The 59,178-nt window shown below is 40.9% G+C and overlaps 1 protein-coding gene across 1 annotated transcript; it reads left to right on the top strand.

Annotated features, from left to right (window-relative positions):
• The first annotated feature begins 6,806 nt into the window (after positions 1-6,806).
• GOLGA3 (golgin A3) lies at positions 6,807-56,936 on the top strand. Its single transcript, XM_044658715.1, has 23 exons — positions 6,807-6,824; positions 16,183-16,464; positions 18,315-18,427; positions 19,832-20,514; positions 23,065-23,176; positions 24,220-24,526; positions 28,281-28,483; positions 31,413-31,550; positions 34,011-34,172; positions 34,624-34,992; positions 41,376-41,453; positions 41,739-42,002; positions 42,374-42,468; positions 43,842-44,058; positions 44,853-44,996; positions 45,382-45,579; positions 46,657-46,773; positions 47,017-47,156; positions 48,248-48,380; positions 48,615-48,737; positions 50,516-50,680; positions 51,685-51,845; positions 56,403-56,936. The coding sequence occupies exons 2-23, from the start codon at positions 16,227-16,229 to the stop codon at positions 56,608-56,610; spliced, it is 4,368 nt and encodes a 1,455-aa protein (XP_044514650.1). The 5' UTR covers positions 6,807-6,824; positions 16,183-16,226; the 3' UTR covers positions 56,611-56,936.
• The last annotated feature ends 2,242 nt before the right edge of the window (positions 56,937-59,178 follow it).

Below are 59,178 nucleotides of genomic sequence, written 5' to 3'. Positions count from 1 at the left end.
AGGGTTATGTTACCCCAAAATGAGACTTTCTGTTGGAGAAAGTGGGTTTTACAAAATAGCAGATTCACAATGCACATTCAAATAGAGTACCAATTATTTCCAGTAGCACATTTTAAAACAATAAACAGTGATGTTCAAAATCATATACTTGTTACAACTTTTAACTCTTGGCAAATGCTGTTATTGCTTCCATAGCAAAATGTGATATTTAAAAAAGAAACCTTCTGGTATAATCATCCTCAGATAAGAATATACAGGAGCTCCTTTGCTTCCTGTTTTAAAAAATCCTGGGTAGGAATGCTTCTACCCATTTAAGGCAACAATTCTTAAGGATTTAAAGTAAAAGTTAAAAAGATCTCTTGTAAAATTACAAGGTAATATTTAAAGCATGGAAACTTTCAAGGTTCTTTGCAATTACCAAGACAGAATAAATTTTAAAGACATGTGCTCTATAAGATGTCCATAGGTAGTACATATAACCGCATTGTTTTTGATACAGTAAGCTTTAAGTAATTTAGGAAATATAATAACATCATAAGCAGAAACTTCATTAGCGTAAAATGATTCAGTGCAACAGGAAAATCAACGAAATAAGCAAGATTAATTAACAAAAGTAATTAGCAAAATACAGTAAGATACAGTCTTTTTAAAACAGAAATAAAGCTCATTCAGTTCCGAGGTTTTAAAAGTTCACCTCTGGTTTCAATTTAAGGTTCTTTTGATTGAGTTCTGCTGAGTTTAAGGGTTTTTTTCTCTAAAAGTTCAAAGTTCTTCCCCTGAGTTCAGTTTTTAATCACAAGCAAGTCTGAATAGGCCGTTCGGCCCCATTAAGGGTAAATGCTAGGTCCACGTGGTGTCGGGTCATTGTAGAAAATCCCACCTGTAGAGCTTGTGTGGGTGGCTAAATTAGGTCTGTAGAGAAACACGTGGAAGGCTAGAAATAGGGAGAAAGGGGAATATACCCAAATCCTTTGCAGCAGAGCTGAAGCAGTCTCTGGAGGTCGAGATCTCAGCAAAGGCAGCAGGACTGGGTTCCTTCCCGGAAATCTCAGGTTCTGGAGCTCGGGGTTGAAGTGGAAGTGGTCAGGATCAGCAGCATCAGCAGCATCAGCGGCAGGAATGGAGATCAAGTCAGGAGATCCGGCAGTAGGAATGGAGGTCAAGTCATGGAGTCAGGAGAGCAGCGGCAGAGACACACTGGCTGGGCTCCGGCATTCTATCAGAGCCAGCAAGGGCCACCAGGCCCGGGGCATTGAGCAAAATAATTAGCAGCCCAGCCGCAATTAAAACCATTGTCTCTCTTCCCCGTAAAACAGCCTCTAGGCTGGGGAAAATCGGGAGAGGACTGGGCAAGGAAAAAAAATCGCTTCTGAGACTCGGGGTCCCAGAGCCACATGGCTTCTTCTTAGGCTATCTAGAAAATTGAGAATTCTATTTCCAAACTTCGTAAGGTCGCCAAAATTATAAAAATGAAAAATGATAAAGGCTTGTATAAATATATATATTAGTATTTTAATTAAAGCCATGTTGATAGATAAAATCATTAGACCACGCGCTTGTAAGCATTCAAAACTGCCACCTCCAGAAGCGCCTACTCGCCAAAGAGCGAGCCTACTGGCAAAAGAGACCACTTCCTCCTAACCCAGGAGATTTAAACCCTTCCCTGCGTCAAGACGTAAGCCTTCCCAAGCCTAAAAACCGGAAACGGAAACCCGTTGGACCACAGGAAATGTAGTTTGATACATTTCCCAAATTTCACTTTTACAGCAAATGAAGGTCTGTAGACTCCAAAACCATTGTTCTTTCTCAAGCCCAAATTACTCTTCCCATTTCTACTGGCGATGGATGTGTCTTCAACTGCATCATTTTCTTTGGAATTGATTTCACCAAAAAGTTATTGAATGCCTACTATTGGTTACTGTCCAGTGGTGCCTAGATTAGACTGAAGGCTCAATCATAGGATTTGGCACTGGATATCATCTAGTTCACCCCCTTTATTTGGGTCCCTGAGGCCCAAAAAGGGGGAGTAATAAATTTTTTTGTACTTTTAAGATTTCAAAGTACTTACAATAACCCTATAAGGTAGAAAGTAACAGCTTGAATATCTCCATTTTACAGATGAGGTAACTGAGGTTCTGTGAGAATTAAGTAATTTGCTTCTGATCAAAGCTTGACCTGTTTTTTTGAACTCAGTGTTTCTTTCTAGCACCAGGTCTTCTGATTAATTCCCTCTCAATTTCCAGATCTTTCTCCTTTCCCTCCCCCCCATCCCACTCATTTCAGTAGACCTTGATTAAACACCTATTTGTGCCTGATGCTGAGGATATGAAGACAAAATGAAAAAAAAAAATGGTTCCTTTCCTGAAAGAACTTCAACATGTCCACAATTAAACCATTAACTTCTCTAAACTTTTCTTTTCTCCAAATTTCCCCATTTTTGCCAAGGGCAATAGCATTATTCCAGCTTTTGTAACTGCCTTTTCCCTCATCTCCCCAAACAGTTCTTTGATAAGTCTTGTTGACTTAACTCTCTGTTTGAGGCCTTTATCAGCTCTTGCCTGATGAAAACCTCCAAACTGACTTCCCTACATCATTCTGTCCCCTGCAATACATCCTTCATAGAGCTACCAAAATATTACTAAAGCATATATCTCCTGCCCAAGAGTTCCTCCAAGGTAAAATACAACTTCTTCAGCCTGGCATTTAGAACCTTTTTTACAATCTGCCTCAGACATTTCCTATTACCCCTCATCACTCACTCTCAGTTCCAGCTCATCTAGCCTATTGGTCCCCAAATAAGTCCAGCTCCCACCTATGTGTATGCTTTGAACACTTATCACCCTAACTTCCTTCCAGGTTCAACTCATGTTTTGTTTTTTTTCCTATGGGAACCTTCCTGATTCTCTCTGTTGTTTCTCAGTTATCTCAGCTTATCTACTATTGACCTCTGTATATGTGGTATTCCCTAAACTCCTTCAGGGACTTGCTATTTTTTCTTTCTGGTTCCCCTTTCTCAATGGGACCTGTATCCCAAATTTATCCTTCATGTCCAGGATATGTGGTAGCCCTGCTCTCCAATCTTCCCCTGGGCCCTAACACTTGATAGCACAACTCTTTGCCAAGATAAACACAGGAATTATATGAACACAATTAAAAAACACTTTTCACACAAAGTTAGATCTAAACAATTGTTTGTGGGTAGGCTGAGCTAATATAATAAAAATGACAAGTCTACCTAAATTAATTTTCTTACTTGGTGCCTAAGCCATTAAACTACCCAAAAAACCATTTTATAGAACTAGAAAAAAATAATGAAATTCATCTGGAAGAACAAAAGATCAAGAATATCAAGGAAATGGAAAAAAAATGTGAAGGATGGTGGCCTAGCAGTACCAGATCTCAAACTACTATAAAGCAATAATTGAAACAATCTGTTACTGGTTAAGAAATAGAATGATGGATCAATGGAATAAATATGGGGTAAATGGCCTTAGCAATCCAGTGTTTGATAAACCCAAAGATCCCAGCTTTTAAGATAAGAACTCACTATTTGACAAAAACTTCTGGGAAAACTGGAAAGCAGTATGGCAAAAACTAGGTATAGACCAATATCTCCTACCTAATACCAAGATTAGGTCAAAATGGGTATATGATTTAGACATAAAGGGTAATACTCTAAGTAAATTAGAGGAACATAGAGTAGTATCTAGGGAGAAAGGAAGAATTTATGACCAAACGAGAAAACATTACAAGATGTAAAACAAATAACTTTGACTATATTAAAAAAGATTTTGTACAAACCAATGTAACCAAGATTAGAAAGGAAACAACAAACGGGAAAAATTCTTATAACAAATTTCTTTGATAAGGGTCTCATTTCTCAAATATATAGAGAACTAGGTCAAATTTATAAGAATACAAACTACTCCTTCCCCCAATTGACAAATGGCCAAAGGATATGAATAAGCAGTTTTCAGATGAAGAAATCAAAGTTAGCAGTACTCATGTGAAAAAATGTTCTAAAAAGAGAAATGCAAATTAAAACTCCAACCTATCACCTCACACCTATTAGTTTGGCCAATATGACAAATAAATATTGGAGAGGATGTAGCAAAATTGGGACACTAATGCATTGCTAGTGGAGTTGTGAATTGATCCAACCATTCTGGAAGGCAATTTGGAACTATGCCCAAAAGGCTATAAAATAATGCATATCCTTTGATCCAATAATACCACTCCTAAGTTTCTATCCCAAAGAGATTTCTTTTTAAAAGGGAAAAGGACCTAATTGTACAAAACTATAGCTCTTTTTGTGGGAGCAAAGAATTGGAAAATGAAGGGAGGTCTATCAATTTGGGCATGGCTGACTGGTGTATGATGGTGATGGAATTCCATTGTACTGTAAGAAATGATGAGCAGGATGACTTCAGAAAGAGCTGAAAAGACCCTGCAGGAATTGCTGCAAAGTGAAATAAGCAGAGCCAGAAGACCATTGTACACAGCAATAGCAATATTGTGGAATGATCAACTATGATAGCAACAACCCAATGATCCAGGACAATTCTGAAGAACTTTTGACAAAGAATGCTATCCACTTTCAGTGAAACAACTCTTGGAATCAGAATGCAGAGCAAAGCATTAGATTTTTCACTTTAGTTTATTTCAGTTTTTATTTTGGCTTTTTTGGTTTTGTATGATTATTCTCTCACAAAAGTGAACAATTTAGAGATATGTTTTGCATTATAGTACACGTATAACCCAAATCAAACTGCTTGCCAGCTCTGGAGAGAGGAAAGGAAGAAAGGGAGCCAATTTGGATCTTATAACTTCAGAAAACCTGTAGGGAAATTTGTTTTTATATGTAATTAGCAAAATAAATAATATTGAAAAAAACATTTTGCAGTTGAGAAATGAGGCCAAGAAATGAAATCTCATGGATATCAATCATTAAAAGGAGACAAACAAGCCTGACTACCAAGTCCAGCCAAACTCAAGCAATGAGAGTGTCTGCTATTTACAAAGCAATCTAATAGTCGCTGATGTTTATAGACAAACAACCTTGTCCTCAGGTAACTTAAATTCTAGTGGAGGAAAACCTGTCATATGGTTGGGCATCAAGTCAGTAAGACCCAAGTTCAAATTTGACCTTAAACACTCTAGATGTGTGATCCTGGGCAAGTTACCCCTTTCCCATTTCCTCATCTGTAAAATGAGGATAAAAATAGCACCTCCTTCCCAAGGTGGTTGTAAGATAAAAATATCTGTAAAGTGCTTAGTACTGTGTCTGACCCATAGTAGCATTTTGTAAATATTAGCTATTATTATCCTCTCAAGTTTTAAGATGAGGAAACAGGGCCAAGATGACACGGGAGTAAAGGGCAGGTCTTGACAATCCCAGCTTACTTCTCTTTCTACTATATCATTATGTCTTCCTATAAGTGATTCAATACAAGGGATCTGCTCACTATGCTGGAACTTTTCCTTGATTTTTCCTTTATCACATTTTTTTTCTTTTTTTTTTTCCTTTATCACATTTTGAACACCACTTGGTATTCTTTGTTCTTGTCATGCATACCTGTCATCTTTTTTGCTCCTGTGTTTCCCTGGTGACTTTACCCTGCCCAACCTCTTTCCTATTGTATACTATGTTTTATTTTAATCAACCCATGGATCAAATGCAAAAAATTTTCATGTGTCCCGGTGAGTGGAGAGTGAGAGAAAGCACTGATACATGGGGTAGGAAGTTTCACGAACTAGGTCTGGAGTTAGGGATTCCAAAAAGTACGAGAGGTGTATTCCAGAACCTGGGAACCCAAGTTCAGAAGCAGGCAGTAGCTCAGTTTAGCTGACAGCTGACTAGATCCAGCTGGAGCCTGTCTGTGAAGGGTTTTCAATGGTCCCTCCCTTATCAATCTAACCAACTATTATTTATTAAGATCCCACTGTGTGCAATGAACCGAGGATACAAAGACCTCCCCCCCCCCCGCAAAAAAAAAAAAAAAAAAAAAAAAAGCTCTGTCCTCAACAAGTGTAGAGTGCAAGTCCCTAGGAGCATGATATAGGCAGGGAAGAACCCATGATGTGCATTCAGTATAAGTAGATAAAGAATAAATGTGCAATTAGTTGAGAGGGGAGGGGGCTCGAGAGAGGATTCCTGTAGTTTTGGGGCTAGAGTCCAGAAGCGAGACTGGAGGAGGTGGGGGCGGGGTTCCCTCTGCTCTACCTCCATGTTTCACTTCCCTTCCTCCAAGAGGCTTTGGCTGTGAGTTGGCAGCGGAAGCCTGATCAGAGCAACTGGAGCCAGGCATAGAGCCTCCGACAGGCCGAGGGTGCGCCAGAGAGAGAGAAGACAGGATTCCTAGGCTGAGTCAACACTAGAAAACCTCCCAGCTGGAACCAGCTCGAAAACCTGCACTTGAGACTTCCTGCTTCCGCCGGAAGCTAGAGGGGCCAGCTTCTTCCTGTTTGGATTCTGGGGAGGGCGGATCCCCGGCTCTTGGTTTACCTCCAGAAGAGAGCGGAAGTTGTGCTCTTCTTTAGAGTGCCCCCTGGGAAACACGCCCCGCCATTCCCACTGTGCGGCGTGTTCCCGACCTTTGGAGAGCCTTCGACTCCGAGATTTTTCACCCCGTTGGGGAGGCGGAGAACAGACAGGCTTCCGGGACTAGCCCGCAGCCGTTCCCGGAGGAAACACCTATCCTGGAACTCCGTAGCGGAGGAGTGTTTCCGGGAGGGACACAGAAACCTGTCACACCGGGTTGCCCCTCCCGGGGCAGAGCCACGTCTCGGCCGGAGGAGCCGCAGGAACCGCCGCAGTGTCAGGGGTGAGGAGAGCGCCGGGGCCCAGGGGTCCGACCCGCCGTTCGCCGCCCCGGGGAGGGAGGAGAGCCCCAGGTCCCCCGGGCTCTGCTGGCCCTGGCCTCCGGGGCCTGCTGCCGCCGCCGCTGCAGTCTCTGGCTCTAGGGCAATTTTGGGACCAGGGGCCTTGGGCCACAGAAAGGGAAACTGAGGCTCGAGGGTCGCCCCACGACGGCAAAGTTGAAAACTTGGACCCCGGGCCCTCAGCCCCGCTATCTGGCCCGGGAACTTAGTTTCTCTGCCCTGGGCTTGGGAATACTATCCACAGTCAGCCCTTATGTAGTACTTTTACAGACACGCTCTCATTGGATCCCTGGGAGGGAGAGGCTATGTTGGTCCCCATTTTTCAGATGAGGAGAATGAGGTGAACTAAAGTCAAGTGGCCTGCCCAAGGTCACACAGCTACCAAGTGTCAGAGACTGGCTTTTCATTTGGGTCTTCCTGACCATAGGCCTAGTTCTCGATCCCCTGCACCACCGGATACAGGGAAGAGAATCGATTTGGCAGGGATTACCCAGTTAGATATTGCCTGAGGCTGGATTGGAACTCGGGTCTTGTAGGTGCCAGGTCTTGAACATTTGCTCTGGCTGCTGAGACTGGGGAGTCTCTTGGCCAGAGTCCTCCCTCCACAGCCAGTGTTGTCATTAAATTCCTTCCTTTCCACCACGTGTGTGTTTACATTGTTGAGAGACTGACTAATGGTGCAATTCCAGGATTTCCTGATTGTGAGTAGTCATGGAGACTGGAAGCTGTCTTACAGCCTTTGGTCCAGAAGTTCATTACCAGCACATTTGGGTCTTTCTCACCCAGTTCTGGACCCGAGTACAAGTCATGTCTGCTCCCAGGCCTTTGCGCCAGCCCTTGAAGGGTGGGGCAGTAATTATTTTTTAAAATACTGCAATTTGTGGCCCTGGACACTGTGAAACTCAAGATTTCTTAAGACTTTGCCACCTCCGTGTTTGGAGATGTCTCCAGTAACATTTTCTTTTTCATCTTCTGTCTTAGAAAGATAGAAGAGCAATGAGGGCTAAGCAATAGGGGTTAAGTGACTTGCTGGGGATCACACAGCTAGGAAGTGTGATGTCACATTTGAACCTAGGATCTCCCATCTCTGGGCCTGGCTCCCAATCCACCAAGCCATGCTGTCATTTTCCAGAAAGAGTGAGTTGGGCATTTGAGTCATTGGATTCAGAAAGTGAGAAAACTTCTTCCTCCTTGTCTCAGAAAGAAACCCCACCCAGTCCAATCCAAGGAGCATTTATGGTATCCAATGTGGGCCTGGCACTGTGCTAGAGGCTGAGGACATAAGGCCAAAGAGGAAACAGCCCTGAACCTCAGGGAGATGTCATGTCCTTCTGGGAGTGACAATTTCTAGCTATATGTTGATCTGGGAGAGAGTTTGTTAAATAGCTGTTTTGGTCATTACTTGATATTAAAATTTTCAAATACCATTAGAGTTCTGATTTTTATTCATTGCCTTTTTTTAAACCTCTTCCTTTTGTCTTAGAATACCAGTTTCAAGGCAGAAGAATGGTAAGGGCTAGAATGAGGGTGAGGGTCACTCAGTTTGGAAATGTCTATGTTTTGAACTCAGGACCTGGCTTTCTATCCACGTAATCACCTAGTTTTAAGAAGAGAAATTACTTTTTGATGGCCACAATCTAGACTTAATTATTATTCTAGTCATGTTTTTCAGTCTCACTGCAAAGGATTATTTAAAGATCCACACTTAATTAAAGGAACTACTCAACCAAACATTGGACTTTTTTAAAGTTCATCTTGTTTTACATTTTTTGCTCATTCCTTTTTTGTGCAGATTTTCAATAAGAAATTGGACAAATAATGAGTTAAAATTTAAGTGAACATTAAATGGAATTCTTAAGGCATGGTCTGACTTTGTATTATGATTCCTCCAGACAAAGAGATGAGGAAAAAAATTTCCATTTACGCTTAGTGCTTCTTCATTTGAGAATGTTCTGACCCTACCCCACACCTAATAGCACCAGTTATTTTTTTTCTTTTCTTTTTTAAACCCTTGCTTTCTTTCTTGGAGTCAGTATTGACTCCAAGGCAGAAGAGTGGTAAGGGCTAGGCAATGGGGGTTAAATGACTTGCCCAGGGTCACACAGCTGGGAAGTATCTGAGGCCAGATTTGAACCTAGGACCTCCCATCTTCAGATCTGGCTCTCAATCCACGGAGCTACCCAGCTGCCCCAGCACCAGTTATTTCTAATGCAGGTAGCAACTCTAAATTTATTTTTGAGTTGGGGGATTAAGAGTACAGAGTCAGTCAGCTGTCACCACCCCAACCCTATCACCCATGGGCTAATTAAGTTTGTAGGAAAAGCTTGCATTCAATATTAATCCTGGTCATCCCATATTTCAATGTTTGCCACTTTTAAAAGATCAACAGGATAAGATAGAGTGTCTATTACCTTAACTGGAAAAAAAATAATTCAAAATGCTTGACCTATGTGGGAATAATAAGAAAACTGTGAAATCACTTTGTACTCTTAAAAACCTCTAAATTCACTTAACTCAGTAAATATTAAGCACCTACTATGTGTTTGTTGTACTGTGGTAGGCTCTAGGAGAGATAAAAACTTTAGTAAGACAAATCCTTGTAATTGCAGAGCTAGTAAGGAACTGTGACACAAAGGGAAAAATAAGCAGTAATATGTCTTGAGAGGCCCAAGGAATGAGATGTCTATAGTAAATGCTATATTGAGTGGGGAGTATTTCCAGAGAAGACTGGCTAGAAGAAGTGGCATTTTAATTTAACAGGTAAAGGGTTGGCATTAGGGGAAAGAAATGGGAATGGCCAATCTAGGCATAGAGAGACCAGTAATTCTAAAAGGGCAGAAGCCTGAAAATACAGGCCAGATAATGAGGCCAGTGAATAAGTCCAATTTGACTAGAACAGAGAGTCCACTGAGGGAGATAATCTGAGATAAAACTGGTAAAGTGGGCAGGCAGAGAGAGTAATGTGAACTTCCCTCAAGCGATAGGAGCCATTTGGTGTATAAGGAAGATAATTATGCCTGGCAGTAGTAGGAAGGATGATTTGGATCTGGGAAGACCTCTTGGGAAGCTATTACAATAGTTCTAGGTCAATGATGATGGAAATTTTTACTATGCCAGTTGTAGTGGGATAGAGAAGAGGGTATAAGATAAGGCAACTAGACAGCTCCATGGATAGAGTGCTATCCTGGAGTCAAGAAGACCCATGTTCAAATGTGGCCTCAGATATTTATTAGCTTTATGACCCTGGGCAAGTCACTTAACCTGGTTTGCCTCAGTTGTAAAATAAAATAGAGAAGGAAATGGCAAACTACTCTAGTATCTTTGCCAAGAAAATCCCCAAGTGGGGGTCACAAAGAGCTGGATGTGACTGAATCAACTAAACAACGAGAATTTAATGGAGAGGTGAAGGAGAGAAAAAGGTCAAATAGAACACCAAGATTTTGTTTGTTTTAAATTTTATTTTTTATTGTCATGCAAAACATACTTCCAAATTGGTCATTGTTGTAAGAGCAAACTCATACATAACCAAAACCCCAAAATACAACCAAAGATACACCTAGGTGAAAGATGACTCCAAAAGTTCTCTGGAGGTAGAGAGCATTCACTGTCATAAGTCTTTCAAGATTGTCCCAAATCATTGCATTGCTAAGAGCAGCCAAGTTTTCACAGATAATCATCATCCAATATTGCTGCTATTGTGTACAGTATTCTCCCAGTTCTGCTTATTTTGCTCTGCATCAGTTCCAGCAGATTTCTAGCTTTTTCTGAAATCATCTTGCCTATCATTTCTTACAGCACAATAGTATTCCATCATCATCACATACCTCAATTCATTCCCCAATTGATGAATATCCTTTCAATTTCCAGTTCTTTGCCACTACAAAAAGAGTTGCTATTAATATTTTTGTACAAGTAGGTCCTTTCTCCTTTTTGATTATTTCTTTGGGATACAGACCCAGTAGAAACACCAAGGTTTTTAAATTATTATTATTATTTTAAACCCTTACCTTCCACCTTAAAATCAATAGTATGTATTGGTTCCAAGGCAGAAGAGTGATATAGGCTAGGTAATGAAAATTAAGAGACTTGCCCAGGGTCACATAGCTAGGAAGAGTCTGAGGTCAGATTTGAATTTCCTAGGAAGGGTCTGGGGTCAGATTTGAATTCTAAGTCTGGCTCTCAATCTACTAAACCATCCAGCTGCCCAAAACACCAAGGTTTTGATCGCAAAAAATTTAATGAATTATGATGCCATTGGCTGAAATTTAAATCAGGAATAATAAGTGTTTTGAGGAACAATAATAACCTTCTTTTAAAATGTAAGCTATTATCATTATTTTTTTTTAACTTCTAGGTTTAAAGGGCTTACCTTTACCATCAAGGGCCAGGCAGCCAAGGTTAAGGTGACTGAGACGAGTTTTGAAACCAGATCCTCACAACTCCAGGCCTGATACTCTACCCACAGTGCTACCTAGCTGCCCCTATTGTCATTATTAATATAAAAGATGTTGTGACTGTTTTTTATGGGCAAGTTAATAATTCTTATTCTCCTATGATCTTCATGAAATGGAGATGAAACTTATTTAATAGATTTATTTCCAGTCTTAAGGTTTCATGGTATTATAAATAATAGGATGATGTTAAATATGATCTTTCTAATCTTCAGGCCTTTGAATGGAAGAAGGAAATCATTTTTAAAAGTTTAGTAATATTCTAACTATCCCTCTTCAAAAATAAAAAGGCCAAGCAACTTCCCGTTTAAGGTTGGCTCATCCCTTAGATTTTAAAAAATAAGAGACTAAAATTTCCAAGAAAGCCACTTCTGCCCACCTTTTTTCAGGTAATGTGCATTGTTTTCTACAGAAAAATAAATCAAAGAAAACTGAGTGTTAATTTTGAAAGTGTTCTTACCAGCTTCTGGGCTGCTTGCTGGCTCCTCCCTTGCCCAAGTACTGTTTTTTCTATCTGAAAGGTGCCCCAAAGCATTGAATCCTTCCCATTCCCACTATAGCCCTCTTTTTTCTTCTGACCTCCCCTTCTCTGATAGCCTTCCCAGTGGCTTTTACCCCTCAAGTTATTCCACTCCACTGGCCCTTTAAGGCAACTAAAGCTTCCCAGTGACCTTGTCACTCTGCTTCCCAAAAATCTATGGCTTTCTCTCATCTCCCCAGTGTTAAACTTCTGAGTAGGATTCAGGGTCCTCTGCAAACAAGGCCCTGCCCAGCCATATCCCTTCATTTTCCCCTTAACACATTCTGTGTTCTCATTAAACTAGATTTCTCTCTGTTTCTGCATTGTCTCTGTGACCTTGCATTGTGATCATGGACAAGTCACAACTTCACTTTCCACATCTATAAAATGGGAATACTATAATAATATCTGTTCTAACTAGCTCAGAGCTCACTGGATGGGATAATAGACCTCACCCACTTTATGGAAAAGTATTTTATAAAATTTCAACCCTTTACTATTAACTCAGATCATATTATTTGCTCTCTCTGTTCATCCCCCATCATGCTTTAAGCTCCTTGAGGGCAGGAACCGGGTCTATTTTCATTTGTATCCCCATTATCTAGTATTGTCTTTCATATACAGTAAATACTTATCTGTGTTCTTGTATCTTAACAGTGTCTTGCTAACATAGCTGGAAAGTACTAAATGTTTTCCTGAGAGTGAGGCAGCCTGATAATGGCCTGTTTGATTGCAGGCTACCTTTATCACTTCCTGGGATTCCCATCTTCTGACTGATACCAGCCAGCAAATGGAAACCTTAATCTGAATGGATCTTGACTGCTGCTGATGGAGGGGGGAAAGCAGGATTTACAAGCAGCTCATTCATAAGCTCCTGTTGGCACTGCTACCATGGATTCTTCCTCTGCTGAGCAAGGTGGCCTGCTTGAGTGCAGATCTAGTAATGGCATCCCCAGCCATTCTGGGACACTTGTGATTCACACAGGCAAACAGAATCTGACTGATAGTGGTGACATTCCTAGTAAGTTCTTGATGAAGTGCTCTCTATGTCAGCTATTATCATTACTAAACTGTTTGGATAATCATCACTTAAATAGAGTTGCTTCTGGTGACAATAATATATTCTTATTGGTTTATATTTCTAGATATGATGAAATGTTATTGCATATTAGAATGTTTTATTATTTTATGAAAGAGAAAATTGAAACTCAGCAGATGAGTAAAAATTTAGAGAATTATTTGATTAAGTGATGAAATTGAGCAGTCACATTACTCTCGAATATTTATTTTAAAACTTGTCATTCAAGACAAGAGGTTTATGGGGAGGTAATCTGAGTCCCTGTCTTACTGAAAAATTTCAGTGTTCTCAGGAATCCTATCAGCCATTTTTCTTGTTTGAGTCTAAATTTAAATAGCATATATTAAACAAAATATAAATGATCCAGAATTGGTAGTTCTTGGCTTCGGTTGCCAGTTTGCATTGTTAATTTAACTGTTCATTTTTCTTTAGACTGCCCTCACTCTGTGGACCTGTATCCAGAACAAGTAGAAATGCTGTGACCACATCATGGCCAAAAAGTTGAGATTAATATCAGACTAAAATTAGTTCAGTGGAAGTACTTTATGTTTCTTAATTTGCCCTTATGATTTTGATAACTTGGTTTTACCAAATTATTAATAACTGGGGACTATAGAAGAAAGATTAATCTCTGTTTTCAAATGACAACATTTAAATGACCTCTTATTTATGGAATTTATTACAAAGAGGTATAACATTAATCTAGTTCTACCTAAAGTTTGTCTTTTGAGAATTAAAGTATACTAATGTTCCAAATTCAATAAAACAGTAAACTGAGCTTCCCACCCCAGCCACTTAGTCAGCTCTATGACCTCCTCTGTAAAGTGGGACAATATTTATACTACCTTCTTCTCTAGGTTGTTGTGAAGAAAGGGGCTTTGCAAACCTTAAAGCTCAGTGTGAGTTGTAATTACATCTTACTAAAACAGAAATGCCTTTTCTAATTCTTTTAAGAAGGTATTTAAGAACTTAAAACCGTTTGATTAATTGTTGCTTAAACATAAAGTAGTTCTTGGTGACAATATATTGGTCTATATTAAGGCTTTTCTCTAGAGATAATGAAATCCTGTTGTTTATTGCATTGTTCTACTAGATCACAAACTAGAAATTTGAAACTCAGATGGGTAGAGATTCTGAGTTGTTTGGCTCCATGAGAGTTGAAATTCTCAAATCCTCTTCCCACAAAGCATGAGATTTAACTTCATTTTAGAATTCTGAGACAAACACATCCCTGGAGCCTGCCTCTCTAGAGAGCAGCATAATTAAACATGCAAAAGGAATAATGAACACTGTAAATTTCTTAACTTGATTACTTATATTTACTTGACTTCTTAAAAGATGGCTTCAATCTCTTTAATTTCAGAAAGACTTTAAGTGAGCTGAGCGGAAACAACCAGCACATACCCACAAAAATTGCCTCTGCAGGGGCCAGGTTTTCCCAGTTCTCTAAAATGAAGTGAAATTCACTTAAAGGCAAACTCATGAGGATTGGCCCTTGTCCTCTTCTTTCTGATCTTTATACCCCAGATTCACCTGTGTGTACTGGTACAGGTGTCCTTGTCAGTGTCTGATTTTTGAACATCTTTGCTCTTTGACTTGGCTAAGACCTCCTCAGAAATGATTAAATTTTTAATAATTTCTCTTGCACTTTGCACATTTTTCTGTATCTCAAGCAACACAGATTTTATTTCAAAGTCAAAATAAAACATTCAAGAAATGATGCTTTAAATATTCTTTTTGCCTATCAAGTTAGTTGCTAGGCATAAAAATTGGAGACTGTGAGACTGTTATTTTAACTTCTTGTTTAGTTTTGACTTGACTCTATTTGGAGTTTTCTTGGCAAAAATACTAGAGTGGTTTGCCATTTTCTTCTCAAGCTCATTTTATAGATGAGGAAACTGAGGCCAACAGGATTAAGTGACTTGCCAAGGTTTACATAGCTAGTATGTGTCTGAGGCTAGATTTTAACTGGGGTCCTTTTGACTGGTGCCCTGGTGCTCTATCTACTGTGCCACCTGACTGATCCTAAAAGGAATTGAATTAGTGGATTATCAACATAGAAAACCCCTAGTTCTGCATGTGTGTGTATGTATGTATACATACATACACATGTGCTTATCTCACACCTTGGACAAATTCCTTGGGCTCTCAAGGCTTCTGTTTCTTTATCTGTAAACTGACCAGTCCAACCAGCCAAGGTGTCTTCCAGCTCCCAGTTTATGATCCTAAGGCTGTTAGGAGCTAAGCCTCTGGTTCTCACTCAGTACTCAGTCCATGTAGATTGATTGATAATTGTAAAGCAAGTAGGTTGGATGACAGCTTTCCTTGGTCCTTATCAGTGATGGGCAAACTATTCAGACCATAATTTGCTCATCACTGCCTTAAACAATTCCCTAATCACTAAGCCCCCCGTATCCAGATGTAGTGATTAGGGAATTGCTTAAGGCGGTGATGGGCAAACTATGGCCTGGATCTGGCCCAAGAGGAATAGTTTGCCCATTACTGACTTATCCCAATATTTCATGAATCATAGAATTTCTTTGCCTCGGTTTCCTTGTTGCTGAAATGGGGATAAAACTTGTACTTGAAACGTGAATTTAATGGATTGGTTTATTTTGCTTGATTGCACTTATGTGGCAAGGAAAGGTATATGTGGAGGGAGAGATCGTTGAGGAGTGACAGTGACCTAAAACAAAGCATTTCTACCTATCTGAAGGAAGTTGTTTGGCGTGACATATAATGATGACATATAACAAGACCCTAAAGCAGCATCTGTTTAAAGGCTGGTAGTTTGTGGCATTATGGATAGCTTTTTAGTGCTTTCAGGAATTTATTATTTTGTTGATTTGGATCCACCCTCCGGTGACACATATCTCAGTCCTGCTGTAGCTCAGGGGCTGACTCACAACTAGAGGGCTGGCCTCCAGGGAGTGAGCCCTTCAGTCTTATCATCAGAAGCTGATCTGAAGGGACCAGACATACAGGCTGTCACTGTGCCCACTTTAAAAAGTTTCCATTTGCTTTTATAAGCAGAGAGGATTTAGAAGGATTTCCAACTGACCTTATTTACTTAAATGAATAGAGCTCTGCTTTTTAAAAGCAAATTAGCAAGACAAGAGAACCTCCCCATGTCCATCCAGCTTTGAATCAGCTCCTGTTAACTTCAAGTTGAATAATGTGGTTTAGAATTTGGAGAGTGAGTCCCACTAGAATCACAAAATATCTCAGAGCTACTTTCTTTTTTTCCCCAGGTGCCAGTATTAATGTTAACCAAGTGTCAAATGAAGAAGGAAACATGGAGGCACCCAGCAAAGAGAACGTCTGTCAGAATGGACCCACAACCCATTTCCCTGATCCTCCATTGTCACTTGATCCCACCACCAGACCATTTGGTCCTGATCCATCTCCAGGTGTGGCTGGTTTCCATGACAACCTAAGGAAGTCTCAGGGATCTAGTGCTGAGGGCGTAGTTCTTAGAAAAGAAGCTTTGCAGTCTCTCAAACTCAGTCTTCCTATGCAAGAAACTCATTTGTGTAAGCATCTGTTTACTGTAGTGCCCCTTCTCTCCTCTGCTGCCGCATAAAGCTTTCACTCTTATAAAAGACTTCACATAACACCTGAGAAAGCATTTTCATTTTCATTAAGGTACCTGGGGTGGGGCAGTCTTTTTTAATCCTATTTTAGTTGGGATCACATTTCTAAAATACTTGCTTATTGCTGACTGTATGGATTTTTTGTATTTGCCACATTAGCCTGATTCTGTAGAAGAAAATGAATCTGTTTTGGAATTCAAGCATCAAACAGTATACATGATATGGACACTACTTCCTTAACTCCCCAGCTGAAGGAACATGTTTTTATTCTATGGTCTGTACTTCACCACAAAATTATTAGGAGATGATCCTTTGGGCATCTCCTTGCCCCTATGTAAAGGAAGCTAGATTAGCTCCATTAGAAGTATATCACTTACCTATTATAGTACCTATATAGCCTGACAAAGCTTAAAGGTGAATTCTGGGAAGATTCTTGGTTCAGGTATTGACTAGTATTACTTCAAGATTTCAAGGATCTATGCTTTGATTGATATGAATACTTCCCCTCCACCAGCAAAAATCAAAACTCTTCCAACCTTTAGGAAAAGGTCTGTATGTTGCCAGGGCTGGTGATAAGCCTCTAAGTCAGTCCTTGGATGACAGCCATAAAACTTGTCTGTCCTTGGGCCCATGCTTCTACTATCTTTAAGAAAATAAAAATTATAAAGTATCTGAAAATGGTACTTTGTATTTCTTGAAAATGTTCTTTCCATTATGACTTCTTAGGGCTTGTCCTTGTCTTTTCCTCCCGTGGGGCCCCTTCTCATATGTTGAACAAAAATGAGTACCATTGATTTTACACAAGGAGAAAAGTTATAGGTTTGATTGATATAATGAAGTGTCCTTTTCACTTCCACAGTCTCTGGCCCATTTGCTCACAACAACAGGTGTTTGAAGACCATCGTGTCTGCAGACTAATGCTGGTAGAGAAATGTTTTCCCTCTCACTTGGGCCATGCTAGAATTTTTCCTGTCAGTATCATTCCCAAGATTATTCCCAGGCTATTAAGACAACAGAATTAGCGCTTCCAGACCTTTCCTTACATCTCTTTTGCCGTTGTTACCTACATCTAACTTTAAGTTGGTTATTTTGAAGTCCAACTACTTAAATATTTTGTACCTTTGGCTGGGGTGCCTTTATTCAGTTTATGCAACAAAGATTTTGAGAATGCTAACTGGATACCATATAAACCCTCTTGATATAGCTCATCATTACAGGAGTGTCATGGGCCAAATATTATTCCCCAAAATGTATAAAGAAAAATATAAAAGCAAGAGAGCCATTCTTTCCCTGTTTTCACAGTAGCAGTATAATTATGTGATTCCACCGTGCATTCTTCTCATGTTGCTTGCTGGAAACTTGTAAGTAGCCATCCTGAAGCAAAGATCACAAATTGGTCGTAATTTCCTCATTGCTGGTTACACACCAAAGACTCTCTTAATGGGTCAGAGAATATCCAGAAACAGGCCACTGGCAAAAACTGTGGGCTTTGAGTTTTATTTATTTATTTTCAGTGAATGATGTTCTAGTAACCTCATCATCATTGCTGTGTTGCTAATTGAATACAGTAATTACTGTGCTCCCTGGAGTGGTCCCAAGCTTTCAACTGTCACATGCTTCTTGCTGTATTTTGCATAATTGATATAATTTTGTGGTCAATGTTATCCTGCATTTCTTCACTCATTTTCTGGTAATTGAAAGTGGAGGAATAAAGCTACTCTCTCTGGCTCTTATGTTCTCTGACTTTTAAGTGCTGTGTTTTGGTTTAAAGAAATTTTTATGTATTCCAGGTTCAACCGAATCTTCACTTCCCTTGGAAAAAGAGGAGCAGATCCGCCTTCAGGCTCGAAGACGACTGGAAGAGCAGCTCAAACAGTACAGAGTGAAAAGACATCAGGAGAGAGTAAGACTGTTGCTGTGAATAAGCTCCCAACAGGTTGTGCTCATGAAAAAATGTGATTGTAAAGGGCAAGAGCAAAAAGCAGCTCAGAACTTTAAAAGACTGAAGGAGTACACTGCTTTCTAGAATTAGAGAATATCTGAATGAGAAGGGACCTCAGGAGTCACCTCATGGAGTGCATAGCTGACACAATTCCCTTCAGCCAAGTCACCAAATGCATTAATGCATCCTCGATCATAGGCCTTCAGGCTGCATGGCAAGCTGCTAAACCCCCAGATTTTGTTACATAAATGGTTTCTTGCCACCCCTTTCCTGGTTTATGCCTGTACATTAATTTTTTTTGGCCCTAGAGGACTTTTATCTCTTTCATCCAATTACTTTTCTGTCCTTTTAGCCTGTTATGGTCTGTTTAGATCCCAATTCTTTCATCTGTTGTGGTTGCTCTCCAGTTTCATGTCATCCAAAGATTTGTTAAGTGTGTTATCTGTTGATAAAATAGATAACGAGTTACTGATAAAACTTGCAATAATACAGGGCCAGGAATAGATTCCAGAGACAGTCTTCCACATTGACTCTGTAATGACTCTTCACTGGGTTCTGGTCATTTAGCTAGATCTGAATTCATCACTGTGACCTTCCATTTGACCCAAAAGGATGTGCCTAGTACTGGCTGGAGATCCTAAGGTCTTTAGTATTGCCTGGACTGCTAGTCACCTGCTAACTCTCAGTGGTTAGCAGACACTCAAACACTCCTTTTAATGATGCTGTCTATCATCCTGCTAGGAATCACACAGGTTCAAAGACCTGGCCTGGGTTTGTGGGACCCACCCTCTGAACTTTTTGGAAGACCTAGATAGCATTTCCTTTTCTCTAGTTCTGGGATTCCCTTCCCAAGAGAATTGACAGCAGCTTACGTTGGCCAGGTTTTGTTTTTGCTTTTGTTTTTCCAATGTCCTGGGAAGTTCATTTTGTGAACTGATGACCAGAACTCATGGTGGGCTGATCAGATGACCATGTACCATGTCTTCTCTTGTAAAAACTGAGCAGCACTACTTTTTCTTTGTCTTATTATTCTCACTGCCCATTCCAGGAAACTGTCCTAGCCTGCCTTTGGCCTCCTGATCATCATTTTTGTTGTCACTTTTCTGCAGGCACCAATCTTGACTTATTTCTGAGCTTTAGTTCTCTGTCTCCACCACCCTCATCCAGCTGCCAGAGGGCCGACTACAGGTCATAGATTGTTGTCAGCTACAGTAACTCCTGAAGGAAGTCTGATGAGGTTTAGGACAGTGATATACACATGTAAAATCAGAATTCTTTATAGTAGTACTTCATTGAAGAGGAAGGGGAAAGGGAAAAAATCAAAAGCTGTTTCTTTTAAACACATTGCTTATTTGTCTTTTTCAGTCCAATCAGCCTGCATCCAAAAGCCGACCTACTAGCACCCTGGACCCTGAGCTCATGTTAAACCCAGAAATCTTACCAAGGGCCAGCACAGTAGCCATGACAAAAGAATATTCCTTCCTTCGGACCAGTGTCCCTCGGGGACCTAAAGTAGGCAGTTTAGGACTTCTGTCACATCCAAAGGAGAAAAAAAGTTCCAAGTCAAGCAAGATCCGGTCTCTGGCAGATTATAGAACTGAAGATTCAGACTCTGGAATTTCTAGTGGAAACTTCTTGGCACCTGACTCTGCCAGGGGCTCTCTGCATCAGAATAGAAGCAGTCTGACATCAGTAGTTTCTGAAGTCAGCCTTACTCCTGAAACAGATGACCGCCTAGAGAATTCTTCTGTGGCCGGGGACAGCATCTCTGAACTAGACGGAAGTGAGGGAGGCATGAAGCTGGATGGCAATGAGAGTGACAGCTCATCTTACAGCAGTGTCTCTGGCAGAGGAATTTATGGAGTTTTGAGCGCAACTGGCAAGCAGGCAGCCTCCTACCTGGTTAATGGCCAAGAGATCAGTTCCGATGCAATGGGACAGTTTCCTTCTATTAGAGATGTCCTCCAGGCTGCTGCAGCTGAGCACCATGACCCAGAGCCAGATGTCAATGGGGATGTGCAGAGTCGGAGAGACAGTATTTCTAGTAGGTAAGGCCTCATCCGGGTCCTACCCACACCATGGAGGAGCTTTACCCTTCCTGGAGGCTCTGCCCATTCTGCAAGCTTGAACCAGGACTGAGATAGGAGCCAGGGGTATAAAGACAAAAGCGAAGGGTTCTTTGCCATCCATGGGGAACCGACATTGAATTTTTTTTCAGTTCTTCACTGGTTCACTTTTCAAAGAAGTTGCAAATAAGCATTTTCCTAGAAAGATCATGGGATTTAAATCTGAAAAGGAGCCTTAGAGATTTTCTAATCCCTGGATTTTACAAAGGGTGAAACTAGGTTTAGAGAAGAGTGCAATTTGTGCAGGGTCAACCTGAGTTCTTTGACTCCACAGTAAGTACTCCTTAGACACTGCACTGATTTTTATCTTCAGTGTTTTCTGAAGCAGTAGATTTCACCTTGATTTTACTTAACACCTCAGCCTGATGTGCTCCTGCCTCACCTTTTGGTTCAGTACCTTATACTAGCTTCTAATTGCCCTTGGGGCCAAGTCCAAATTCCCTGACTGTATGTTCAAGGCCTTACAGCCTGGCTTTGGGAGCTCTGTTTTACATGATCCCTAGTAGTGTCTTTTCTGTCTTCAGAGTGATAACTTGCCATTTCCCAAATAAACCTTTATAGGAATTCTTAAATTGTTTAAACCTATCTTCTCTCCTCTGTTATTTATACTTTCATCTCCTGGAGGATATTTCCTGAAGGCTTCTCATTTCTGTATTTCCTGCAACACCAATAAAACTCACATTCCTATAGTGAGCCTTGTAGAGCCTAGGAGAAAGAGTTTTAAGATTTATGAAATGCTTTTTTCCACAAGAACCATGGAGTTAGGGATCATTATATTATTTCTACTATACAAATGAAAAGCTTAAGATTCTAAAAAATCTGGAGACTTACTTAGGGTCAGAACTGAGATTTGAAACTGTCATCACATCTGGCACACTCTGCATGTATCATGTGCTTTGAGGAGGTTTCTTGGATTAGGATGGTAGATTGTAGGCTGTCCACACCCTGGAATGGCCAAAGTGAGCTTGTCCAACTCCTTCATGTACAAGATGAGGAAACTAAGACCAGAGAGTACAGTGACAAGTCGCCCAAGGTCACAGTGTAGTCAGTCATAGAGCTGGGCCTCAGACCAGATCTAAGTTTAACTTTCTTACCCCTAACTGTCAGATTGATAGGGTAGACTCTGGGGAGTCTTCTCTCAGAATCCCATCTTTAAGCATTGTTGCATTTATGTAGCTTAAGCAATAGTTCAGTTACTTGGCAACATTGGGATTATTCTTATAGATGTTTTGTTCTATCCATTAGGATATGAAAGGCTTACTGGAGAATCTATAAATAGAGGAAAAATAAAACCTCTTGCATAGACCTAGAGCTTCCGTTTCTGTCCTTTAACTTGTTTCTCTTCTTTTCTAGACTCTTCCCCACATAATAAATGGCTTGATTTCGGTTATTTCCAGAAGTCATTGTTATATCTCCTCTCATATTTTGTTTATAATAGATCTTGGTGCAGAGAGAGATAAATTATAATGTTTTATAACATGTAAATTAAATCCATCTTCAAATACAACTCCCTTACTTTCTCTTTCTTGATATCAGTTCTAAGACAGAAGAGTGGCAAGAGCTAGGCAGTGGGGATTAAGTGACTTGTCCAGGGTCACACAGCTGGGAAGTATCTGAGGCCAGATTTGAACCCCAAGTCCTCTTGACTCCAGGCTTGGCACTCTATCCACTGTGCTGCCTAGCTGCCCTCACAGTTATTTCTTTAAATATACATTTATCTTTTTGTGCTGTCCCATTTCTGTAATTAACCTCCCCATTGAAGGATCAAAGGCTGCTTTCCAGTGATGCTCTAGAGTAGGAGGCAGGCAGCATCCACCCAGTGTCTAATGTGTAACTTCAAGATGTTTGATTAGATGCCAACCCCCAACCTGCCTCCAAAATAACTCCTGGCCATTCTAGCAGCCAGTACCCCAATAAGGAAAACTCTCCTTGCCAATCACTTAGACAACTACAGTGGCTTTTGATCTCTCCTACCACAAACCACTATTTCCCCCTCTGCCATATTTTTCTTCTTATGAACAGGTCTGGGCATCCCCTGTCTCTGCCCTAAAACCTTTCGTGGCTGCCTCTTGTCTCCTAAATGAGGTCCACATTCTAATACCTGCCACCTACAAGCTCTTACTGCTGCTTTAAAGTCCAGCCACTCAAATACACTTGCTTTAGGAAGTCCTCCTGCTATGAATGACCTACTAGACTGCAAAGTCCTTGAGAATTAATTTCTCTTTGTATTTCCTCCAACAATACCCCCTAGGTTTCCCTGGGCCTTTTTTTTTGTGCCTAAGTAAATTATATAGATTTCATTATTCCCAAATTGAGCTCCATGAGGCCAACGACCAGTGTGTTATCCAAACTGTGTATATAGCACAAAGCTGGCACACAGTAGGTACTTATTAAATATATGTTGAGCTTGTTATTTAATAAGATCAATATTTATTTAACTGCCTTCCTCTGAAAGCACATCTTATCTTTCAGCATATCCATGGAGAGCTCTATTGCTGGAACTCATGATGAAATGCTGCAGGTTCTTAAAGAGAAAATGAGACTTGAAGGGCAGCTGGAGGCCTTGTCTTTAGAGGCCAGTCAGGTAACATCCAGGTTTAATTTTCCTAATGTTTCAGTTTACAGTTCTGTCAAAGCTTATTGGAAGTGACTTATCAATGACTTAAATTTCTCACAAAATTAGGTTACCACCCTTTTCTTATGCCAGTTTATATAGAGAGGTGAGATGAATTAAAGGGATCTGAAGGTTTGTCCCATCTTGGCCACTAACTTGATGGTAGCCTGGAACTATGTTTATACCATCTGCTGGCCTCTCAGGTGTTCAAGTAGTCATTCAGTTCTTCCAGCATTAAGTACTTACCAGTGGAAACTGAGGATACAGAGACCAAAAAATAAACTCTGCTCTCAAGGAGGTCTTTTGTGTGGATGTAATAAGTATAGAGTAATTCCAGGGAGGGGAGACTTTGAAGGAAATTGATACAAACTGAATATCACAGAGTAGGAGGAGAAGCAATGGTAGTGGTGTCGTATTTCTGTTTTTATGGGGAAATTTTGAATGAAATGCCATTTTGGTCCAGGCGGGGGATTGTTCATTAAATGGAATGGTAGTTTGATGTGGCACATTTGTGCTATTTCACATGTGTCTGTATGAGTCAAGGCAAACTACCTTTAGGAAAGCATGGGCTGCCCCTCACTTCAAGGCAGGAAGACAACTTTCTTCTCAAAGGCTTTGTAAGGAGGGTCTCTTGTCTGGCCAGGGATTGAATGAAATGGTCTTTGAGGCCTTACTTCCTTCCATCTCTGAGACTCTGGACCATCATCATATTCTTTACCCCATTCTACAGATTAAGAAACCCAAAGCCCAGTGAAGAGCAGAAAGGGCTCTATAGAAGTCTCCTAATTCCTAATTCAAAGTCCAGGCAGTTTCTCCACCACCTACCCTTGTCTCTTAGAAGTGTCATCCATAATTCCCAGGCACTTTGGGCATCATGTTGTTTGATTCTATGATTCACCTTCCTCATACTTCTTTCCTTGAGGTGACTATTAATTTAGATGTCCTGCTCATTAAAAGTGAATGCTTTTTTTTTTCTGAAAAGATAATATTTTATTGTTTGGAAAATGTTTCAGGCCCTTAAAGAGAAGACAGAACTGCAAGCCCAGCTGGCAGCCTTGGATACCAAGCTTCAGGCTCAGGTAGAGCAGAGTCGAAGCAGCCAACAGAAGCAGGACTCACTAAGTTCTGAAGTGGACACCTTGAAGCAGTCTTGCTGGGATCTGGAACGAGCAATGACTGACCTGCAGAACACTCTCGAGGCGAAAAATGCCAGCCTGGCTTCCTCCAACAATGACTTACAAGTGGCAGAGGAACAGTACCAGAGACTCATGGGAAAAGTAGAGGACATGCAAAAAAGCATCCTCAGCAAAGATAACACAGGTAGCATACAGCATCTAAGGCTTTTTTGTTCATTTAATCATTGAGCATTTATGGAGCACTGACTATGATTAGGCACTGGGGCAGCCAAGCAGTATCTGTCCTCAGGCAGCTCATATCCTGCTCAGGGGAAAGCACATATATCCATGAGGAAATGCAAAGTATCTACCAAGAAGATCTAGGAAAACATGGGGGTGGGAGGAGGCACCAGCATCTGGAAGTTGGGGGGGTTCAGGAAAGGCCTGGCATAGGAAAGACCACCAGAACTATGCATGGAAGGAAGGGTATACCAGATTGATAGGAGCATTTTAGGGATAGGGTCCCCCAGATTGTGAGTGGAGGAATGGAGACAGGAAGACAGATGAAGGATGTGAGGAACAGCAAGCAGCCAGGCTGGCCACAATGTGGAGGGGATATGAAGCTAAAAGCCTAGACTGGGACAATATTGTGAAAGGTTTCTATGTGCCAAACAAAAAGTAAACACTTTTATTAAGCACCTCCCATGTGCCAGGCACTATGCTAACACTGAATACAAAAGCAGTTCTTACTGTCAAGGAGCTCACAGTCTAATCAAGCAGATAACTTGCAGACAACAGTGGATAGTCAAGATACATATCAGATAAACTGGACATAATCAGCAGAACAATCACTGGCATGAGGAAAGGCTGACTATAGAAAGGGAAATTTTAGTCGAGGAAGAAAACCAGAAGAGTGAGAAGTTTGTATTTTATTCTGTTATAAAAACTGGAGTTTTTTGAGCAAGGGTCAGAAATGGTTAGACCCGTGCCTTAGAAATATCACTTTGTCAGCTCTGTGTAGGATGGATTGATGACAAGGAAGTCAGTTAGGACGCTATTAAAATAGTTGAAACTAGAATGACAAGAAGCTGATCTAGATTGGTGGCCATATCAGTAGTACCAGAGGCATCATTTTTAATGCCCGGATAAATGTGAACCATTGGAATAATGACTACTTTGATAACATTTAATACTTGAATTCTTCATATTAGTCATTCTCAAAAAAAGGGGTCTGGGTGAGATACTTGGTTTAAGTTTGACAAAAGCCCCCATTTTCATGGGAGAGAAAAAGAGGGAAAATGTTATCTGACTGGAAGAGTCAGCAAAGTCTTCATGGAAGAGAAACCATTTGAGTTGGGCCTCAAAATTTTATTAGTAAGGGAGTGCATTCCATGCATAGGAAATTGCAGTAGCAGAGGCAGAAATAAGAGAGTGTCTGTTATGTTCAGGGGCAAAATTGTCCAATTTGGAACATGAGATAGAGAGGAATAATACCAGCTAAGACTAGAGCATTGGTGGGACCACATTGGGAAGAACTTTGAATGCTACAGGAAACCATGGAAGAATTTTGAGTGGAGCCAGGATCCACTGGCAGATATCATTCTGGAGCTACACTGGGGTCTTTCAAGAACATGGAGTACCAAGGCAGAGCTCAGGAAGATAGAAGAGGGTAGAGTCCATCAGCTGTGAACCAGTGAGTTGTAAAAGGGGGTAAAAATTATGGTTGGACTGAATATTGAATAGGGTGGTTGCCAGGAATTTAATCGATTCCAAACGATTTTTAGCAATTTATTTATAAACTAGAGGGAAAGAATGAAAGTAGAGAAATGAAAAGAGAGGATAGGGTAAAATATCTAATCTAACACTCTTAAGTCAGTGATGGACAAACTTTTTAAAGAGGAGGTCAAAGGAAAGGAAATGCTCATCTCTCAGTCTATTTCTAAGGCAACTCTTTTGAAGTTTCATTGTATGGTATCTTACTCATTGTATTCGTCAGATTAGGAATAATGTCATGTGGCTGATAGAACATTTCAGGGGACTGCATCTGGCCTGTGGGCTGTAGTTTGCCCATCACTGTTCTAAGTATTTTTGGTCTGGCCCCTGGCTTTACCTAGGCAGGGCTAATTAGTCCTCAGCTGGAGGGCCTCAGCCTTGAGCTGAGGGCCCGGTGATGAATAAAGCAAGGACTTCAGCCATGAAGCTTCTCCCAAGAGAGGAGGCCTCTCCTGAGGATAGTTCCTTCAGAAAATCCAGGAAGGAGTCAGTCTTTTTCACTCACCCACATGGTATATCAAAAAGAAAGTAGTCTGAGGTCCTCAACCAGAGCTCCTCCAGGATCCTGTCTAAGGCGAAAGAGAGAGCCTCCAATTCGAGCTCGGAACTCCAAAGAAGTGTTCGCAGGAAGTTGTAACTCCTTTTTAAAGGAGCTTCTTTTGTGTCACTTCCTGTGCATTCCTTCCATTTTACATGTCCCAGTTACAGGCTAAAGCTTTGCTTAGGACTGCCCGGGGGGGGGGAGTCAATCAATTCTGATTTGTCATATGGGTTACAGACTTCCCCCACTCAAGTGTAAGTGGGGTGTTTACACTTTTGGTGATTAAATCTAAAAATGGACAGGGTAGAGTTAATCCTATCTTCACAGAGTTGATTTCAGTTCCTGGCAGAGTTCCTAAATCTAAATGACTAAAAAACATTTAGAAGAGCCTGACTTCATCATCAGGTCATTCTAGAGTAATCTCACTTCCCTTCTTGTCATGATTGTTAGATTCAGGAAATGCTGTGGGCATACTGCCCTGCTTTTGACAAAGTATCACAGAAGGAGGACAGGCTCATAATCAGGCATAAGGAAGGAGGGACCTTTTGCTCTTCATCAGTGGCCTATGGACTGGAACCTCAGAGAGCCAATACATTTCCCCTTATTCTTTGGCATAGCACAAGGCCCTTCTCAATTAAACCCTGGTAAGAGTCATCTGGACATTTCTGGCTTAAGTGGGTGAATGGCATGTTGGCATGTGACCCATTAAGCTGTCCTTTTGATCATAGAATTTTCTTCTCTCACTAGCCTATTTTTCCTTTGTTGATGGCTCATTTGCTCCAATGATTTTGCTCTGGAGTCTTGGTTTTCTGGGAGCCAGTATTCTGCAGGTCATCAGATTGAGAGAAAAATGTAAATACAAGAGCCTATATATTGAAAGTTTTATTTTGAATGCATTCATGAGGTAAATTTCATTTGGAAGATCTTTCTGCACCTACCTGGGCTGCTCATTTTCCCATTCACTGAATAAAGGGAAGCACTGAAATTTATTTGTTTTAAAGTTGTCAGAGTGCCTTATATGCAGAATCTCCTCTGATCCTTACAATAACCTTCATAAGTTAGGGACTGTTATTATCCCCATTTTACAGAAGAGGAAGTTGAGATTCAGGTTAAGTGGCTTGTCTAAGGTCACCACACAACTAGTTGAGTCTGAGACAGAATTAGTACCTGGGTCTCCCTGTCTCTCAGGCCAGCAGCTGTGTTACCTGCTGTACCAGGCCTCCTCTAATGCTTTATGCTTATGGTAGACTTCCCAGTGTAGACCAGTGCTTAGCCAGTTACTAATGCTTTAAGGACTCTCAGGATCTAAGGAAGGAGTTCAGGCAAAGCCCCAGTATGGCATGTGGACCTAATATGGAAGCCCAGCCCCAAGAGCACACACAAGGCCAGTTCTCTAGATTTCCCAAGCTTGGATTCCCATGGGCTGGCAGCTTGGGCAGGGACCGTGGCTGTCCATTATAGTGAGCACAGACACAAACAGAAACTTGCCAGTGATCAGTAGACATTACCAGCCTGTTCAGATACACTATCATGTTGACAGCTGTGTGTGTGTGTCTGTTCTACAGGGAAGGGAGACTTGTTCTTAGAACCCAGATTTTCCAAGTGAGAAAGCTAGTGCTAACCTTGGCATGGACTTTGTTTTTAGTGCATGACCTTCGACAGCAGATGACAGCCTTACAGAACCAACTACAACAGGTTCAGCTAGAACGCAGCACGCTGACGAGCAGGCTCAAGGCCTCCCAGACTGAGATCACCTCATTGCAGAAGGTCCGGCAGTGGTACCAACAGCAGCTGGCACTGGCCCAAGAGGCCCGGGTCAGGCTACAGAGTGAGATGGCCCACATCCAGGTAGGCCTTTCCACCAGCTGCCAAGCCAGCCACCTTGGGTGTGTGCTGTGTACCAGCATCCTTTCTACCTAAGGGCCTTAGGGCACAGTCATAATCATATCTTCAAATTTATGTCACATGGGATAAGAATTAGCAAGTTTGTAAAAAGTTTATGCCTTTTTCCCAAAGTAGCTTGTGCTTTTGGTTTTGTTTCTTTGCTAGATCCATTAGTAAACCAAACAATTTACATTTGCTAGTGCTTTTTGAGGTTTCTGCCAGGAAATGACCTAAACTGTAATTCATGAGTTCCCTTACTATTATTCCCTTATTATGGTTTGTATAATTCTAGACAATTGGTCCTTTTGTTTACATATAAAAAGTAGTTTGGGGCCTTGCAGGCTTGGGTCTTTGCCCAACTTTGTCGTGGTGTTTGGTAAGCAGAGTCCCTTTGTGGCTTACAGCACTATACTAGTAAGAGCCCTAACAATCCTGCTTTCTATGATGCTTTATAGGACTCAAATGCTTTCTTATACTTCATCATTTTTGATCCACAGTTAGGACCAGAGCAGTCATTCTCAAACTGGAGTCCATAAGCCTTGGGCCAGGACCATAGAGTTAAACAGTATTTCGCTATTGAAAGAGGTGCCAGGCCCAGTGATACTCACTGGGAGTCTCTGCTGCTGGGGAGTCTGAGACCAGGGCTTCACTTGAATCTGGGGGCTCTTAGCTACAAGTTGGGTATCTGTACTGTATAGGGCACTAGTTGGGAAGCAGGGGAACTGCTGGGCTGCCTGGTGAGGGGGTAACTGACCCATGCCAGGAATAAAAACATAGCTTCCATGTCAATCAGCAGTGGAGGTGGGCCCAGCAGTGGACATAGTTTCCAGACCTTTAATTATCCTGATTGCCTTCCTCTGATAAGCACTTTGATTTACATAGGATGTTACCCCTCAGATTGGACTCAATGTAGTCTGACTCTTGCAGAGTCTGCTGGCACTGTTACTGCTCATGTCTTGGGGCACTGAAACCTTCAGTGCATTAAAGCTTTGGGTAGCCCCATTATACTACTGATGGAACTTCTACAAATTTCTTTTTACAAGAATTATTGTTAAGCTCAATCCCATCCTTTCCTTGATATCAAGTTTTTTGTTTATTTTTAGTTTCTGTAAGACATAAGGTACTGATCTTCATTGATAGTTTCCTCATCTGAGGGTTCTCCATTCTGAAGAAATCACAAGTTCAGTTCCTTTTAATAGTGTTATTCTAATCAGATCTTTTAAAATCTGAATTCATTCATTGAATATAATACCTACTTCCTCTTAGCTTTGTGTCATCTATAGTTTTCTAAACGTGCCATTTATGTCTTCAAATCATTAATAAAATATAAGACAGGGCCAGTTAGGTGGCTCAGTGGATAGAGAGCCAGGCTAGAGATGGGAGGTCCTTTGAAAAATTTAGCTCAGAAATTTCTTAGCTTTGTGATTCTGGGCAAGTCACTTAAGGCCAACTGCCTAGCTCTTATTGCTCTTCTGCCTTAGAATTGTTTAAAGGAGTTTTCTTAATCTCTCCCTCTGCCTCTTTAATGGGCAAGGGAGCAGGGAAATTTTGAAGATCCCGTTACTTAGGACATGAGGATCTTATTTAAGGAGCTCTGTTAAGATTTGAGGGGCTCCTTTTCTCTGGCTTCCTAGGGAGCAGGGGTTCTCTTCTTCTCTCCTTTTCTCTCCTCTTTCTTCTCTTCCCTCCCCACCCCTCCCCTTTCTTCTCCTTTCCTCTCCTCCTCTCCCCTCCCCTCCCCTCTCCTCTCCTCTTCTCTTCTCCCTCTCTCCCTGTCTTCCTTTCTCTCTCTCTCTCTCTCTCTCTCTCTCTCTCTCTCTCTCTCTCTCTGATCTGGCAGTTGACTTCTGAGAGTTTGGATTTAGATACTGGTTTAAGGAGGTTGGAGGAGGTAAAGACTTATTGATTAGCTTAGGTAGATAGGGATATATTTCCAGATAGGAATAGTGTATTTGAGATAGGCCTGCTTTGCCAGGCAAGAAGAACCTGCCTAAGAAGGCAGTTAGATTTAGGGTTTCTTAGAAATTTTAGATTAGGATTTGGATTTTAGGCATAGAATAACATATTAGAGCCATAATCTCACTTTCCTCTCTCCTATTTCCTATCTGAACTTCTAAGAATATATAAGTGTTTTATGTTTTTTCAAACTGCTCTTGGTATTTTTGTCAAACTCCTACCCATAATTTTAGCCCTTGACAGAATCAATACTTACTATTAATTCTAAGACAAAAGGTAAGGGTTTTAAAAAATAAAATATGAAATAGAACTGGGTCCTGGAGCAAGCTCCTATAGTCTTCTTCCAGATTTCCATCAATCCATCACTCAAGAATACTAATAAATGATAATTGACATCCATAAAGCACTTTACAGCATACATAGTACTTGTTATACATTCTCATTCAATCTTTAAAACAATCCTGGAAGGAAGATAATATGGTTTCCATTTTACAGGGGGGTCTAAAAGGTAAGTGAATGTCACATGACTAATAATTGGCAACTCCTAGACTCAAACTCAGGTCATCTGACTCCACAGCTCCATAGAGCACTCCTTCTTCCCATATTATAGTCACCTCCAAATCAGCTGTCTTTTGCAAAGTCTTCAGAAATTGCTTGGGTTCCTAATTATATTCCTCCGTTCCTCTCTCAATGGAAGCAGAAAGTCAGGATGAGTATAGGATGCATTCTGCCCAAGCAAGTCAGTCACTCAAATGGTCTTCAGTCTGATTCCTATTGCTTTGGGTTACCTAGAGTTGATGATATCTTAATAAGAATAGTGGGTGGAAGTGACAAAGTACAGGTATTTGAAACAAATTTAGCAAACCTCAAAAGATGTTTTTTACACTCTTTGAATACAATTAACTTTTAAACTTCAGATTCTCTTTTTCCTCCCAAGGTTGGACAGATGACCCAGGCAGGCATTCTGGAGCACCTTAAACTTGAGAACGTGACACTATCCCATCAACTGACAGAGACTCAGCAGAGGTCCATCAAGGAAAAGGAACGGATTGCTGTCCAGTTACAAAATATAGAGGTAAGGATTTGTCACATTTTTAGTTTCCATTATTGTTTAGTCATAGACTCAAAGTGAAAACTTCTTACTTTTAAGTAGGGATAGATTGTTAACCCACCTGAATTCTGGCCTTAACCTGGCACCATTACCTCCTCTCTTCTGTCCATTTTCTCTGTGGTTCCTGGGGAGAGACAAATGGTACTTATATCCAACAAGCTTCTTAGAGAGAACAAGCATTTCATGCACCAGTTATCATCTGGCTTAGGGAATAGTTACATGATGTGTTTATTGCTTTGGCTGTGGAATGGGCCCTAATAAACCCTTCATTTATCCATGAATTTGTATAAATCAAGGGTTCTTGACCTTGGAGCCATAAATTTGGTTTTGTTTTTTCTTTTTAGCATTTTAGTACCTGCATTTCAATGTAATTGGCTTCCTTTGTAATCCTATATTTTATTGTATGTATTCAAGAAGGAATCTATCAGCTTCCCCAGAATTCCAGAGGGTTCTCAGATGTAAGAAGAGTTAACTGCTCTTCTTCTTGGGCCTAGTCTGACTTTCAGTATGTATTACCAGCAGGAATTACCATTCCGGAATTTCATCTCTCCTATGTTTCTTCCTATACTCCTACAACTACTACTTCCCCATCTCAAAGAGTACCTGATCATTATGTATTTACTAATTTACTAAAGCCCCTTGTTTATCTACCTGCCATGATTCTGCAAGTTGCAAATTTCCTTCGCATATCTGTTCTATTAGGTCTTTCTTGCATTACAACTAAGAATTGCATGTGTCCTATTAAGAATATGGTCCACTTGTTATTTTGTATATGGAAAGAATAATTTCCTGAATGTTTGTCAGCTTTTATCATTTATGATCCATAAGATTCCCCACTACCTCAAAGTCCCCTTCAAATCATCTTCTCTCCCCCAGAATATGAGAATAACCCTATATAACAAGGGTTCTTGCCTTATATTGCTCCCTGCTGATGCCATCCTTTATAACATTTCCTTTACTGGCCTCCACTGCACTGTCTATAGAGACCACCTCCATGAGTATCTCCTTGACCTGCATCTCATATACCCAAAGAGGTTCTGGGGAAAGCTCGAATCTCTTTCAGAAGGGCTAGTCAGCTGACAGAGAAATGAAAACAGCCACCATTCACCCCAGACTCTGAGCAAAAAGGACAAAATAGCTGAAAGAAGATCTGGAAATTAGTTTAAAACATCTCTTGCCACATACATGTCTTAATCTGTCTCACTAAAAGTAAACTCCTTCACAACAGAGACTGTGGTTGATTTTGTCTTTTGTGTCCACAATACCTTCCATGTATTAGGGTACTTAATGAATATTTGGTGATTTGAATTGAATTGAATTGTCCTGATGACCACCATCATTTTATTGGATTTTCTGGGCACAAGAAACACATTAGGTTTAATTTTTAGGAAGTTTGTATTTTATTCCTACATTCAGAGATGTCAGGATCATTTAAATTTTGTGTCCTTAAAAGTATTTATTATCTGTTCCCACCTTTTCTGTTCTTCTGGCTTTTGAGTTCTCTTAGAATTATCAGTTTAGCTATTTTACTACTTGGAATAACATTAACTGGAAGATGTCATTTCCAGATCATCTATTAAAATATTATGTAAGGTTGATTCTGACAACCAGTCTTCAGGGAAGCATGGTTACCCTTCTCCATCCAGGAAATAATTTCAACTCTAATCTTTGTTTCTGCTTGTTCACAATTCTTTTTATCCATGGCTAAATATTCCCTTAAGCAGGTGATTAGGTGTTGTGGAATGATGATTTTTTGTCAATGCAGTTTGGTATTTTTTGTTTTCTTAAACAGTCTCTGGTGTAGAAATTGTCAGTCATTCAGCAAGTCTTTATAGAGCCTCCACTGAGAATCCAATGTTGTTCAGAGGGAGATATAAGAAAAATCATTGGTTCTAACCCAATCATTATATCTGTTGACTCAAAGAATTCAAGGAGATTAAAGAGACTTGGTTTCCCTACAAAGAAATCATATTGACTTGTGCTTATACCCCAGTTATCTTATGTCCCCAGTTATCCTGCCTTTTTCTATTCATTTAACTTGCCAATTCTAGAAATGAATAGGATTCCTCAAACCTTTTCTTCAGCTCATCTTATGAATGGCCCTCCCATAGACACAGTGGCTCATTTGGTGGAACTCCTGAATGGATGATCTTTGGCCCCAGTGACACTTCTTGGGGATGTCTAGTGAGGTTTTGTTGGGGAGAAAAACATAGTGATTACTGTACATACTAGCATACAGGCATTTTTTTTTTCATCATCCTCTTGTCATTGTATTTTGAAAGGCAAATCAGTCCTAATGTTTGCTCATCTGATGACTTTCAGAAAGACCCTGAGTAGGCCTGCTCATTGCCATCAGCCAAGGCCTGGTGAGGAGCGGAGTGGCTGGGTGTCTCATGTATAACCTTTTGTGGCTTTTGTGTGTAGGCGGACATGCTAGACCAGGAAGCGGCATTTATTCAGATCCAAGAAGCCAAGACCTTAGTGGAAGAAGACCTGCAGAGGAAACTGGAGGAGTTTGAGGACGAAAAGGAGCACTTACAAAAAATGGCCGATTCTGCCACGTCCTTGGAGCAGCAGCTCCAGCAGGTGAGGGGTAGCCCAGGCCTGTACACTCGATTGACACAAATGTTTTTGTTCCCTGGGCAGTTTTTTAGTTTGATTTAATAGTAAAATTACCACGTTAATTGCCACCTGTGTAATGTGTACCTATGCACAGAGGCTGTGTGCCTAGTAGGGAGAGGCCCTTTGAGTTCAGAAGACTGAGGTTCAGATCCAGCCTGTCACACAGCCTTCGTAACCATGGACAAATCATTTAACCCCTGAGAGCCCCAGAAAATTCTACTAGAATGTATGTTACCAGGGAGCTGCCCATCTTCAGTGCACCAAGCTCAGACACAGATGTTTCCCTCTGCTCCTAAGACCAAGATCTGATCCAAGAGAACCAGAGAAATAGGCACGAGGTATATACTCAAGTATGGCGTGGTAGCCCACACTCAAATGTCTCTCTGGCTTTGTTTGTTTAAACCTAAATCTTCAGGTAAAGCTAACTTTGCATCAGCGAGACCTGCAGCTGGACACTCTGCAGCAGGAGCACCTGGACCTCATGAAGCAGCTCACCCTGAGCCAGGAGACTCTGCACACCCGGGAGCAGGCTCTCAGCGAACTACAGACCCGCTACGAGGAGCTGCAGGCCCAGCTAGAGGAGCTCCAGGGAGACGCTGCCACCAAAGACGACACGGTCCAGTTTCTGCAGAACGAGAAAATTGTCCTGGAGGTAGCACTGCAAGCGGCCCGGGCGGGCAAAGAGGAGTTTGACCGAGGCGCCCAGCAGCTGGAGGAGGATGCGGACGCCACCGCAGAGCTCCTGGAGCAGCTGAGACAGGAGATAGCAGTCAAGTGCAGCCAGGTAAGGAAACGGGCTGCTCACTGGGCTATGTGTGCGGGGGCCAGAGCAGAAGTGCTCACTCGGGGAAATGTTTTAAGTTTGCTGGTATTTTTTCCTTGAGGAACAAACACATTAGAGCTCCTAAAGGGCAGAGATGAGCTTGAGAGGAAGAGACAAAATCCAGAGGTGGCAGTGCAGGGAGCCCTGACCCCAGGGCAGGGACCTACCATCCACATCACCTCCAAGACCACTGTTGCCTCATTAGGCCACAGGGCCTCCGGCACCCTTCCCTGGAGAGCCACGATCCAGCTTTTGGCAGCTATTTCCTTTTAGGCCCAATAGCTTTCTCTTCACTACTATTCTTGACCCCTATGTCTAGAGTCCAAGATACACAGAGTTAAATTGTACTACCTATCTTTTGAGAGAATTGTCAGATTGGATAGCCAGGTGCACCAGCCATTTGAGATGATTCACAAAAAGTGCTGTGGCCTTGTGGAAGGACCATACCTGGAATCCAGAGACCTGGGTTTCACATCTGATTTTTATTAACACATCATCACGTAAGGAAAATTCCTTCATACCTCAAGTCTCAGTTTTGTTTTCTGAAAATAATTAGTTAATAAACATTTATTAAGTGGCCACTATGTGCCAGTCACTGTGTAAAGCTCTGGGGAGGCAAAAGGCAATCCTTGCTCTCAAGGGGCTCACAGTCTAATGGAGGTGACAGCTGGCTGTTTATGGGACAAAAATGAACAGAGGGAACACATTCATATAAGAAGAGTTGGGAAAGGTTCCTGTAGAAGGCAAGTTGGTAGTCAGAGTAGAGGAGAGAGAAAATTCCAGTCCTGAGAGGCAGCCTGAGAAAATGGGCAGAGCTGAGAGATGCAGAGTCTTGTTCCTGGAACAGCCAGAAGGATAGTGTCACTGGATCAAAGAGTATATGTTGGAGAATAAGGTATAAAAAGACTGGAAAGGTAGGAAAGGGCCAGATTTTTTTTTTAAGCATTTATTAATTGTATTTTAGAAAAGTTAACATGGTTACATGATTTATGCTCTTACTTTCCCTTTCACCCCCCGACCTCCCCCCTCCCCTGGCCAATATGCATTTCTACTGATTTTAACATGTGTCATTAATCAAGACTTATTTCCAAATTGTTGTTAGTTGCATTGGTGTGGTAGTTTTGATCCCCAATCATGTCCTCATCAACCCATGTGTTTAAGCAGTTGATTTTCTTCTGTTTCCTCTCCTGCAGTTCTTCCTCTGAATGTGGGTAGCGTTCTTTTCCATAAATCCCCCAGAATTGTCCTGAGTCATTGCATTGCTGTTAGTTCAGAAGTCCATTACATTCGATTTTACCACAGTGTATCAGTCTCTGTGTACAATGTTCTTCTGGATCTGCTCCTTTCACTCTGCATCAATTCCTGGAGGTCTTTCCAGTTCACATGGAATTCCTCCAGTTTATTATTCCTTTGAGCACAATAGTATTCCATCACCAGCATATACCACAATTTGTTCAGCCATTCCCCAATTGAAGGGCATGCCCTCATTTTCCAGTTTTTTGCCACCACAAAAAGCGCAGCTATAAATATTTTCGTGCAAGGCTGTTTATCTATGATCTCTTTGGGGTACAAACCCAACAATGGTATGGCTGGATCAAAGGGCAGGCATTCTTTTATAGCCCTTTGAGCATAGTTCCAAATTGCCATCCAGAATGGTTGGATCAGTTCACAACTCCACCAGCAATGCATTAATGTTCCAATTTGGCCACATCCCCTCCAACATTCATTACTCTCCCCTTCTTTCATTTTAGCCATTCTGCTAGGTGTGAGGTGATACCTCAGAGTTGTTTTGATTTGCATTTCTCTAATTATTAGAGATTTGGAACACTTTCTCATGTGCTTATTGATACTTTTGATTTCTTTATCAGAAAATTGCCTATTCATTTCTCTTGCCCATTTATCAATTGCGGAATGGCTTGATTTTTTATACAATTGCTTTAACTCCTTGTATATTTGAGTAATTAGACCCCTGTCAGAGTTTTTTGTTATAAAGATTTTTTCCCAATTTGTTGTTTCCCTTATGATCTTGACTACATTGATTTGGCTTGTACAAAAGCTTTTTAGTTTAATATAATCAAAACCATTTAATTTACATTTTGTAATTTTCTCTAACTCTTGCTTGGTTTTAAAATCTTTCCTTTCCCAGAGATCTGACAAGTATACTATTCTGTGTTCACTTAACTTATTTATAGTTTCCCTCTTTATATTCAAGTCATTCACCCATTCTGAATTTATCTTGGTGTAGGGTGTGAGATGTTGATCTAAACCTAATCTCTCCCATATTGTTTTCCAAATTTCCCAGCAGTTTTTGTCATATAGTGGATTTTTGTCCCAAAAATTGGGCTCTTTGGGTTTATCGTATACTGTCCTGCTGACATCACTTACCACAAGTCTGTTCCACTGATCCTCCCTTCTGTCTCTTAGCCAGTACCATATTGTTTTGATGACTGCTGCTTTATAGTATAGTTTAATATCTGGTACTGCTGGGCCCCCTTCCTTCACATTTTTTCCCATTATTTCCTTTGATATTCTTGATCTTTTTTATTCCAAATGAACTTTGTTATAGTTTTTCCTAATTCAGAAGATATGACCCTAAATAGGTAAATTAATTTGGGTAGAATGGTCATTTTTATTATGTTAGCTTGTCCTACCCATGAGCAATCAATGTTTTTCCTATTGTTTAGATCTAGTTTTAATTGTTTGAAAAGTGTTTTGTAGTTGTTTTGGTATAATTCCTATGTTTGTTTTGGTAGATAGATTCCTAAGTATTTTATATTATCTAGGGTGATTTTAAATGGTGTTTCTCTTTCTACCTCTTGCTGCTGTGATGTATTGGAAATATATAGAAATGCTGATGATTTATGTGCATTTATTTTGTATCCTGCAACTTTCCTAAAGTTGTTGATTATTTCTACAAGCTTCTTAGTTGATTCTCTAGGATTTTTTTAAGTAGACCATCATATCATCTGCAAAGAGTGATAGCTTATTCTCCTCATTGCCTATTTTGATACCTTCAATTTCTTTTTCTTCTCTAATTGCTACTGCTAATGTTTCTAGTACAATGTTAAATAATAGAGGAGATAATGGGCATCCTTGTTTCACTCCTGATCTTATTGGAAAGGCTTCTAATTTATTCCCATTGCATATGATGCTTGTTGATGGTTTTAGGTATATACTGTTTATTATTTTTAGGAAAGGTCCTTCTATTCCTATACTTTCCAGTGTTTTCAATAGGAATGGATGCTGTATTTTGTCAAAGGCTTTTTCAGCATCTATTGAGATAATCATGTGATTTTTGTTTGTTAGACTGTTGATATGGTCAATTATGTGGATGGTTTTCCTAATGTTGAACCATCCTTGCATTCCTGGTATAAATCCCACCTGATCATGGTGGATGATCCTCTTGATCACTTGCTGGAGTCTCTTTGCTAGTATTCTATTTAAGATTTTTGCCTCTATGTTCATTAGGGAGATTGGTCTGTAGTTTTCTTTCTTTGTTTTTGATCTACCTGGCTTTGGAATCAGTACCATATTTGTGTCATAGAATGAATTTGGTAGGACTCCTTCTTTGCTTATTATATCAAATAATTTGTGTAGTATTGAGATTAGTTGTTCTTTGAATGTCTGATAGCATTCACTTGTGAATCCATCAGGAAGGGCCAGATTTTTTAGGATTTTGAATACCAAAAAAAGTGTTTTGTCTCTGATCCTAGAGGCAGTAGGGAGCCCCAGGAGTTTATTGGGGGAGGAAGAGGTTGACATGACCAGACCTGGGTTTTAGGAAAATCACTTTATGCTGAATAGATGATGAGTCAGAATGGCGAGATCCTTAAAGCAGACAGATTCTCCAGCAGGCTATTTCAGTAGTCCCATGTGTGAGCCGATGAGGGTCTATACTAGAGGGGTAGCAGTGAAAGATGGAGAGAAGGGAGTGATATTTGAGAGATGTTGCAGAGGTGAAATCAATAGGCCTTGCCAACAAGGTGGATACAGACATTGAGAGACAATGAGGGGGCAGCTGGGTAGCTCAATGGATTGAGAGCCAGGCCTAGAGACAGGAGGTCCTAGGTTCAAATCCGGCCTCAACACGTCCCAGCTGTGTGACCCTGGGCAAGTCACTTGACCCCCATTGCCTACCCTTACCACTCTTCCACCTATAAGTCAATACACAGAAGTTAAGGGTTTAAAAAAAAAAGAGAGAGAGAGACAATGAGGACTCTAGAATGGCTCCTAGGTTGAGAGCCTGAGGGGCTAGGAGATGTTGCCCTTTAAGGAAAGGACAGGTGATTCTGTTTTAGACATAACAAATTTAGAATGTCTACTGGACATCCAGTTTGAGATATCTGAAGGGCAATTAGAGACTGAGGAAGATCAAATAAAGGAGACAGAGAAAGAGCAGTCAGATAGGTATAAGGAGAACCAGGAGAGAGGCATGTCCTCAAAACCTAAAGAGAAGAGAATATAAGTAAATGTAAATAGAGAAGAACAGACTCTAGAGTCACTTTTCGGTCTAACTCCCATGAGACAGTACAGTACAGTGGAGAGCACTAGTTGGGAGTCAGTGGTCTCCGGTCCAGGTTGTCCCTTGGTACCCTCAAACACATAACTTCTGTTTGGGGCCTCAAGTTATCATCATCAAGCTGATGGACTGTTCAGGGCCAGCAGCTCTGCCACACACACACAAGGAGAAGGCCCGTGGCAGCCTGTGCCACTCCCTTCTCCAGGCTTTTGGTTGTAAGAGTGAGCCAGACAATTTCCAGCATCAGCATCAGACAGGGTTAGGATGACAAGCATACAATACCCTGGAACCCCTGGGATATCAACATGGGTTTGAATATTCATTGTCATCTATATACAGATATCCACTGAGTACCTCCTGGGTCCAAGACAACTTCAGTTCTGTCTAGGGCATCAGAGTGTCTTAGTAAAACATCTCTAGGTCAGGAAGTAGAGAAGCCTTCATAATGTCCCTGGTTTGTAGCATTATAGGGGTGTGACTGGCAGAGTTTATTAAGCACCATGTGCAAGGGGACTTGGTGATAGAGATACAATACAAAGATAAAGGAAGTTCCGCTCCATTTGTGGGCTTGTAGAATCCAACATGTAAGTAAAAATGAAGTCATTTAAGGAAAGAGAAATCCATGGGGAACAGGAGCTACTTCATGTAGGTAGTACTGGATACTAGCACCTCGAAGGCTACTAGGAAATCTGAGAGGAGGAATACATTCCAGGCATGGGGCTACCCATGTAAAAGGCATGGAAGTAGCATTTCAAATTTGAGGGGGCGGCTAGTAGAAAGTAATAGTAAATGGAAGAAGGATAATAAGAAATAAACCTGGAGTAGTAAGTGAGAGGGAGACTGGAGCCAGGCTGTAGAATTTATTTTTATTATCCTAGATGCATGCAAATTAAAGCACCCATTAAAGATTTTTGAGCAAGAGAATGGTATGACTCTACTTGTGTCTTAGAAGTATTAATTTGACAACTATTCATATTCTTTGACACAGTGACCAAATACTCCAAGGAAGTTAAAGGCAGAGAGATGACATTTATAACCAGAATATTCCCAGGAGCACATTTTGTTGTAGCCACAAAAATTAGAAACAGAATGGATGCCCATCAGTTAAGCAACAGCTGAACAAAATGTAGTGTATTAATTTAATGGAATGTTATTTGTGCTGTAAGGATATGAAGCATTCATAGAAACAGAGGAAGATTTGTATGAATTGATGCAGGGCAAATCAAGCAGTCGAGATAAAAAATCAGTCAGAAAGCATCTGAGCTCAAGTCAAAAGTGGGAACTAATACTGTTTCCAAAGGACAGGTAGTGAAACCTTCTTTAAGTGGAGAAAAGATGAACTACAGGCATGGAACATTGCTGATGCTCTCAGATGTGACCACAGAGCACAGTCTTCTGGCAATGGGCAGTAGATTGGGAAATGACTACAGATATCAGTAAACTATATATTTGTTAGTCTTATGGAAGATAGATTGAACAAGAGGATGACTGGAAGCAGGGCACCAAGTAGGAAGCTTATGAACTAATCCAGGTGAGAAGTGAAGTCTCACCAGATTAGGTTAATGGTCCTGTGGATGGAAAGGGGGAAAGTATTATAGAGATCAGGTAGACAGGAATTGTCCAGGAATTGAATCTAGCATGTGGGGCTAGGATCCCTCAAGGTTGTAAGTGAACCTGGGAAGCCAGAAGGAAGGTAAGAAATTAGAAAAGAAAGAGTAGGTGGTCTTTGAGAATAAAAACAGACTCTCAGATGATAATTCTTTGGACCAACTGTCTCTCTGGATCCCTGCTGGTGTAACAGAGTGTGTCTTCATTTCTGTCACAGGTAGAAAACCTGCAGCAAGAAAGTATTGCTCTGAAAAAACAGACTCAGAAAGTGAAGGAGCAGTTTCTTCAACAAAAGGTGGAGTGAAGCTGTGCATCATTTTCTTTGAATAAAAGTGACACATGAAAATTCATATTGCTATAATACACTCTCTAGATAGAAGCATTAACCTTGGATTTTTAACCCTTGTTTTTTTTTTATTTCTTAAAATATGTTTATAAACTTTATCACAAGCTCCCCCTTTAAAAAGTTATCTATAGAGCTTGAGGGCAGAAACTATTAAAACTAGGATTTTTAATTAAGAAGAGTCACTTTACATACCATGTCCTAAGAACGGTCTATAATTCTAGTGTGTCCTAGTAGGTGATGGTGGAGGCATATCGGAGAGATGCGAATTCAAAAGACCAGCTGATCAGTGAATTGAAAGCCACAAAGAAAAGGCTGGACTTAGAGATGAGGAGTCTGAGGCAGGAATTAATCAAGCTTCAAGGTGAAAAGAAGACAGTGGAAGTGGAACAGTCCAAGTTACAGAAAGAAGTGTCCCAAGTTCACCAGCAAATGGCTGACCTCGAAGGACAGCTCCAACTGGTACAGAGAGAACGAGATGAACTGGAGACACAGTTACAGGTCTGGGCACTACTTTCGGAGTCATCTGCTGGGGATTTCTAATTTCATCACTTAAGACTACCAAGAAGTTTTTTGCAAGGACTCAACTCTGGCTTTTCCAGAGTATCTTATTCAGGATGGAGTGTGGGGGGAAGACAGGAACAAATGTCCATAGAACCAAAGTGGCAGATGGGCCCCAAGTAACTTTTTGTCAGCTGTGTCCGTACAGGTGCACATGTAGCCTGCAGGCTGCCTGGAGTCACGATGTTCACTTCAGTAGCAGACCCCTGCCCAAATAGCAGCTCCTGCTGTAAAGCAAACCACCCCAGAGCAGGTGAAAGATGATTCCTTTCCATGCCTCACATTATTTATCCATCTCTCTCATTTTCAAGGCTTTGCAGTTTGACAGAGAGCAAATGACATCTCTTACAGAGGTGAATGAAGTGTTGAAACAACAAGTAGAACAAATGCAACTGGAAGCCAGAAAGTAAGTGTGCCCCTGAGCATGATGGCTTAGCCTGCGACCAGGGCAGCACGTGCATGAGCTTTACAGGAACACGTGTCACAACGTTTGTGTGGGTGTGAGCTCATCACAAGTAGTTTTAATTTCTGTAACTATATGTGGACACATATGTATAGATGAGTATGTATAGTTAGCTACATCTAGAAATGCAGATATCCATATATACAGATACATGCTTAGCACTTTTCATAATTCTGTATGTAATTCTGTGAAGTCCTTCTTCCACAAGTAGTGGAACATTTCAGAGTCCTGGTAAATAGAAAGCTTCTCTAATTGGGTTATAGTTGGGTTCATCTTGCAAAAATTCCATTTGTGTCTTATTTTAGAGTAGCCATTCTGCTTCATAAGATGGCAGACCACAACCTCTAGATGGAAATGGCAGAAGTTTAAGCCCAGCATCTAGATATTATCTTTTAACTTTTAAATCATGCTTTTTTTTTCTTTAAATCAATACTAAATAATGGTTCCAAAGCAGAATAATAAAGGCTTGGAGGTATCTGTAATTCAAATTTGAACCTAAGACCTCCCATCTCTGTGCCTGGCTCTCAGTCCACTGAGTCAGCTGTCCCTTAAAAGTCATGTTTTTTAATAAAAGAATATCGGAGCCAGAAGTGGCCTTAGACTTCCTCTCTCCAACTCCCTTGTTTTTAGCTGAAGACCAAAATGGGAAATTGACCTAGCCAATTCACGACACACCATCCATGAGAAAAGATGTTTGGAATATGGCCCCCAACTTGAGATGTTTCTTTTAATTGTTTAGAAAATTGGTTTTTTTAATATAGTTTTTTTTTATTTTTAAAATTTTGAGTTCTGAATTCTCTCACTTCTTTCTGCCCCTCCCCCATCCATAGAGAAGGCAAGAAATACGATCTCAGTTATAGATAGGAAGTCATGCAAATCCTATTACCATATTAGCCATGTTGCTTCTGTGATCTTTCAGTGATACCACACACTGTCTCCAACCTGTCATTGAATATGGACCGATTTATTGCTGTGAGTCAGGGAGTTAGGAATGATCTTTTGAGTTTTTAAGGAGAAGGAGTTTTCCCCTAGTTTCATAGAATCCTTACCAAGGTGCTCTGAGAAGAGGAAAATGCAAATTGAAACTTTGGAAAACCTTGCATGTGTTATATTTGGTTTAATGAGTCACTCTTTGTCACTTCCTCCCTGGAACCTTGACCTGGATCATATGGTGACATAAGTTAGCCCTAGAGGCCTTCTGAGGCTTCTTCCAAACTCTGAGATTATATGAAGTTAAATATTTTATTTTATTTCAATGTTGGACTTTTTTAGGCTCAAGTTTTTGTTTTTGTTTTTTCTCCTTTACCGTGCTCCAGGGCCATTACAGAACAAAAACAAAAGATGAAGCGATTGGGTTCAGATCTGACCAGCGCCCAGAAAGAGATGAAGGCCAAGCACAAAGCCTATGAAAACGCAGTGGGCATCCTGAGCCGTCGCCTACAGGAAGCCCTCACTGCCAAAGAATCCTCAGAAGCAGAATTGAACAAACTCAGAGCCCAAATCACAGATGGAGGAAACAACCACGCTCTAAATGTAGGCAGATGTCGCCTTCCTTCTCTCCCTCCCACTTGGATATGTGGGCTCACAGTGCAGCCGTAGGAGGAACAGCAGCCATCAGTATCCTCCCCTCTGGGCCTCAGTGTCTTCCTATGTAGAACCTAGCATTGGGTTATATGATCTCTAAGGTTCCTTCCAGCTCTAAGTATTCTGGTTTATTAAAAAGATGTAATTTTTTCCATTTAGAGAACTTATTAGTGGATAAATTATGGAGTCGGGCAAAAGTATCATCTGTGGGCATAGATTTTTCCTTTAATTGTTTCTTTAGCTTGGACTCTAAACTACTGTTTAAATGTCCCATAGCCTTTATCATTTAGGGTCTCTTTTGTCAGGGTGATACCTACTGTTCAGCAGCCTCTGCTCCCCTGTTGCTGTCACACATCTCATAAGGTGGTTCCTGCCAGCTTTAGGCAGTCTTGTTTATGACATGGGCCCCTCCCCCGAAAGGAGTCATCCTTGACTGGTTTCAGAGCTCTTCTGTAGCTTTCACCAGTCTAGAACAAAAATTGTGCCACATGGTTTTATTAGTTATCATATTAAATGTACAGAATTTAGGTAAGTAAAGCTAAAGCCATTTTAAACAAAGCTTCTGAGAAAATAGATTAAAATATTTGCATTGTGTGTGAAACTTGCATAAGTTACCAAAATCAAATCCTGCCTCCTACAACCAGCCTTGTTCAAAGAGAAGTCAATGTGTTGTATGACTGTTTTTGTGTGCTGTCATGAATCAGGATGAACTGAACCCCTTGTCTCCCTACCTCTGTCTTCAGGAACGAATCCAAGTCCTTGAGCTGGAACTGCAAACTGTTGGCCATAGTAAGATGGTGCTGGAGAAGGAGCTCCAGGAAATCATCTCCCTGACCAGCCAAGAGTTGGAAGAATACAGGGAGAAGGTCATCGAGTTGGAGGATGAGGTGGTTGTCTCCACTTTCACTTGGGGAGAAAAGGTTAAGGGAGACTAGAGGGATGGAGCAGCAGGAAAGATGGGAGCATGAATGTAGTGTGCCAAGGAAATGGTGCTGTAGTAATGCACAGGGTCGTGACTGCAATTTGTGATTGTTGAAGCTACTTTCTTGGAATCCCAGGTGTCTGTCTCTTGCTCTAATATTGTTTACTATTGTCTAGCATCCTTTTGAATTGAACACTATTTAATGCAGTTTCTGGAGATATGTAATATGTTTCTATTGGTACAATCTGTTTCTTTGAACATTGCTCTCTATATGATAACTATTTATCAGAATATTTTACTCACTAAAATGCACAGGCCAGGTGGACCATTATTGTGATTTTTTTCCACAGCTCCAAGAATCCAGAGGCTTTAGGAAGAAGATAAAGCGACTTGAAGAGTTAAATAAGAAGTTGGCTCTTGAATTGGAGCATGAGCGGGGAAAGCTTACGGGTCTTGGGCAGTCCAATGCAGCTTTACGGGAACACAATAGTATTCTGGAAACAGCCTTAGCCAAGAGAGAGGCAGACTTAGTACAGCTGAACCTGCAGGTATTTAAAGCCTGGTGCTATTGGGTTGGTTCTCAGCAATCTTAAAATCAAAATACATCTTTCTTTAAGGTAGTTAGGAGATAGGGACAGCTAGATGAGGTGGTTGAAGGAGATAGAGAGCCAGACCTAGAGATGGGAGGAGTATTTAGTATGAATTCTAAGACAGAAGGTAAAGACTTTAAAAAGTTAGGAGTGGAAGATTTTGATAGCCAACCACGAGCAAAATCCTCCCTAATCTTAATAAGATAGAATTTCCATAGTAGAAATGAGAATATTTCTCCAATGCTTCATAAGGCTATGGTTTAATTTTACTCTGAAAGGTTTTCTTAAGAAAAGTTTTATTCTCTAAGACCAAATCAATGTGGCTGATATGTGGTTTTTATATTTGCTTAGAAAAGTAGAGGTGGTTATTATATTTGGTCATTCCTGACAGTTCCCAGTTAAGCCTCTCTGTTTGGAGATTTCCTATAATAATCACACTTCTCATAGGGAGAACTGGATAGGACAATCCAATGAGGAAGGAACCCCTCTTGCTTTCCCAGAACCTTCTTTGGTTGTGCATGACTGTTGAAGGCCAAATCATGGCTTTGAATAAAGTCTCCCCATCCTGCAAATGGAAGAGTCAATCTTTACATAGTTTCCCTGGGAAAGCATCTCTTGCCATGTGTATATGTAGGGGCCATGTCTTTTTTTTTTTTTTTAACCCTTTTCTTCTGTTTTAGAATCCATACTAAGCATTGGTTCTAAGGCATAAGAGTGGCAAGGGCTAGGTAATGGGGGTTAAGTGACTTGCCCAGGGTCACACAGCTGGGAAGTATCTAAGGTCAGATTTGTCAGTACCTCCCACTTCCAGGCCTGGCTCTCCATCCACTGAGCCACCCAGCTGCCCCAAAACCAACTTGGGTCTTTAAATAACACATCCAAATGTCTAGGGTTATCCTGGGAGCTAGTGCCAAGGTCTCCTGGTGTGGCAGTGACATTCCCTTTGCCCAGACATTCCCTGTTTTTTATACTGGCTAAGGTTTCTAAAACACTTGAAATGGCACTGTGACACTCCAGTTCTCTCTTGCGGTCTAGGTACAAGCAGTTTTACAGCGAAAAGAAGAGGAGGATCAGCAAATGAAACAGCTTGTTCACAGCTTACAGACTGCACTAGAGAAGGAGAAGGCCAAAGTGCGAAGCCTTAAAGAGCAGGTACTATACCAGGGCAGGTGGATGTGGGGGTATGTGTGTCAGGGATTAGCACTTGCAAGATCTAGAAGTAAATAATAACAGATGGGCATGGCAAGACCATTTCTCAATCTTTTTCTAGGATTAAGATGAAAAAGCCCCTTACTCTGCCACCAGAAGTAAAAAGATGTTTAAATGCTTGTCTGTTCCACAGAAGCTACACCTTAATAGGCTTCTTGGCTTCTCTCTTGCCTTCCTTTGCCACAGGTGGCTGCAGTCAAAGCCGAGGCTGGACACAATCGCCGTCATTTCCGAGCCGCTGCCTTGGAGCTGAGTGAAGTGAAGAAGGAACTGCAGGCCAAAGAGCAGCTTGTCCAGAAGCTCCAAGCAGAAGCAGATAGCCTACAGTGAGTATGGCCTGCTGAGTCTGGAGCCAAAAAGACCCAATTCAGATCCTGCCTCAGGCACTTATTGACTGTGTGATCCTGGGCAAAGGCCTCTCTCTACCTGTCTCCCTCAGTTTTCTCAGCTGTAGAATGGGGATAATAAAAGCACCTGCTCTAATAGGGTTGCGAGGATCAAATGAGATAATTGTAAAGCACTTAGCACAATGCCTGGCACCCAGTAAGTGCATAATAAATGTTACCCATTTGTATTATTATATTTCAGTACCTTATGAGGTCCTGGAAGCCAAAGGCACCCATCCTAGTTTCTTCTCAAGGCTTGCTCATTCCCAGTGCAGACTTTCCTGGTTTTAGTGTGTTTGTCTTGGCCTTGATCACTTTCCTAATACTGGCCTATTGGTAGGATCAGGAGTAACAACATAGGTTCAGTTTGACCTGCTAAAAAGCAGGAACTGGACAGATCAGCCTTTAGTTGATGACCGGATAGAGTTTATGCCAGTATACAAATGCATTGATGTTACTTTTTGTCCTCAAACCCATCTGGCTGTTGTGGCCAGTGCAAATATCTCTAGATTAAGGTAATCTGGTGGGCTCATCACAGACCTCTTAGACATACACAACCAGCTCATTTGCTTGCCTCTTCATTGGAGTCTGCACGCTCATAAATTCACAGTGGAGTTGTTCATACCAGGAGTGCACCGGGAACAATTTCCCAACCAGCATTATTGTACTTCTTATGTACAAGGCCATTTATTTGTTGAGCTCTCACAAAGAACTGGAATACAAGGGTTTCACATCTTCTAGAGCAACGGTCAGCAACCTTTTTGGCCGTGAGAGCCATAAAAGCCATAAACGCCTGCCGAAGGAGGAGGTTGGAGGTGGAAGGTGCTGGAATATGGGGCAGGGCTGAAGGGCCCGCTGGGGCACATCCTGGGGCTCTGCCCGGACTGGCTGGTTGGGAGGTAGAGCCAGATATGGCTCAAGAGCCATACGTTGCCGGCCCCTGTTCTAGACTGAACTGAGAGACTGTTACAGCCAGAAAGAAGTTGAGAATAGCACAGAAGTTTTATTCTTGCCATTGTTCCCATCCCTAGGGCTCAGGAGGGCAAACACAGCCAAGAAGTGTCCCAGTTCCAACAAGAGTTAGCAGAAACTCGAGCTCAGCTCCAGCTTCTACAGAAGCAGCTGGATGAACAGCTGGACAAACAACCTGTTGAAAACCAAGAGGTAAAAACCTTAAAGGGCTACTTCATCAAACAGCCAAAACCAGGAGGCTGTTGATTCACATGTATCTCATTAGGCAATTATTAAATCAACTCATATCAGAATATTGAATTTTTAAAATGAGATAAGTTATCATTTACAGGAAACAAACAACATAATCCTTAAGTACACATCATTTCAAAACACACATGGATGAATGTTTTATTTTTCTACAATGTTCTGCCTTTCTTCATTTAGGTAGAAGATCTCAAATGGGAGATAAGTCAAAAAGAGAGAGAAATCCAAACCCTGAAGCAGCAATTGGACCTGAACGAACAGCACAGTCAAAAGGAATTAGAAGGAATCCAGCTGGTACTGCAGGTAGTCAAAAGCGTCCTTCATGGCCCTGAGGAAGGGGGCATGTCTAGGGTCTCTTCAGTGTTCATTGAGGAAAGGCTGTTTTCCGTGGTAGGTTACAGAGAGAAACAACAGAGATCCTGTTTGGGGGCATGGAGGTCAGTTTAGACACTGTCCTTATTCTTTGTAATTCATCCAGACTGTCTCTGAGGCAGGGAAGGGGAGCATGAAGCTGCTCAGGTCACTCCCCTCTGGATAAAAGGCTTTTCAAGCCTTTTTTCAAGACAGAGTTAAACTTTGATCTCCCAGGGGTAGTCTGACTTCTAGGAGCTGGCCTGAGAAACCAAGCTGGGATCACAGTGAGGCATGGTGGGCTAATGCTGTCTGTACTGGGATCATTTCCCTCTCTTTAGAATGACTATTTTAGCACTACCTAGAGTAATGCTAAATGGAAAGTTGTGTTATGTTCACTATTTCTGGGAGCTGTCTTGGCAGTGTCTAACAGTCCAAGGGATCAAGCTCCACCCCAGCCCTCTCTGGCTTTGGAAGGCTCTCAGCTCTCTGTTTCATACCATAGTCTCAGTCACTAAATAGCTATTTCTTTTTTTTTTCTTTTTTTAATCTTTACCTTCTCTATTCTTAAGCAGGAAAGTTGCAAGGACTAGGCATTGGGGGTTAAGTGACTTGCCCAAAGTCACACAGCTAGGAAGTGTTTGAAGCTAGATTTGAACTCAAGTCCTTTTGATTCTATGCCTGGTGCTCTATACACTGTGCTACCTAACTGCTCCTGGAATATATTCTTTTTCTTTTCCTTTTTAAAATTTTTCTCCCTTCTCCCATCCCCAAGGCAGGAAAATAGTTTGATATGGATAATACCCATACTTTCATACAATACATAATTCTATAGAATATGCTTTTTTTTTTTAATCCTTACCTTCCATCTTGGAATCAATACTGTGTATTGGTTCCAAGGCAGAAGAGTGGTAAGGGCTAGGCAATCGGGGTTAAGTGACTTGCCCAGGGTCACACAGCTGGGAAGTGTCTGAGGTCAGATCTGAACCCAGGACCTCCCGTCTCTAGGCCTGGCTCTTAATCCACTGAGCTACCCAGCTGCCCCCAGAATATGCATTTCTTGAAGAAATTCAGTTCAGCTGGCCTATAAAGTACTTGTAGGGGAGTGATGTATAATTATCCACTGTGATTTAAATTAAACAATCTCAGATAAAATTTTGATGGGATTAAATAAAGAGGAAACTTTCAGTTCCCTAAACAGCTTTCAGAGACTGAGTTGTAAAAGAGCCATCTTCCTGCCTTAATAAAGTTAAGTTCCACATGTAAATATTCCTTCTACAAATGAAGGCACAAGTTCCATCCTTATCCATCATTATTCCTGCTACCTATTAGGATTAATCCAGGGAACTGAAGAGCTGCTGCTGCAACAGGCTAAATAGGATTTTCTCCCTGGAAACCTTCAGAAAGTTCTCCCTGGCTGAGCCTTAGAATGGCTGCAGAGGCAGGTGTTCACAGTGTGTAAAAAATTCCTCTTTGTTTTACTTATAGCAGAGTGGGGCTTGAGACAGCCCTAGCCTGCTGACCAGGACATGATCCAGACCAGGAACAATGTCACATATCTCCTTGGCCCCAGAAAGAAGGGAGAAGCCAAGAGGAGAGAATCCTCATGGAGCCCTGTGTGTCATGCAATGGGGGAGGTTGGGGGAGCCAGGGACTGCCTCAGCCCCTTTGAAGTAGTTCAGCTTTTGATTTTCCCCAATGACTGAAAAAACACTCTCACTTATCTCTAGAATATTAAAACTGAGCTGGACATGGCCCGGGAAGACCTTTCGATGACACAGAAAGATAAATTCACCCTTCAGGCAAAGGTGACTGAGCTGAAGAATAGCATGAAGACACTCCTCCAACAAAACCAGCAACTGAAGCTGGACCTGAAGCATGGCAAGATGAGGAAGGTAATGCCCATGTCCTGAGCTCACACACGGGCAGATGAGAGCCTTCCCCTTAGGGGATAGGTTGCACAGGCTAGCCCCGAAGAACTGTTTCCTCTCACTGTGTTGCAGCACTGATTTATATTTGGCTAATGCTAGAATGTGATGGATGGCAGAGGCATTGTGATAGATTGTTAGGGCCACACCAGGAGCATATTTCTATCAGCCCAGAAACAGTGGGCATGACAGCCTCCCCCAGGTTCATTGTACTAAAAAGATGAAGTGTAAGTGCTCCACACTCCATAAAGCAGCTCCTGAATAACTTGAGTCCGAGGCCCAGGGCCCCAGTTATCATTGACATAGGGCCGAGGCATACCTGGGGCCCATTCTGAACTTCCTTATAGAAGTGTCATAAATTTATGAGGTGAATTGCTATAATTCATCCCTCTGAAATAAACGTGCCAATAAAAAATGAGGGCACTCAAAAGGTGAAACCTGACAACCCAGTTAGATAAGTAACATTTCTTTATGAGGCCAGAGGTCCTTCATGGAAAATGTGTATCTTTTGGTTCATATCTAAGGGAAGTTCTATATAAGATCACAAGTTTTGCAAATCAACACAATCCTCATGAGTGAAGATATGTGAAATGCTATAACCCTAGCTATTACTTGGGGGCATCAAACCATGGATGGCATGTTTGCTGAATTTGTGGACCTTCCTGTCAGTAATTGGGTAACAATATGCAAAAGTAGAAAGCGTGGATTTGCATATGTGTAATATCATTCTCCTCTCTCCTTTCCCTTCTCTCTGTCTCTTTGTCTTTCCCCTTCTCTCTCTGACTCTCCCTCTCTGTCTCTCTTCTTTCTCTCTGTCTCTTTCCCCTTCTCTCTATGTCTGTCTCTCCCCTTCTCTCTGTCTCTGTCTGTCTCTGACTCTGTCTTTCTTTCTGTCTCTGTCTCCCCTACTCTCTGACTCTGTCTCTCTCTCTCTCCAAAATGTAAGCACTAATGAGCTGTTTGTTTTTCAGAGGAAGGAACTGAAGGGAGAGACCAATTCTAACCCTGTGACCCCAGTTAAAATTCCAGACTGTCCGGTCCCTGCCTCTCTCCTAGAGGAGCTGCTCAAACCCCCAGCGACTGTGAGCAAGGAGCCTCTAAAGAATCTCAACAGCTGTCTCCGACAACTGAAGTAGGACTTTTTTGTTTAGTAAAGAAAATTAAATCCTTTGGGGATGCACTTTCCTATCACTTATGCCAAATGCCCAGCAAATGTGTCTGCCAGCCTAAAAGCCTCTTTCTTTCCTGTGCCTCCATTCCATTTTGTTGCATCTCATAAAGTGTCAGAATTTCTGAGTTGAACAGGTTCTCTCAGGTCTTTTTGTTCTAACTTATACCTAAATAAGACTCCTGAAAGCATCTCTGACAAGGGATGAACCTTCATCCTTTGCAAGGAGACCTCCCCTTTCTGGGGCAGCCCCAGCCATGTTGAGGCAGCTTTTGTAGTTTTTCCCACTCATCTAAGCTATCCTTCATTGAATAGCTACTCTGTGTGCACCCCACATTCAGGAGAGGGAATACAACTTAGGAGATTCTTCTAATTCATTTTAGTATCTAAGACACATATAATATCCCAAAACATCTCAAAGGAGGAAGGGAACATGTATATATACTAAATGGGGCAGCTGCGTTGGAGTTAGGAGGACTCCTCTTCCTGAGTTCAAATGTGGCCTCAGACTTACTGGCTATGTGACCCTGGGCAAGTCACTTAACCCTATTTGCTTCAAGTTTTCTCATCTGTGTAAAATGAACTGAAGAAGGAAATGAAAAACCACTCTAGTATCTTTGCCAAGAAAAGTCCTAATGGGCTCAAAGAGTCAGACTCGACTGAAATTTCTGAACAACAAAACCCTTCCAGGGGCAGCTGGGTAGCTCAGTGGATTGAGAGCCAGGCCTAGATATGGGAGGTCCTAAGTTCAAAGCCGGCCTCAGACACTTCCCAGCTGTGTGACCCTGGGCAAGTCACTTAACCCCCATTGCCCACCCTTACCACTTTTCCACCTATGAGCCAATACACAGAAATTAAGGGTTAAAAAAACAAAAAACTTCCAAAGCTTTTTCAGAAAAAAGCATCCAGCCAGGTGCCACCTTATCTCATCCCTATCTTAGACCTATGGTTGATTTTCTTGAACCTAAGTGTGGGTCTTAATACTGAGGTCTGTTAAACTTCATCTTGTGGCTGACAAAGGAAGAAATGCATTACTTAGTTACCTTGTTAGTTAGCAGGTAGCTTAAGAGTACAGTAATAAGCAATCCATTATCAACTCTTCTTCCCTTTCCCCTCAAACCCTAACCTTAGTATCAATTCTAAAACAGAAGAGCAATAAGGACTAGGCAATTAGGGTTAAGTGACTTACCCAGGGGCACACAGCTAGGAAGTGTCTGAGGCTAGATTTGAACCTATGTATTTTTGATGGTTACAGGCCTGGCACTCTCTCCTGTACTACCTAGTTGCCCCATTATTAGTTTTAAACACAAAACTAGCTAGACTTTTTACTTTATTCATCAGTATGGGTTCAACTGTTATTCTCCAGCTGTTAGAAAACTTAAGATTTTAGTTTTAGTTTTTAATTTCAGTTAATGCCATTATCAGAATCTTTGGACAGATACCTTTTTTCCTTTTTTGATAATGTTCTTAGGATGTGTTTCTAGTCAAAGGCAAGAGGATTCTACCCATTTGCAGTTTTAACAATAATGTACTTATTTCTCCATAGCCCTACATCATTGAGTTTGGTTTGATTAATTTTCTTTGTTTTTGCCCCTTTGAGGGAAGCCTTTGAATCATTTTCATTTGAATTTCATTAGGGAAGTTGAACAAGAGGAGAAGCTTTTTTTAAAATTTTTAACTACACTAAGAAAAAAGGAATATATAACAAGGCCCAGAATTGCCTCTCCCAATAGACCATCTAATTGGCAGCCAAGTAGAAACAGTACTTCTCAGCTCTTACTTCAGTTTTGGTTTCTTTGCTAAGAAGTCTTTGGCCCGAAATAGCTGGCTAAGAAAATGATGCGTAAGATATGTAAGGAAATTTTTAGGAGGACACCAAAATGCCTTTTGTGACTTTAAGTCACCAGGTAAAGATGAATTTTCAAGGTGCTGGGAAAAACAAAACATTGTCATTGCTGAAGCCACAAACGATAGTCTGGAAAAGATCACGGAGCACAGGAATCCTAAGGGCTTTAGCATTAAGAGGGTGATTGTCCTTATTTCCAAAAAAGGGAAGTGAATAAAAGTCTGTAAGTAATAGAATGATGATGAGCTCCACTTCCATTGCTTAGAAATTATAGATCTTATTAAGGGGTATCAAACAGCTAGTAAAGGAAGTGATGGTCATGAAGAGCCCACACCTGGTGCTGGCATCCCCAAGTTACGCCCAACTCATTTCATTTCTCTTTTATTGGATTGCTAGATAAGGGGAATGCTGCAATTATTGTTTACCTAGATTTTAGCAAATTATTTGACCAAGTTTCACATGCTATCTTGTCAGAAAAGAGAGAGTTGGACTAAAAAGTAATAGAGAGAGGTGAATTTGGAACTAGTTAAAAGACCAGACTTTGAAGAGTAGTCATTAATCCTTCAATGATGGCTTGGAAAGTCATCTCTAATAGAGTCCCTTAGGGATTGGACTTAGCCTTGATCTGTTAAACATTTTTATCAGTGATTTGAGTAAAGATGTAGATGGAATGCTTTTCAGATTTGCAGATGATACCAAGCTGAGGGAAAGAGTTAATAAACTGTAGTAACCAGAGTCTTATAGGCAGAACTATTAGGTTGAATCTAATAAGATAAAATTAATTTTTTTCCTCTTTTATTATGAACTTGACAAACATCAACAAATATAACTATTTCTGTCAACGCTGACCACACATACACACACACAGAAAAAGCATTATATACGAAACCTGGAATTATTATATAAATTTCAGATAGTTTAAAAGTCTATATTAAATTTATGTAGCCTTGTTTGTTTGTATCCCCTTTTTAAATTTAATTCTGTTCTTTTCTATGTATTTTTAAATGTTTCATTGACCCAATTTAAAAAAAACTTTAATATAATCCCCCTCCCAGCATTTATATTCTTCCCTTTATTGCTTTTCCAAGAAATTTCTCCCTTTGGTCATCTCTAAAAATAGTTTCCCTCTGCACCCCCAGGCCATCACCTCTCTGCCAAAAGGATGGAAGGCTGCTTCATTAAAACAAGCTTCTGTAATCATTGATTGGTGTTTACACTGATCCAAGCCCTTAAGTCTTTCAGAATAGTTTTCCTTTACAGTATTAAAATGATTATGTATAAATTATACTTTTCTCTGTATCAGTTCATATAAACTTTCCTTAATCCTTTTCATGATTCCATACTGTGTAGTAATAGTCTTTTATATTCATATACCATAATTTTTTCAGCCATTCTCCATTCTGTTGGCCTCCAGTTCTTTGCTATAACACAAGTGCTGTCATAAGTATTTTTGTAATTGATCCTTTCCTGCTTCTTTAATCTCTTTAGAACGTAAAATAATTATTCCTAGATATAAAGTAATTTAGAGTCCAAAAAAATCACTTACAAATAAGGTATAGGGAAAGGTACCAATAGACAGTAGTTCACCTGGCAAGATCTGGGGTTTTCATGTACTCCAAGCTCATTATGAGTTAACAGTGTTATATGGCAGCCAAGAAAACTACAAAGTCTTTTCTGCATTAAGAGACTCTGGGCTAGGAAGATACCTTGTCCTTCTCAATCTATATCCAAATGACATTCATTTTTGGGGAAGGTCATTGATAGGTTAGAGAGTATAGTCAGAGTGGTCAAGGATCTATGCTACCTCATCTGTAGGAAAAAATGGGTCATATATAGCCTAGTAAGGAGTATATTGTGAGGGGAATTATAGTTGTTTTCAAGTATTTGAAGGACCTTCACATGGAAGAAAGACAAGACTTGTTCTGTTTGGTTCCATTTGGCAGAACCAAGAACAAGGAGTGGAATTAGTAAAGTCACAGCAATTAAAGCTCACCTGAAGAGGAATGAGCAGCTTCTTGAGATAGTAGATTCTCCATCCTGGCAGGTCTTTAGGCAGATGCTGGCTGATAGCCACTGATAGAATGTGTTTTGGGGGATTTTTTTGTTTAAGGATGAATTGGCACGAATGGCTACTGAGCCCCTCACAACTCAGGGTTTCTGGGTGGTTTTTTGCAATTAATGTATCTTTTGTTAATTGTCTATTGATATGCCACTTTTGATCCCTAAGGATATGAATGTTTCCTTTGAATATTTGTACCAGTTTAAAATGGTACAAAGATTTCTAATATGCTTACTGCATCTATTTTATATTGCCATTTTTCCTCTTTTCTTGGTTATTGGGGCAGGAGGTAACATGTTTGGGCTTTTTTTGTACATAATTTATCATATTTTCCTCTGTTTGGCAGATAAAATATACTAATGTATTCTTTCATTTCCCTCTAACTTTGAGAGGTTTTTTTAATTAACTATTTGGTCTGGCTCAAATTTATATTAGCATATGGTATGAAGTTTGAGGACTCAAATTTATTTTCAGCCACATCCAGTTATTAAAGGAAATTTTTCCATTTGCCTTCTTTTAAATGTTGTGGTAGAAAATTATTATGCCTTTTTCTGATGCTCCTAGATTGCCTTCTTTTGACACAGTATTTATTTGGTATATTTCCTTTTCTTAAAAGGCAAGAAATGGATAGTCTTCAGCGCCAAATGGAAGAACACACGATCACGGTACATGAATCAATGTCTTCTTGGACTCAGGTGGAGGGTCACTTAATGGACCTTGCAGTTACCTGCCCTCCTGCTGTCTCTAGGGAACTTGAAAATTCCAGCGTTGATCAAAAGGAACAGAACCATCCTGTCCACGAGCAACGAATATTGGAACAGTGACCCCAGGCTGCCCCCAATGTCTCTTCTTGTCTCTAAATGTGTGAAGGATTATTGTTTTATCACCCTTATTTATTTGATTTTGAACTTGATGTTTTTCTGTGAGCTGCAGTTTTGAGTTCTTCTTTTGCCTATGAGGGTACAAGAGAGTGATGGCAAAAGGCCAGCAAGATAACCAATTCACAGGCCATGCTTGGTTTGTAATTCCTGTGACACGATCCTGCTTCCTACCAAAGTAACTCAGTCTCAAATGAGGTCTTGTCTCCTATTTCTGTACAGGAGTCTGGGTCGTTTTTGAGGGATACTGTGTCAGGTTAGAATTCTGAGTGATCCTCTTGGGTAACACTGTCGAGAAGGAATTTTTCAGAATTGTGGCTACCAGTGTAGACATGTGGCCTGGGGAGTTCTTGTTTCCCATCTCATTTTCCTTCTTAGCTCAGTGGGAAGCTTTATTTTACTGCAGAGGAAAGTACTTATTTTGCACCTTTTACTTTATTTTTCAAATACACACATCCTCTAGTTGGGTGTCTATAAATAGTAAGAATCATATAGTTGTTTTAAAAAATACTCTTGCATAATTTAAAAATTACTTGGATTGTCTTTTTTGTTGCTTTATCTCTTCCTTGTTGCCATGTTTAAGTCTGCTGTTAGAAAATCTTGTACATAGAGTATTTAAGGAAGCTGACCAATACAGGTAAGGCTTTTAGAAAAATAATTATTTTATTTACTATACCTTTCAAACACAAAAATGCCTATATGAAAGGGTTTGGGGTTTTGTTTTTTAAATCACTTTTCTTTCTTGGCTGTTTGAAAGCACACATTAAGAGCTTTGCTCACCCTGGCCAAAGCTTTATGGTTCCTAACCAAGGGAGCCTGTCACCAGCAGGTCCAGAAAGGTCTGGGGTCCCGCCAAATCAGAGGGAAAAGGGGGGAATTAAGAGGATGAGGGGGTACAGAGGAAGGAGGAAAAGATAAAGGAGACATGAAAAAGGATTGGCTTTGGGAAGGGTAGCTTCTGGCTCAGGTTCCTGCTCCATCCAGCCCCAATAGGCAGGTCAGAGATGGGGTAACGAGGCTTTCCCCCTTCCACCTTTGTCTGACTGTGACAGTCTGAGGTTTAAACCAGAAAGTGACATCAGGTGAGAGTTGCTCCAACTGACAGGCAGGAGCAGCCATCAGGAGAAACATACTCCCTGCAGCCTAGATTTTTATGAGCATGCTACATTTCCAAAAGAGGATTCCCTTCATTCTCTTTCCTGCTCAGAAATCATAGTTTCAGATGCAGGCAAGTAGAAAAAATTAAGATACCAGTATTGGTGCAGGCTTCTTGTCAGCTTCTCTTTCCTGGTTGTTCATGAAACCTAGAGAGCTTTGATTTATAGATCAGGCATCCTGGATGGGCCACACTATTAACTCCTCACATCATTCCACCCAAACTAAACACTATCAGAATGATGGATTGGGAGGCTTGTGGTTTGTGAACTTTCTGTTTTCTTTTGTTTAAGTTGCAAAGAAAAATCTAGAAAAAAATTGCGGTAAATAGTGAGAGATTTTTGTGTCTGTAAGTTTTAGGGGAGGGAGGGAATAATCCGTTAATGGGGCTCTCAGGTGCCCATTATGCAAATTACTGGCCTGAAAATGATGTCTTAAAGTGTTACTGATCAGTCCAGATATGCTCATGTTTATATATGACAGAAGCTTAATTACTCTTGTAGAGAAAACAGTATGGTATTCTAAAGCTGTTTCTTGTGTTCTTAAAACTGCCTCTTAAAATGTGTTTCGAGAGGAAATAAAAATACCATATTGTTAGTTGATAAGGTTAAAATAACATTAATGTTAAATACACTTAGTGATGCTAAAAAAACCCATTTCATCAAGTGTTGCCATTTCTAAAGAATTGTCATTTGTGCGAGGGTTGATTCTTGCTGCCTTACTGGAAGATCTCCTTACCAACAGACGCAGGCACACGGCCCACTTGTCAGTCTTGTGCGACGCGAGGACACTAGAGTCTGAACGCTCGTCTCTCCCCGAGACACGAGATACGAGACACGTTTGGGGCACTTCCTAGCAAGGAGCGTTCAGGGTTCACTTTTACACAAAGGAAGAGAAGCTTGTTCAGTTGTCAGGATGTTGGTCAGGTGAAGTCAAACTTTTGTTTTTCTTCATCTTTTTTTCTTTCTGCTCTTAGTTATTTCTCACATTCATTCCATCTATCACTCCCACTCCTACCCTGAGAAACACGATTTTCTTCACTCGTTTTGCAATGTATCCAGCCCAAAGCCCCAGCCAGTCTTCTCCCTTTTGGCTCAGAGAGAATTCAGAGTTGAGTGTTTTAGCTCTGTATGTGATTCTGTAGGCTCAGGGCCTGCTGATGGGGTTTGGGGACCTCAAGATTGTGTTTGGCTTCCCCTTCTTTCCCACCCTGCTAGCTGTTGGAAGTCAGCCCTTCCCCCCCCCCCCCTTTCCATTTCCCTCCTGGTACCCGGGATGTACTAGGCTAGGGAAATAAACCTCTCAGCGTCAGCTTAGACATTGCCATTAGACTTTCCCAAGAAGTCACTTTAAAGAGGA

Source organism: Gracilinanus agilis, chromosome 1 (genome assembly GCF_016433145.1).
Source record: "Gracilinanus agilis isolate LMUSP501 chromosome 1, AgileGrace, whole genome shotgun sequence".
NCBI lineage: Eukaryota > Metazoa > Chordata > Mammalia > Didelphimorphia > Didelphidae > Gracilinanus > Gracilinanus agilis.
This window is presented reverse-complemented; position numbering and strand designations above follow the sequence as displayed.

Excerpts from the sequence above, each read along its gene's own strand:
- GOLGA3 (XM_044658715.1), top strand. The coding sequence starts at position 16,227 with ATGGAGGCACCCAGCAAAGAGAACGTCTGTCAGAATGGACCCACAACC. Across the intron at positions 20,515-23,064 it reads AGAGACAGTATTTCTAGTAG|CATATCCATGGAGAGCTCTA; the intron begins GTAAGGCCTCAT and ends CTTATCTTTCAG. Across the intron at positions 41,454-41,738 it reads AGCAGTTTCTTCAACAAAAG|GTGATGGTGGAGGCATATCG; the intron begins GTGGAGTGAAGC and ends GTGTCCTAGTAG.